Below are 72,089 nucleotides of genomic sequence, written 5' to 3' on the forward strand. Positions count from 1 at the left end.
TTGAAGTACTTATATGATCCAATGTATTTCTACCTTTTCGAAAGCCATTTTGCTCATCATGCAGGAAGTCGAGGTCATCAAGTTTGTGTGTTAAACGTACATTTAGAATACCACAATAGAGTTTATAAGAAGTTGGCGCTAAAGTCAAACCGCGATACGACAGAGGTCTCGAGGGTCTGACGTGGAACTCTTAGGAATTGGAGTAATAACACCTTTTGACCACATAAAAGGTACCTTCCCGGAGTTATAACAAACATTAAACATTCTAGTTAATGCCATTAACGTAGTCTGATTCTTATAAAGTTCAACGGGAATCTCATCATAACCAGGAGCTTTTCCGCTTTTAGAAGACAGTAGAGCGTTCAAAACTTCATCAACTGAAATTTCACAGTCAAGCATATCATCAAGTATAGATTGATTATTTAAGTCATAATCATAATTATTACAATTTCTATTGAGCATATTAGAAAACTCAGATTTCCATTTATATAATATATCATTTTTTTTACACGAAATAGACCCATCACTAAGTTTTACCTCCATAGGAATACTTTTTTGCCGCTCGTTTCCGACACCAATTCTACCAATCTTTTTCCAAAATTCCTTTGGATTTTTACAAGAGTTATCCAAATCTTCTTGAAACAAATACCAGTACTGACGTTTTGAACTTTGCACAGCTTTATCAAATACTTTCCGTTTATTTATAAAACAACTGCGAAACTCTTTCTTTTGATTTCGATTTTTACATTTTATCCATTTTTTTTTTTTTCAGAAATACACACTTCATTCCAGAGAATTGTTAAATCATCATTCCACCATGGTTTCCTTCACTTTCTCTTTTTATTACTAACTCCATCATGTATTCATGTTGTTTTAGATTGAAGTTTTGACGACATTTCGTTTTTTATAACGCTCACGAAATCTTCGTACACACGGTCAATGTTGTCTTGAGTGGCCTCAGAAGATTCCAAGTGCTGAATAAGCCCATTGATTTCAGAAATAGCAGAACTAGTTACAAGCCAATCATCGGGTAGATTGCGTGTATCATTTTTGGTTGTTTTACGTACATTTTGAGTTATATTCAGGGTGTTTGTTTTAATTCCAGAACTAAAATTCAACGTGAAGTCCCATGACAGGAAGGAGTGATCCGGAACTATTCTGGTCAGATTGTATTTACCGATGGCACAAGTTTCATTAATTATTTCGCTTGTTCTAGTTACTTTGAAATTATCGAAACAGTCAAGCATTTCGTATGGTACTACACAATAATCTACGACGCTACTACCACGTGAAGATACAAATGTAAAGTCGTTTTTAACTGTTTTGCGTCCATTTAAAATACAACAGTTTACGTCAATTAAGAAATCACAAAAAGTACTACCATAACTATTATGATGAAAGTCAATTACATGTCTTTCGGGTAAACTGTCTATTCCAGCAATCGAATCCGACAAATCGGAACATCTACTATTCCAATCGCCACACAAATAAAACGGAGACCCTTGAGGAAGGGTGTAGATTTTTGACATTAAGGTTTCAAAAAATTCGTTCACGTTTACTGCCCGTGTGGAGTTTTCAGGTGGCAAATATACAACACAAACACAGAAAGTGTTCTGTAAACAGTTTTTATCCTCCAATCTCACCCACAATATTCCATCAGTATCATTGTCAATTATTTCAACATCAAATTGACTGCAAATATCATTGCAAATTAAAAGTCCGACCCCACCAGAACCAGTTTTCGCTCGCACGTGAATGTTTTTACGATTAAAACCGAACCAGTTATAACCATCCACTTCAATGCCTTTATTACCGGTCAAATGCGTTTCCGCAATTCCAATCATATGCAGATTATAATATTTAAAACATGAATCTAAAAAGTTAAACTTGTCACTATGTACATTGGTATTCCATCCATTAACATTCCAAAATCCGCAAGATAACTAATGTCCACCTCCTCTACCGGAATGCGGTCTTCTGTCGAAATGCTGACTTCTACCACGACTGTAATTACCACGACCACGTCCGTTATAATTTCGACTTCGATCGTTATTGTTCGATTTCACATTTCTGTCTTGTTGATTTTGTTGATTTTCAAGGTGTTTTGATGATGTGTTGTATATGGACCTATCTACTTCACCTCTCTGACTGTTTTTATCAAATTTTGGTTTCACAACTGTTCCCTTGATATCTAACTTATGTTCGCCAATAGTTTTCACAATATGCTTCAGGCTAGCATTTAAAATCCGCTGCGCTTTAGGAACTGAATGTTCAATGAATACATTATTAAAATTCCGAGATTCTTTTAAGCTACTCTTTTTCTCCATCACTTTTCGCTTGTCTTCTGCAGACGCAAAGCCAACTACAACAACACCATGTTTTCCGGGGTGATTATCAAATTTACGCTCCGCCGATAAAGGTTTAACATCCTTTAGTCGCAAACCATCCTTGATCAATGCAGTTGCATTTTTCAACACATTTTCGGTTTCGGTCTGCGGTAAATTTTGCACAACAACAAGCAGCTTTTCGTCGTTTACAAAGGATTTCTGTTTCAATACATCTGCATAAGATTTTTCGAGACTAGTAACTTTATCCGAATCGGATACTACTTTAATATCCTCTTGAAATTTATGGGTTACCTTTTTTAATTCCTCAGACACTTTGATATCAATTAAGTTTGCAATTTGAATAGGAATACTTGTTTCGATACTATCCATCCTTTTGGTAATAATGTCAACAAAATTATTTAAACCACTTCTTAATCCGATCACTAGACCTTTTAATTCACTAATATCACTTTTATTAGAGTCTGAAGAGTGTTCACTTGAAATGAAATTCTTACTACACTGTGGTGAATCCGTTAGTCGAATAATATCATTCGCATTATCTACAGTTGTAGGTTTCAATTTCTTGACACTGTTTAAGAGGGAATCTGATTCCAATCGCCTTTTTGTCCTTCCATTACTATAGTTTAAGTTACTCACGATTCCTTCTGTGTTGACATCAGCCTTTGTGACGATTTCATTTACTTTGTGCGGAACCATCACCGACTGTACGTATGTGTCTGCTGCGCTCATATTCAGTGGATCAAATTCTAGCATATCGAAACTACTCATTATTGCACAGCAGCTAACTAACAATATAAAAAATAATAACAAGCTCAGTATTTCACAAGCAAATTTTAATCAGACTAGATATGGCATCTCTACCTCTACTTTCTAATCTTTAAAAACCTAAAAAAAAAACGTAAAAACAAAAGCATAATCAGTGTGGACTAACCCCTAAGAGGCTGTGCCAATTAGCATAGAGCTTCAGGTGGAAAGTGAAAAAAAAATTAAAAAACATAAAACTTCTGTTAAAATGAACATCTTAGGCTTATAAGACTATATTACAAATAATGAAGACAAATTGAAAGAAATCAAGCTTTATTAGCAGTCAAATAATGGTTATTATAGAAACTAGTCAATCTGAAACACTATTTTTGGTAAAATAAACTCGATATTTCCACATAAAATATAATATTAGAATTAAGAATATTGGTCACTGCAAGTAAGTATTTTAATTATATAACCTTAAAATGATAAGCTAAAAAAAATGTATCTGAAAAAAAGGTTTATTTATGGTTGCTATGGTAACAGGAAAATCAAATGGTTCAAGTGTATAAATTTTACACAAAAATAAGCAGTTTTGGGGTCAAAATGGAAAAAAATCCAGATGTCTGCAACATAAAATATGGTACTGAAAAAAATAAGTGACTATCATATAATTAAAAGAAAAATAAAATTGAGTAGACATTTGTATATATATTTGTGGCAGCTAACCAACATTATGCTATATCGGAATCAATTTTGTACAAAAACTAGAAATATTGTCACTTTAGGGGTCAATATTATAAAAATGGTTACACATATGATTTAATTTGTACTGCAAAACAAATGTCACACAAAAGCGTTTTCAACTGAGTAGGAAAATAAGCATAAAATCTCCAAGGCAACCATCTGTTTTGCATAGCAACCAACTGAGGCTGAAAATATACAATGCTGATTTTTAACAAAATGCACAAAAAGTAGGCACTTGAAGCCTGATGGGAAATAAAAAAAAAACCCAAAGCAGTCCAATTGTGCTTAAAGATATGCGAAAATCTCCTTCGCGACACTACATTCATGACATAAATGCCTAGTAACCAACTGATATTTGAAAATACCCAAGCTCAATTCATGGATAACAAGCACAATTTAAAAAAAAATGCCTGAATAAAATCAAAAATAACAAAAGAAGATCAATTATGCATAATGATATTTAAAAATATCTAAAGCAACACCGCTTTTTGCATAGCAACCAACATATGTGGTGTAAGTTGTATGCAAAGATTATTAGTAAAATAGTCTTTTGAGAGCCTGAATTATTCACCTGTCATTTTTTGTGTAAATCTTGCATCAATGATTATTTTTGATATTCAATGCTTATCAATTAAATGTGTATTTAAACATGCTAAATTTCGGGAGAAAAAACTTCAGTAAAATCATCTTTCAAGGGCAATAACTTGTATAGGCAGGTAGTTGAATATTACTGTAAATTTAACAATTTTGAAAATCTTACTTTGATGAACATTTTTGCTGTTTCCATTTTTTCCATTTTTTAGAGGCCATGTTATTAAATTCAGTTTTTTCTTTTGTCAATTATTTCATTAATGCAACAGGAAATTCATGAGAAATTATGGTTTCCAAATGTTATTCTCTGAACCATTTGCTTATTTGCTAATTGAAACCCTCCTGTATGGAAAATTGAACCCCCTGTTCATCCAAGACACTAATTGGAACATAACATAATGGTACACGTAGTTTTAAAATGCTGTGATTCCTAACCTACGCATTATTAAGATGGACAGCACATGATTTGTTATAAATTGAAATTCTGTATCATATGGAGGGTTCAGTTTTCCATGGTAGGGGGCTCAATTTTCCATGTCTAAGTTAATATGTTTCAAAATCATTTCTTAAAAGTTTTATTCATACCAAAAACTTATTTATGTATTATTTCTATATAACACAGCTGGAATAGATATGACAATTTGAAAATCTGAGGTCTATTTAAGGGTATCACAGGGGGTTCAATTTCCATTTGGGGGGGGGGGGGGGGATTTTGACCACGGGTTCAATTTTCCATATGGAAAATGGACCCAGTGTGCAATTTCCAGGGGGGTCAATTTTCCATATGACACCGGCTATAAATGTTCACAGGACATAAGACTATTCAACTACCAATCATCAGTATTTATTTTTTTATATTTTTTTCTTACGTAGTTACACTAGGACTTCAAACTCCTTGCATTGTTTCGTTAAACTGCAAACACTGCCTTAAAAGATTTCATCAATATTTAGACAATGGGGGACGACCATTTGATTTTCTTGGGGGAGGAGAGGTTTTGTGCATTGACTACTGATTTTCATCTGTTGCCATGAATCAACTACCAATCCTCTATTGTGTGATGCTAAATCACAATGATATCAACGTATTGTATAGGAGTAACGTGACGGTTGTCTCATGTAGAGCATGAACTGGTTTCCTTTCTGAAGCTCCTGAGATCATTTCTGGTTTTTGATGGGGTTTGTGTTGCTAAGTCTTCAGTTTTCTATGTTGTGTTTTGTATACTGTTGTGTGTCTTTTTGGTAGTTTTTTTTTGTCAAAGCATTGTCCATATCAAAAGAAGAAGGTGTGGTATGATTGCCAATGAGAAAACTCGCTACCAGGGACCAAATGACATAGAAGTTTACAACTATAGGTCACCGTACAGACTTCATCAATGAGCAAAACCAGTCAGTTCGTTTTCGACTTATGAGTTTGATTATCTCTTTTGTATCTTTCGTCTATCTTTTGCTAAGCATGCATATTTTTTCTGTGACTTTGCCACGTGATAATTTTTTCCCTTATAAACACAGCTGTTTCCTGGTTTATGCGTTGCAGAGTATTGATTTGCATTCTGACTTCTGCAAGGTTAATTATCTGCAGCTCTTACCAGGCCAGGATATTCATTCTTAAAATCCTTCTGCCCCCTCCCCTCGAAAATCAAAAGATCGCCCCATAAAAAAGCTTAACACCAAAATATACTTTGTTGCAAGATATATTTAGCATGAAAATGTAAAAGATATTTTTGGATAAAACTGTGGCTTATATCTTTTTTGACCGTAAACTGCTAGAAAAATTGCCATTTTAGGTCAAATTTGTCAATTTCAACACGTTTGTGATGTCACTTGTGACCTTTTTGCACTAAAGTGTCCTACAGCCTGTTGATTTATCAATAAAGTTATCATAATTTTGATAGGCTTGAATAATATTACTTTTTTGGGGGCAATTTCAGGGACCAAATAATGGCTCTTATCGTACCTCCCTCTTTGACGGATAAGACTGTGAGTCTGTGACCAAAAATACTCATCTGACTTTATTGTAGGGTTGTCATATCAAAAGGAAGTTTAACTATAACTATTGGTTAAAGAAGACTAACAATAATATAGATTTGCAAATTGAACCCAAAAAAAAACCACATCAAGTCAAAACTTTACAAAAACAAATAAAAGATAAAAGATCTAAGTTTCTAACTATTCTCAATGTTAACAGATCAAACTTTCTCTGATTTAAAAGCCTTGAAATACCTGTAACATTGCAATACTGGTTGTTAATTGACTTTTATTATAGTGAATATTAAAGTTTTGGTGTTTTTACCCTTTAAAATTTTTGTGGTTTAATCTTTACAGAGCCCCTTAGGTGCCAGGTAAATATAATTATTTTTGTTTGCCGGATATTTAATCTGGTGCGTACAAGTTTGAAAAATCGTGTGCACGAATTTGAAACTGGTGTTCGCGACTTTTAAACTGGTGCGCGCGACTTTTTAACTCATGCGCACGACTTCGAACCTTGTGTTCACAACTTTTAAACTCATGCGCATGACTTGCAAAAACTTGTGCGCACAACTTTCAAAAATTGTTCGCAAGACTTTCAAGCTCGTGTGCACCTTCGTATAGAATCAGTCAAACTTTGTTTGAAAGTTGTGCCCATTTGAAATGTTGTGTGCACGAGTTAAAAAGTCGTGCGCCCGATTTTTCAAACTGGTCCCCATCACATTAAATCTCCGGCATATGAAAATATATATATTTACATGGCACTTAAGGGGCTCCCTAAATGTTTGTATTTGTAATTAATTTGTTGTTCAATCTCTGCATCACCTAGTCTTGCAAAATTGATCAATGTTCTTTCATTGTGACTTTGATGAAGGGGGATACAACTGCAATGAAAAGTTTCTATTCTATGCAAATATATTTTAATCAGAGTTTTTTTTTTAGCTCATTCATCAATATAAGGGAGATAACATGTCTTCTACATGTATGATAGGGGACCAAATTGGACCTAACAATATTTGTATTTAAAACCGTCCCTGATTAAAAAAATTAAACATTGATTCTATATACTAGTACAATAGATAAAACATTGCAGTGTAAGATTTAGGAATAATCTTTCCGTGGATACATATATGTCAGTTATAAAATGAAAGTAGATTCAGTAAAATGACAGAATTTGTTTTGTGTCAGATGAACTAAAATAAGGAGTTGTGGTATAATTGCCAATAAGACAACTATACACCAAATACCAAAATATTATAGATCTAAGCTACTATTGGTCTTCATACAACCTTCACCATTGAGCAAACCCCATACTCTATAGCAAGCTATAAACAATGATAAAAGCCCACAGCATGAAAAAATGTTTAAAACAAATAAATGAGAAAACCCATGCCTGATTTAGCTTAAACAATAAACTAAAAAAAATATAGCAGACAGCAACCAACGACTACCACTAAATCACAGGCTCCCGACGTGGGACAGGCACTTAAAGAATGTGTGAGGCGAGGGGGTAAATATGTTTACAAGTGCTCAATCGGACAAGTCTTGTTTGTCGTGTATGTTTTTTTATTTTAGTTCATTTATATGTTTTGGAGTTTAGTGTGTCGTCCATTTTCATTGAACTAGTACACATTTTTGTTTAGGGCCAGCTGAAGCCCGCCTCTGGGTGCGGGATTTTCTCGCTGTGTTGAAGACCCATTGGTGGCCTTCGGCTGTATTCTGCTCTTTGTCGGGTTGTTGTCTTTTTGACACATTCCCCATTTCCATTCTCAATTTTATTGAACAATAGTGTAATTTAATTTAAATGCACAACATAAAAACACATTGTAAAATTCAGTTGAAAAAACTAACGAAAGGACAAAGTACGTACAAAAATATTCCTTTTGCATGTTTTGATAGCCAATTGTGTAACCAGGGTTTCACAAATGTGTAGAATTTTCTTAAAGTCTTTTTTCAAAAGTGTAAAAATATGATCAGTCACTTGAAATTGCAGGCCAAAATGCATCTTCCCCTGTATTGTTCCACATATGTATATAGCTTTGACTTGAAAGACTTCAAAATAAATTTGCAATATTATTGATGCCTCAGTAATTTTGAATGTTTTGACTTAAATTAAAATCTGCAAAGGTGAAAATATCCTTTTCTTTTAAATTTTCGCAACAAAACTTGTTCAGCAACTTCCAGCAAATACCATGTAAATTTGACTAATTGAGTCATCAGATTTTGAATTAAAGATGCTTGACCATAGTTGAAAAAGGGCAAATAATTTACGTTTAGGTCATTTTAAATAGTATGTTGTGGGTGCTTTGCTTAGAAGAGGGAGTTAAATCAATTATTAGAGTGAATTCGAATAAAATCAACTCTGTAAAGTTATCATCTGTTAAACATATAAAAAATCTCATTTGTTTATGTGAAAGGTTGGAATGAATGAATTGAATATTTCTAAAAAAAGTTCAAAATCATTTATACAATTTAGGACTTACTATCACATTTAAGGGGGGCATTACTAGGGTTGGCAGAATAAAAGAGCCTGAGAGTTCAAAATAGTGAATTGTTAATGCCCACAATGGTCAAAATTTAAGACATTTTTAACGAGTTTTTAAAAAAAAAAAAAAAATTTAAATTGTAAGCCCTCTGTGCTTCCCCCCAACCCTGAATCCGCCTTTCATTTGTCCCAAATACTTAATAATTGGCATAATCCATCTATAAACAATTTTATCCTGCAATCAGCCAACTATTGTACAAATAACAGGTACACAAATAAATTTTTGCTTTATTTGTACTTGTACAAATAAAGTCTCCTGTTATCCCTCTTCCATGTTGAGCAAGCGGTAATGTGGATATTTCTTTTTGCGTACCAGTTATGTGGGGTCCTCTTCGCGGTCCGCGTTTAAACTATGTCGATTTCTTTGAAAAGTTAGAGACAATGATTAAGATTTTAACAACTAAAGTTTCAAGTGTTGGGTGTAAATTTCAGGATAAAAACAATATATGTACATTGTCGGAAATGTAAAATTTATTTGTACTCGCTGCGAAACAGGAGATAAACTCGGCGAGCCTCGCTTTTCGTCCTGTTTTTAAAGCTCATACAAATAAATTTTATATTTTCCGACAATGTTGCATATATATTATGAAACAAAACAGTATAATAATGTTAGCAGATAAGCAGTAGGATGACATCAGGTCATCTCAGTACAGACTATTTCCGGCAGCCGTCGAGAAACTTACAAAAAGGAAAAAATGGACATTTTTGAAACCATTAGCAAAACTATTCTCTTAAAAGTCTACTCAATTTTATTTTTTTTATTAACACTATATATAGAGACTTAATATTAGGAATACAATATACATTAAACCACTGTTAGTCCGGATTTCGGTATACATATGATACAAATTAGGTCTTATTCTTTAATGTTTCCAATTCTAATTCCTTTACATTTTCCCGTTGCCATAGCAACGTATTAAAAAAACATCATCACTGATAAAAATGCTTTATATGATTGGCAATGGTTACCTTACTCTGTATTTGTAGCAAAAAAAAATCCTAGGTGGCCTGCAAATGTGTTGACTTTTGTCTATTTTTGGTACGCTCTTTGGACTCGTAACTAAGGAAACATTTTCCTTAGATACAAGATGTAAGGACATGATTTAAAAGTTTTTTTTTCCTTATATATATTCTTTATGATATAGCAAATCAATTCAGAGCATTTTAAACTGAATCTAGATTTTTGCTCATTCAAGGTTTGTACAGTACGAAGCTTGATGCTTATTGACATGGCCTCTTAATTGTTTTGAACTTTTCTTTTCAAACAGAAAAGGAGGTTCTTGAACAAGGGAGTCTTTATGAAAAAGTAAAATTGAGCAATAGTTGTATTGTTGTTATCATGATTTAGTTGATCGTGCAGTGATATCTGTGTAATAAGAGACTACAAATATGCGCATGCGTTGTTAGTCAAATCCCGTCACATTCTACCTTATTTGTTTTCGGAACTGAATACGATTTATTTTTTAGAATCTTATTGTCATGAGAAACGCCATAAGTGTTATCAGCAGAAGAATAATTGATCGCCATTCCAGAGCAGATGTGTCCCCTTTCCATCAGGTTTTCATTAAGATGGATTTGTTGTACCTTAGTCTTTAGTTTTCTATAGTGTTTTTAACCTTGAATGCCTTAACGTGTATTTTCTCTTGATTATTTCACTATTTGTGTTCAAAATATGTTTTATATATCTTTTGGATTTTCTATTTTTAAAATAATTTCTCTCTATATAAAACGTGTAGTGATGCAGTATGTTTACTTACAAAAGTTACGTTCGCAGATGTAATAATACTCATTCGAGCAAGTCCAATCAAACCAACGTCTAAAACTACTTCCAGTACTGTAAGCAACGCAATTGTATGAAGTTCCCTGTGCACCATAGCCACTTTTCCATGACTTGTACGTGGCCTGTGACTGATCAAAAGTCCAATGCCAATCTCCTTCCTTCAGGTCTGTCAATCCTTTCCAATAATAATAATTTACTACGAAATAAACATGGACAGTGCCTATTGGTGTTTTATTGATATGAGCGGCGTCGGATAGAAATCGGCCTTATACAAGGGGACGTCAACATGTAAATGTATAAGACTGATTTATTTTGGAACATTTAAATACGAAATAAAAGAGGACTTTTAATCTGTTTTGCAGGGTTCTTATTAAAACTCAATTTTCAAACAGTTACAGACTTTCCTTAAAGATTTTTTTCAACCCAAAATAGGTTAAAAGAATTATTGATATTCTATTGCATAAGGTCGATTTCTATCCGACGCAGCTCATATTATATAAATTAAATGGAAGAGTTACGCTTCAATATACTTTAATGGAGAATTTCATTCACTTTGACTACGTTTATTATTGCTTTAAGCATATTTTAGTAAAATATAAATTTTAAAGTTTAACATTAGCTACAACAATACAACTGCTTAGGAAAATTAAAGTCATGCATGTACTTTTTGGTCTGTTATCAGAAATCCATCTGTTCAGACGAATCGTCAGCTTTGACAATGTATCCACCAATTTCCGTACATCGATGCTACAAAGAAAAAGAAAAGGTATTATTAGATAAACTATGATAATCTTTTTTTTTCCAGAACTACAGTTTTTTTATGGTGTAAAGAGAATTTTTTTATCAGGTTTATTCGTTCATCTAATTATATGTGTTTCTCCTTTTTTTCCACTCCAACTACATATACCAAAACGGCAATAAACTAAAAGAGGTCGACATACAATAATTATCGATAGAATGGTAAATTATTTGTGGTTTCGTCATTGTTCTGGGAAAATATTGAAATGGCTGATAAGCACAAGTTGAAGTTTTTGCAAAATTGTGTGTTGACTCCAGTAAAATTGTCTGTTTGTACTATGCTCTGAATGATGTGAATTAATTAATTTAGGTCCTTCTGATTTTTTTAAGCATCTTTTTCTCTCTCTCTCTCTTTTTAAGCCTTGTTTCTTTTTTATTCTATATTTGAAACTGTGTTTTTATCGATTTTAGAAAATGATAATGTAACAATCTCTTTTCATATTGAATTATGTATAAAACCCTTTTTGCTATGAAACTTCAGTTTGCGAGTAGCTTGATAGTATTACTACCATTACGACTGTTGCATATGGAATTACCATAAATAATAGTCACTTTTAAGTGGTATTTTTTTTGTCCTTATACCTCTCGCCTAGATGAACAATTCTTATTCAAATCACCCTGTTGTTTTAACAGGATGTATAGAAATGCAATATTTGCTAATATAAAACCATTCAAAATTTTTAAAAGATGAAAAACATAAATATGTTATATTTGTCGTAGGACGTAACGAACCTACAGTCTTTCATCTGATTTGCTTTGTGTGTCTAAGGAATCTAGACGTTTAATGACTATACCAATTAATTCCCAATTACAAAATACATAAACAAATACATATACATACATAAATTGCATATTTTGGCGTTAATATTGATTCACTTATAGGGTCTTTGCATCGGCACTAAACACATTTATTTTAAAACCAGTTGTTGGCATGACACGGGTTATGTTCTTCTCATATATGTTATGATGGTATGATACTAAACCCCTAACGGGAAGGATTGTGCCTGATATTCATATGATGAAGACATAATCTTTCAATCAGTTTAATTGAAGTCTTGAGCTGACATGTCAGTTAACTGCTAGTAGTCTGTTGTTATTTATGTATTATTGTCATTTTGTTTATTTTCTTTGGTTACATCTTCTGACATCAGACTCGGACTTCTCTTGACCTGAATTTTAATGTGCGTATTGTTATGCGTTTACTTTTCTACATTGGCTAGAGGTATAGGGGGAGGGTTGAGATCTCATAAACATGTTTAACCCCGCCGCATTTTTGCGCCTGTCCCAAGTCAGGAGCCTCTAGCCTTTGTTAGTCTTGTATTATTTTTAATTTTAGTTTCTTGTGTACAATTTGGAGTTTAGTATGGCGTTCATTATCACTGAACTAGTATATATATTTGTTAAGGGGCCAGCTGAAGGACGCCTCCGGGTGCGGGAATTTCTCGCTGCATTGAAGACCTGTTGGTGACCTTCTGCTGTTGTCTGTTCTATGGTCGGGTTGTTGTCTCTTTGACACATTCCCCATTTCCATTCTCAATTTTATAAACAGATACCAAAAAAAGAGGAAAAAAAGAATACAACATTTTAGCATAAAAGAGAAAGTAAATGAACAGTAATAAAACACTTTACTTAACTCATTACCAGGAGAAGCCTTCAAAAACAAAACAATATAGCATTTGGTATTACAACGAACATACGTATAAGTGATTAATGAGAACTGGTAACCTACCTCAGCTGTAAACCAACCACATTGTTCGTTAGCATAATAATAACAATGTCCATTATATTTCAACCACTGCTGTTCTGAAATACAAATACTTGTAATTAAATTTGTTAGGGACATTCACGCTTCCCTTATTCAAATTGAATAACAACAAAATATAAGATATCAGGTGTTTGCATTTAGCTATCGTGCACTATCATCTGCCTTTATGTGACTGATATTGGTAGAAAATATTGTGCTTCATCTTAATTTCAATCGTGTTTTGTTTCTAGATCTTGTAGCGTGTCGTAGTACGACAAACCAGAGGCAAAAGATAGCAAGAAGACATTCAGCGAGAAGATACTGACGATGGAAATGCAAAATACGAAAGATGACAAAAAGACAAGCAAGTGAAAAAAGACGTTACGTTATAAACAAAAGACTGAGCTACACGAACCCCATCAATAATTTGGTTGTTCTCAGGTGCTCCGGAAGGGTCCCATCATTAAGGCAAAGTGTAAAATCTTGACTGGACAAGAATGACTCTTGGGATTGACTTATTGACTGAACTGGACTGTTGGACATGACTGGAATCGCATTAATATTTTTGTTTACTTTAAATGTAAAACATTCATTTAAATGGTAAAGTACAGCGTTATTTTTGTTTTCGAATGATGTTTTAGCGACATACAAGATTTCTCTTACAGGTGGTTTATTTTAAAGTTGAATGTGTAAACATTGATCAGGTTACAATTGCGATCACCTCGGGTTTTTCAGTGGGGTTCGTGTTGCTCAGTATTTAGTTTTCTATGTGGTATTTTGTGTACTGTTGTTTGTCCTTTCGTAGTTTTTTTTTTTTTTTTTTTTTTTTTTTTTGCTATGGCATTGCCAGTTTGCTTTCGACCTATTAGTTTGAATATTCCTTTGGAATAGTTCACCTCTGTTGAATGATGTGATGTTAGTTATTGATCATTCATCAAAGACAAATACAGTAAATAATTGCTAATAACTTTAACATGCCTATGGCGTTATTATATATATAGTTAAAAGAAAAAGGAAAGTTGAAAAGCTAATTATACGATTTTAGTGTATGCAATAACAAATATTGTCACATATTATATGCGTAAAATGTATAATGTCTTGTTTTGAACGGACATGTACATTTGTCACAGGTATAGCCTGCTGCCTTATGTAAATTATTTTCATAATTGTGCAAGGTTAAATATATAATTTTGATAACAAATACCAATCAGAAATTGATGATATTCTGCAGTTCTCTTTCACAACGGAGTTCTGTCTCTTCTCCGACGTTATGTTGGGGGCAAAAATCTAGTCAAGGAAGTTCATTACATGTGCTTTTATATTGTTTTTGAAGAGTTCTTAAAATTTCAATTTTATCTTCTTCTTCGAAGACTTAAAATTTAATTTCATCTTCTACTTCAGAAGTCCTTAAAAAATTTATAATTGTCTAAGGAAGTGTTTAAGTGTAATTTTAATTTCCACTTTGAAAGACGCAATTGAAAGCTTTTACTGAAGATATCATATTTAAATTTCATATTATGAAATATTTCATTTTTAGATGATACAGCAAAGGGCCCGTGGTGTTTCCTTTTGTCACCTTCAATTTGTATAGAGTATTGTTCTTTAGTAAACATCACACAACTCGTGTTTATGTAACAGTCGATTATTGATGTTCCTATCTAATTATTCGATAGAGAAGAAACAAATCAAGGAAACAAACAAAACATGAGAGAATCTCAAGAGACCGGGGGCGATCACCAGGTCAGCATCTCCTGCTATATATAAAAAAGAAGATGTATGTATGTATGCATCATTTCATTTTTTGTTTAGTTTTATTCGTTTTTATATTTGTTTCGTTCGTTTACGTAATCCACCATTTTTTACATAAGAAAATGCCTGTAACAAGTCAAGAATATGACAGTTGTTATCCATTCGTTTGATGTGCTTGAGCTATTGATTTTGCCATTTCATTAGGGACTTTCCGTTTTGAATTATCCTCGGAGTTCGGTATTTTTGTTATTTCACTTTTTACGTTGATTGTGATATATCATTTTATGACGCATGCTTCATTTTATTATGCATGCTAGTATGTTTCATCATCCATGTGAATCCACACTCAGTTAGAACGTCACAGTCAGGAATAGAAAACAATCGGTGAAATTACAAATCAGACAACTAACTGGTATATAAAGATCTCAGAGCGGGTCAATCAATTAGAGATGATGACCATTAAACTTACGTAGTGACGATTTCATTTGTGTTCCTCATAACTCTGTTAAAGTAGGTTTTGTGCAAGGAGCATTTCAAAAGAATCATCGACTTTAACAATGTATCCACCAATTTCCAGGCATCGACGCTACAAAAAAAAAATACAACTAATTAAATTATGATAATCTTTCTTTTTCAAGAACTGCAGCTTTATGATGGAGCACAGAAAATTTGTTTTATCGGGTCAATTAGTTCACAAAACTGGTTTATTTTTTTGTCTGTTTTTTCGACTCCAACTAAATGTACCCCTCCCAAAACAGCAACAAAAATACGGAGAACAACACAGAGGTCAACTAACGATTATCAATTAAAAAAGGTACATGATTTGTGGCTTAACCATTGTTTTTCTGTGAAAAAATGAAAATAACTGATCTGAGCGCATAAGTTTTTAACATTGACCCAAAAGGATTTACACATTTCAATTCATATTTAAAACAAATTTAAAATTACTTGACTAGAAATTTGAAATTTTTTAATGTTATATACAATTTCTTTTTTCGGTTGCACTTGGGACTTTAAGTTTGTGGTTGTAATAATATAATCATACACACAAATTGCGGCATTGTTTGTGTACGTAGTGTGCTGACTCCAGGTTATACTATGTTATAAATGGTGTGAATAAATTTCTTATACGTTAAAACAATGTTTGCAATATCGTTTTCTATTTCTCTTTTATTAGGTATATCTTAGTCGTTTATAATTTAAAAGATTAAAAGCAATCACGTTTTCCTCATATATATATAAGTATGTTGTAGTTGTCGATAAACGTACGCGTAAAGAACTAATCGGTATGTCATATAATTTTACTTATGTATCTAAGGAATTCTGACATTTATTGTAAACAGAATTGTAATTGCGAAATCAAACAAAAACAGCAAAAAGCAGGATGTTGACATAAAAGAGGTAGGTCCAAATTTCTGTTGACTATGTTTAACTTACAGGGACATAATCAGGAAGTTGTAAACCTGATCTGGAATTTGTTTATTAAAAACTGCACATAAATATACTTTCGACATTTTTTAATACTTCAACTGCTATAAAATATCTTGTGTTGCTTAATATTGTACTATTAAGAATATAGTATGGTAAATTAAATACTAAAACTAACATAGGAATGCTTAGAGTTTCTACTCAATGTTTAAACAGTCGATGGCCTCACTGTGTGATTGAGCCAACGAACAGCAAAAGAAACACCTTACTTAACTCATCACCCGGAGAAACCTTAAAAAACAATAATATTGCATATTGTATATACAGTGAACATATTGTATATACAGTGAACATACCGTATAAAAAAGAGAACTTGTAACCTACCTCTGCTGTAAACCAATCACATATTTCGTTAGCATAGTAATAACAATGTCCATTATATTTCAGCAACTGCTGCTCTGAAATACAAATACTTGTAATTACATTTGTGAAGGGCATTATCGTTTCCCCTATTCAAATTGGATATTAACTAATTATTAGATATCAAGTCTCTGAATTTCGTTATCATAAAATATCATCTGCTTTCATGCGGCTGAGAGTTTACGGTAGAAAATATGATAATCTTATTTGTGCTTTATCCCAATCATAGTTTTGTCTATTTCTTGTTACGACAAACAAGAGAAGAAAGGTACCAAGATGACATTAAGTACTTATTAGACGATTGGACACTGAAAATGGTACGGCAAAATACGAAAAGCAAGTCAAAAACAAGACTCTGTATGAAAAACAAAAGACTGATTTATACAAATCCCGTCGTCGTTTATTATTTGCCATGATTTTGCCACGTTGTTTTCAACCTATTTGGTTCACACTTTAGAATAACATGAATAAAGACGCTACATGGGTTATGCAGTGTGCACCAAATATTTTATGTTATTTCGTCATAGTCAGAAAAAAAAATACAGTCATTCCTTAGAAAAATATTACCACAAATTCTATGTGTAAAACGTTTACTGAATTGCTTTTACAAAACGTATATTGTTCACTGTTTAGGTTTATGAAGCCAGAGTGACAGAACAACTGACATATTTGTACTGACGTTTCAAGATTATAGCCTATTCCCTAATGTATAACATTTTAATCAATTTTGCAATATTACATAACAAACGAAGGCTCCTTATATGTATTACTGAAAAATTATTACACCAGGGTTTTCGATATCACAAACTAGTCAAAACATTTTCTAAATTTTATCATCGGTACAAGGACATCATTCGTAAGTATAAATCAACATGCAGACATCTTATATGTTCAGGTATTTCACATCCAGTCTTCTATGGTAATATTCTTTACTAAGCACAAAAATGTCGGCATTCACCTCAAAAGCTAACCAAACCTTCACACAGACTTATTATGAAGGGATATAGTTACGATACTGTTGTCATGTCATTAAAGAAGGCATATTTTGGCTTTAATATCGATTTACTTATAGGGTCTTTGCGTCTGGCCTTTGTCAATCTTGTATGTTTTTAAACTTTGGTTCATTTATATATTTCGGAGTTTAGAATGACATCCATAACCACTGAACTAGTGCACATTTTCGTTTAGGGGCCAGCTGAAGGACGCCTCCGGCTGCGGAATTTCTCGCTGTGTTGAAGACCCATTGGTGGCCTTCGGCTGTTTTCTGCTCTTTGGTCGGGTTGTTGTCTCTTTGACACATTCCCCATTTCCATTCTCAATTTTATCCTATAATAACTCCTCTTTATTTGGGCGCTAATAAGTGTAGTAAGATTTCTTGATAGTTTACCTGCTACTATAGTATAAGATCCATATTCAGTCAGTTTGTATCAGAATATGATATACTGAAGGGGGTTGCTCTCAACCAATGAAATAACGAGATTTTCGTGAGAAACGAGATATTAAGATGCACTTTTTTTCTTGACAGGGTCATCTGAACAATATGTCTGCTGAAAGTGTTTTTAAATAATGTTTATATAAATGTTTTCAAACTGAGACTTACTGCTGAAATCATCTTCCAAAACATTAATTTTACCATTAAGATTCTTAATTTTGCTCCCAACATCACTTTTCAACTTTCCCAAATTACTCTCTAAGGTACTGATAGTCTCTCCAATGTATGTTTCCAGTGCAGTCAGAGCTTTTCTGGTGTCATTGAAGCTTTTCTTTGATTCCTCAGTCAAACACGGTAAGCACATTGCAGATTTGCATATGCAAACAAGAAGAACTAGTGTTACTGCGAACATTACTCGTCTATGCTCTATATAAACAGAAACAAACAGATTGACTATTTCACGATGAACAACACATACTACGTAGTAAATTAACTGCAGAAACATAGCCAGGTTGCAGTTTCACAGAGACTCATTGATAAACTATTCTATAAACATGAATTTGTCATTACGAATTGAATTTGTTAGACCAAATTCAATTTTAATAAGTTGTTATGAATTTCTTCAATTCTTAATTACGTTTTTTTTTTTTAATTCACTTTAAAAAATTTTACAAATTGGTTTTTCTAATTAAATTTGAAATAATGTATTATAAAACATACGGAAGCCAATTAAGTACCTTCCAAAAATGTATTTTGAATTCGAAATCACGTATTAGAAAATCGTGATCAGGGTTTAAAATCGTTATAATGATAATTATTAATCACATTCTTTTGCAATTCATTATTACAAATTAAATTTTCTTTATAATAGATTTCTACGATTCGTGATAACGGATAGATTCGTTATAATTACTATAACAAATTTTTAAAAATCTATGTATATGTAAGAGAATGATAATCCCTTTCTTCATGATTCAGTACGAGCGTTAGCGAGTACTTATCATGAAGTAAGGGATTATCATTCTCTTACAAACTTAGAATATTGTAAAGTGCTCAAGGCTCAAATAATCTATTAGTGTCAATTAGTGTCATTGTCAGTGCAATGTTTATAATTGATGCATGACTTCCTTTTTCGGCATTTCATTTATGGATTAGTTTTAGTGATGTTAGGACATTCTTATAATTTGGGAAATATTAAAAAAAAAATGCGTTATAGACATTAGGTGATAACAGTCCAAAGAAAAGGTAGGAATTGTATATGTTTCCTGATTGTGAGTATGAATGTATATCATGCAATATTTTAGTGAGGAATTATCCTTTTCTTATTTACAGTTTAAATAATTAACAATATTTGAGTTACAACTATATTTATTTTCACAGCCAATATTTTGGTCCGGCTTCTTAAATCAAATACTATTTCATTATGACAGGGGAATGTTCAAATAAAATGCCTTTAAAAGTTTTAAATATATTCAAAACTAAAATTAAATTCCTTTTTTTTTTTAATTTTAACGGAATATTGGAAATAACTTTTCTTCCCAACCGCTAGTCCAGTTATCAGAGTTTTGGAAAGCTAAAGATTTAGGTTGTTTGTGATTTTAAAACTTTTTTTTTCTTTTTTTGCATTGCTTTGATATTGTTTAATTTTTTAGTAATTTAAAGTTATTAATATATTCATAATAACATTAAAGGTACCAGTTTTACTGCACCAGTAGACTTCAATTTATTTTGATTTTTTTGTTTCACAATTCAACTTTTAGTCATTTTCAATCACTGTGTGATAAATCCTTTCAATCTGATAAATGTGCTTCGGGGCAGTTGTAACTCATTTATAGAAACTCTTTGTTTTGAACTGTAAATACCCAAATAATAGGATAATCCCTTACTAAGAACATGATTTACATTCATTGTTCACAATTCAGAGACATCAAATTCTACAATTTCATTGGTCGAGAGCACTTTGCTATATTCTAATATAATTGAATTTATTCATGATCACGAATTACAAAACTAATTTAATCCGTATTGAATGTAACGAATTTATTATAATGAACAACAAATTGAACTAGTTTTCGTTTAATGATTATCTTGAAACCGCCTCGGTTGAATTTTAGCCATGCCAGTATGCTCGAATCGTGTTTGTGGTCCTGGGTGGAAACATTCCTGCATAGTCAAACTTATGTCATGAATTCAAAGAAATTTGTCATTCACATTTCTTTGTTAACCATATAGACTAAAACATTCTATATTATATCATAGCTTGATATTTCCAAAAGTGTCTGTGAGGCTTGGAGATTCTGAACAGTTTTGAATTAGATTTCCTCTATGTCTATACCAATATACAACAAATGTACATATATATAAGAAGATGTGGTATGAGTGCCAATGAGACAACTCTCCATCCAAGTCACAATTTGTAAAAGAAAAACAATTATAGGTCAAAGTACAGTCTTCAACACAGTGCCTTGGCTCACACCGAACAGCAAGATATAAAAGGCCCCAAAAATGAAAGACTCGTATAGAAACGCAATCGTTAGTCTTAACTGAAGAGGTTATATTTTAATTTCATATCATGAAAGGGGGCATCAATGGCCGATATTTAGTCGAACTACTGTACCTTTATATATGAACAAATAATGGGACACTGTAAATTATTCCGTTTTGTACGACTTTGCCCCCAGCAGAGCTATAGAAAAATAGTACATCAACTTGTGTTACACGGACACTTTTTAGATGATACACGGACAATTTTTACTTGTTACACGGACTCGTTTTATGAATAGAATCTCTCGTGCATGATCAGTGAGTTCATGGGCACACTAAATTTCAATTAGATTTTAACTTTTTGTCTCACCGACATATTTTCTGTCTTTTTTATTAAAATATTTACGTTGGCATCAATAATTATATTTTTTTTCAAACAATTCCAGTTTATTACTATTCATATCAGTACACTAAGGGATTGACCATTTCACTTCAAAAGGGGGGCTATGGTTTTTGTTTAATCCTAAAAAAAACTGATCCCCAATTTTATTAGAAAAAATATATTGTGGTCAAGCAGAAGACAAAATAATGTTCTGATTCCTGATTTTCCGAACATCGTATATAAAAGTGCTAATTTCGAAAAATAAAGCGTTGAAAAACTAAATAATTTTCTTACTCAGAAAAAAAACATATCCCCCTTTTGAAGCTAAATGGTCGGTCCGTAAATGTTTTTTTCTCAATATATGGACATGAATAGTATTCTTGACAATGCTGAAAGTAATGAAATGCTGGTACCAACGTTTATATTTCAACAAAAAAGACAGAAAATATATATATATAAAAATCAAATCTTATCAAAAGATAAAATCCCTATCAACTCACCAATGCACGATTGATCCTAAAAATAAAACGTGTCCTTGTATTACATGTTCAAATAGGCAGCAATTTGTGAAGAAAATCATTCAACTTATGTCACCAATTTTGGACGGTAAGCCGCAATTGGATCATATTGTGACGCGTGTTTAATCCTGATCAACCCTATTAGAGACATACAAACCTATAAGCATGATTTTTTTTAAATCCAAAATATATGCCTATATATATATACATGTATATATATATATCTAATAACAAGACAAAAACCATTTTTTCATAACATTTCATTCACTAATTCATTCTTTTTATACATTTATATATATATATTGAATTCATATACATTTGTGAGCAAACGTATGATTTTTATTATTTTTAAGGGGAATGGCTCATCCTGCATTTTTCAACAAATAAAGGATCAAGCCTGTTTATTTTAAATTTATTTTAACCATCCTCCTTTTTTCCATTTTTTCCCAAATAAAAATCAAATGTTAGCTTGCTTACCTCTGAAATCTTTGTCATACATAACTTACTTGCGAAGTTGCATTTTAAAAAGTCTCAAAAGTGTACGACATTCATCTTTTACTTGACATGGTTTTTTATAGAATAATTAGATTCTTGAATTTTTCGAGAAAAAAAACTATCGGCTGAAGGGAAGTGAAAAAAAGATTGTTTAAACTGTAACTTACATAATTTGGTATATGGCCATTTATGTTTCTAATCTGTTTAATTTTGCTACTTCTTCTTAATGTAAAATGTACTACTTCTTTCTTGAAACGCCGGATAGTTCTTCTGCACTTGTAGTCAGGTGAAAGTCTCGGCTATCGCCTTGGACCTTCACCTGACTACTCGTGCAGAAAAACTATCCGGCAATGGTTGTTACCGGCCTGTTTCTTTGTTACCTTTGTATTGTATCTAATACTTCTTTTACATAAAAGAATGATTTATCCATATATTAAACGAGTACTCACCTAATGCCAATTAAAATGGTTGATTTTCTCCAGTTCTTTTACACAAGGTATTCCTGTCTCTTCTCTGACGTTATGTTGCACAATTCTATTCAAGGAAGTTCATAACATGTGCCTTAAATTGTACTTGAAGATCTAGAGTTCTTCAAATCTAAAATTATCTGATTCTATGAAGACTTAAAATTTGATGTTATCTTCAACTACAGAGGTACTTATATTTACTTAAACTTATAAAAATAGATTTTTGATTTAGGAAGTGCTTTAAATGTAAATGTAATTTCTACTTAGAAAGACTAGTATAGAAACGCAATCGTTAGTATTAACTTAAGAGGTGATATTTTAGTTTCATTTCATGAAAGGGGCATCGATGGCCGAAATGTAGTCGAACTACTGTATTATTAGCCTGTCATTACTGAGGTTGTGCTTTCGAATTCCGCACGTGTCAGGTACGCTCAACTCCAATCTTTATTGACTGAAGGTAGGTGGTTCGCTCCGTGCACTCCGGTTTCCGCCACCAATAAAACTGACCGCCACGAAATAGCACAAAAGTGCTGAAAGTTAAACCTCTATCAATCAATCAATCATATCATGAAATATTTCATACTTTCGTTTCGTTTTGTTTTAGCATGTTTTTTTTCGTTTTATTTGTTTGTGAAATATCTTTTTTAAAATGCATGCTTTTTTTCTGTTATATTGATTTTTAAATGATAGAAAAAAAAGAACCGTGGTGTTTACCTTTCAAGTTGTGTATGATTTCGATCTTTAGTAAAAAGCACATAACTCGTTTTAAGAAACAGCAGATTATCTCAGTAATCGATTGAGAAGAAACAAATCAAAGTAACAAACAAAAAACTAAGGGAATCTCAATTGACTAGTTGCGTCCACAGGGTAAGTGTCTCCTACTATGTATCATCCTCCATGCGAATACACAATCAGTTAAGATGTCAGTCAGGAATTTAACACGGTCGGTAAAAATTCTGGTATATAAAGATCTTAGACCGTGCAAACATGTCGCTATTGAGTTGACACACAAACACATCGTATTGGTCAATCAATTCGAGATGGTGACCATTAAACTTAAGTAGTGACGATTTCAGTCGTTCTTATTCAATACCCTATTTGAATAAGTTTTGTGCAAGGAGCATATCATGTTCTAAAATCAATATAAAGTGAACGTACATGAGCGAAACGGATTAATATAGATATGTCAACGTCATACGATGTGACTGAGGGTATGTTACTGCTGAAAAATTGGAACAGCTGGAAGGTTTACATCACTGTGTAAGTAAAAGATTATAGATTGGTGGAACTGCTCGTATCTAATACAAATTTTTTGTCTGTCTCGGTTACAGATCCTATCTATCATTTCTAAAAAAGATTTGCATGAGACACTTCAACATTCATTGTTTTGTTATACTATTTGTTTTACCTTATTTCTATGGTTTGACACAAGTTATTCAGAAAGTATTGAAATAAAAACAAACTGTCCTTTCCAAACGTGTTGCTATTTCAATGTCGTATTAAAGGAGTTTAACTTTATGGATGTTCATCCGTACCATTGTTATCAGAAGTTTATATTTGTTCACATTTGGATCACCCTGTTGAGGACAACCCGTTTTTTTTTAATTTTGTCACAGTACTATGATTTTTAGATATATCTTACTTCTGTGATTACATTCACTCAATGATTGATCAAATTGTTGCCAAAAGTATTGAATTATTCCTATTTGAAAATATATTATTTTCGCATCATATAAGCATTGCCATTGTGAAGTCTGTTCAGATATTTATCAGTGACACTCATCGTATTGTTTAAAAAATGTATTTTTACATTTTCAATTTGCACTTTTTTCCTTTTAATTCCAACATTATGTCATTTATTCTACTAAATTTTCTTATTGCCTCTTCTTCAAAACCTTATTGTTTATGTATGACTTATGAATAGTGTTGATATTTACATGTCCAAAGGCACTTGAGTAACTGATGATAAATTACTTAAGTACAACATAAATATTTATCGTGATCTGAACACGTGCTTGTTTGTGTGTGCTCATTAGTAGCATTCATTTATACACTGTAGTTCTACTATTTAGATATACCGTAAATTATTATTATATAGACCTTGAACATGTAATATTGGGAGAGCTATTAATAGGATGTGTCTGGTTCTCAATCCTTTCCATATCCTTAGATCTAACGAATGACATATGGTGTACAATATGTTTTTGCTGTCAATTTGAGGTAAAATCTGAGGAAACACATTTAGAACCGCCAACCAGGAAGGCTCGGACTATAGTACTTGAACCTAGTTTATTTCAACTGAGAGGAAGGACTATTTTGTACGATAATTGTCTGCATGTATCACATAGGCAACAGTTTTTTTTCCAACCACGAAAGAAACTCCTTTCAAGCTGAATGTTACATGACTATCTTCAGGAAGAAAGTTGATACAGAATATTACTAACCACTAAACTCTCCATATATTTCCCGTGGTAGTCAAATTGCCTTCTCGTTTGGTCATTATTTTTTCTCTACCTTGTGTCATCTTTTTTTTTTTATTTATAACATCCATTCGATAATCATCATATAGAGCAACCGCAAGAGTTGATGAAGGAAAAAGGCATATGGTTAGTTAGAATTTAACCGTCGGCAAATAAAAATGGCTAAAAATGCGTCCTTTCTGTCGAGTTGTATATAAAAATAAACAGTCACATCCCTTTTAAAGGCAACTTTAAGGATGTTTGTTTCCCATGTTTACAACTTTTCATTTTTATGTTTTAACCCATGGCATAAAACATTTGTATCCTGCGGCCATGAATTTCTCAATATATTAAAAAAAGCAAATCATCGGTAAGTGTCTGGACCAAGTCATATCAGGAAAATAGGCAGTTGTTTTTCACATCTTCCGTTGATTGATAGCATTTGATTTAATCGGTTTGTATGGACTTTACCTTTTTTGAATTTGTCGTGGAGTTCGTCATTTTTGTTATTCATTTACACGTATAGTAAAATGTCTTGAAAGTGTATTTCAGATACATTTTAGCTTTTTATGTCATATGAAAAATGCAAAGCAATCTTTGTACTTTAAAGAAATATTTCTGATTGGCAAGCACATCCATCTGTTTTAATTGTTTGCACAGTTTTGACGTATCATAAAAACGTTGCTATTTTGAAATCCGGTGTCAAGTTCTGGGTATGTTTTATATTCCTTATAGAAAATTTTAAGGGGTCCGATGGCGGTTTTTCTCAATGTATAGGTAGAACGGCGACCAATATTTACATTTATCTTAGGTCAATTTTGAACTCTTGTGTTTAAAAAAAAAAAGTAAAATCACAAAAATACTGAACTCCGAGGAAAATTCAATCGGAAAGTTCCTAATCACATGGCAAAATCAAATGACAAAACACATCAAACGAATGGACAACAACTGTCATATTCCTGACTTGGTACAGGCATTTTCAAATGTAGAAAATGGTGGATTGAACCTGGTTTTATAGCGGTTAATTGACTCATTTGCAAATATACCACATATCCTTATTTTTATATAGTACTCATAATAAGTAATGTTCAAAGAATAAGAAATACAAAATACAAAATATAGTAAAGAAATAAATGTCCATATATTCTGACAGCATTAGGGTAAAATTATGATGTTCACCAAACAGGAAAATAAGTTCAACAAATTGACCAAACTCAGAAACGTTCTATATCACGTAGGAACGTCACTGCCATTATTCGGTTTATTGAAGTTAACGTCCGGAGCTCGAAATTACCACGAATTCTTCAAATTGTTTTATGAACAGCATAAACATCTACAAACTGAATGTTTAACAGTCGATTAGCAACCAACTGCAAATGTGAGATAAATGATTGTGGCGTCTGGTAAGATTTGCAGGAATCATAGATAATATTTCACAACCATGTTCCATGCAACAGAGACATTAGTTCATGCGACTGCCATACACGTGAGAGGTTTAGCTATCTATAAAACCAGGTTTAATTCACTATTTTCTGCATAAACAAAATGCCTTTACCAAGTAAGGAATATGACAGTTGTTTTCCATTTCGTTTGATGTGTTTGAGATTTTGATTTTGTATTTTGATAAGGAACTTTCCGTTTTGATTTTTCGATGGAGTTTGGTATTTTTGGTATTTTACTTTTTTCAAGATACATAATGAAGAGAAACTGAAGTTTCTGGCATATAAGTAGCTGCCCATTTTTTTCATAAAAGCTTGTCAAAATGGCGAGCAAGTATTTCCAAATCCTACTCTATTGTTCCTTCCATCCCATTTGACACATTGCACAATAATTCAACTGATACAAGCATGTGCATTACATGTTTAACATAAAGAACTTAACAGTGAGAATCAATTGAAAACTATCACTTTATTAACGAAAAAGAGATTATACCACCGTGAATTTTTCAATTGTAAATAACAACACAGGAGCAGAACCTGTATACGGAGAACATATCTCTCATGTAAAATAGTATTCCAGGTTTGTATGATGACGGGGTTGCTGCTCACAAGGAATCCATTAATCCCTGTGTTCTTAATGGTAAAATTCGAGTCACTTGATTGAAAATATTACATATACCATCATGTTTTGTTTGAACATTATAGAATCAAATATGATGAGGGATATATACCGTTTGTTGTTGCCACAAACAAGTCTAATGCTAGTAATGTAGCTATAATTGAAAAATTTTGAGCCCTCGAGTTCACTGTAGTTTTAGGCGAGGTTCTTGTTGCTCAATTTTTAGTTTTCTGTGGGGAGATTTAAGATCTGCTGTGGTATTTTTTTTTTTCATTTATAAGATTTATGATTTCCAATGGTGAATCCCCTCCAATGAATGTATTAAACAAAAGCAATGGCTAACTAACATTTTGACTTCAACAAAAATAACAAGTTCATATTTCACAAGCAAATTTTAATCAGACTGGATATGTCATCTTTATCACTGCTTTCTAATCTTTAAAAACCTAGAGAACGTAAAAATAAAGCGTGATCTTGTTATTTTATACGAATACATCTTCATAACAACATGGCTTTGCAGAATAAATATGACTTAAGTGTACAAAAATGCATCATAATATGAATATAGAAATCATTAATTTCAAAACTATATCCAATATTCCTGAATCGTTAAGACCTGCTGTATGTCCTTTTTCTTTTGTTAAATTTATTATTTCCTATTGCGAGTCCCCTCCAAGGAATGTATTAAACAAAGGCAATAGCTAACTTACAATATGACTAGGAAAAAAATAACAAGCTAATTATTTCACAAATTAAAATCTACAGTAGAAAATGCCTGTACCAAGTCAGGAATATGACAGTTGTTTTCCATTCGTTTGATGTGTTTGAGTTTTGATTTTGCCATTTGAATATTCCTCGGTGTTCGGTATTTTTGCTATGTTACATTTTTCTTAGTCACTTGGCATAACGACAGTATCGTAAAAATACACAAAGTAAGATTATATTTTATAATAAAAAGCGTTTTAAATGTGTGGTGAACGAAAACATATATTACAATCTATTTACACTATTGATGAATTATGTACATTATTAACATTATCGAAGAATACATTTATTATAATTTGTTGCATAATTCTAAAAAAAAATAGGAACTTAATTATCCCGTATGATCTTTCCATTTTCATGCAGCGATATCACTGCAACACCTGTGTATGGAATACGCATAGATATCTTTTAACTTTCCTTTTTAAACATAATAAGAAGGTTTTGAACAAGGGACTCTATATGAAAAAGTTGAATACCAATAGTTTTATTGACGCCTTCATGATTTGGTTGATCGTGTAGTAATATCTGTGTTATAATTTCCCACAAATATATTAATGTGTTGTTAGTGCAATCCCGTCCCATTCTCTCTTATCTTGTTTCGGAACTAAATACGACTTATTTTGGAATGAGCAACGCCATAAGTGTCATCTCCAGAACGATAATTGATCGCCCTTCCGGAACACGTATGTCCACCTTCCATCAGGTTTTCATTTTGGTGGAATTTTTGCACCTCAGTCTTTAGATTTCTGTTGTGTTTGTAAACTTATCTGTTTTCTCGTCTTTTTTCTCTTGTTTATATCATTATATGTATTCAACAGATGTTTTGTGTATCTTTTGGGTTACTATTTTTAAAGATAGTTCTCAATATATAAAAAGTATCTCTGTTATATGCACTTACAAAAGTTACTTTCGCAGATATAGTGATATTTCGTCCAACAATAGTAATCAAACCAAAGTCTGAAACTACTAGATCCATAATTGTAAACACCGCAATTCAATGAAGTTCCTCTTGCACCATAGCCACTTCCCCATGGCTTGTACGTGGCACGTGACTGATCGAAAGTCCAACGCCAATCTCCTTCCTTCAGGTCTGTCAATCCGATCCAGTAATGAACATTTTCTACGAAATAAACATGGACAATGTATATTATTGTTGTAATAATATCATGTAATTCAAATGGAAGATCTACGCTTAAATGATGGAAAATTACATATATTTAAACTACGTTTATCACGATCGTTATTGCTTTTATTATATCTTAGTTAGATATAAATTTCAAGATAGATTTTCAAGTTAATCATAACCTACAACAATACAACTGTTAAGGAAAATTAAAGTCATGCATGTACTTTTTGGTTTGTTATCAGAAATCCATGTGTTTTCGGAAGAATTATCTACTTTTACGATGTATCCACCAATTTCTCTGCATCGACGCTACAACGAAAAACAAGAGGTATGAGTAGATACAATAATATTTCCGAAAGCTTAAGTTTCACTATGGTGCTAGTCAAATATGGGTCACATCAATTTGTTACTTTTATGAATAAAAGGAGTGTACGTATATGTCCCTGAAGAAATGATAACAGAAAAGTCATTAAATTTACCCATTTAGTGAAATATGTTTTGAAATTTGTTTAGAATGGCCCCGTTGTGCATTTTGAATATCAGAGTGCAATGATGCTAATCATAGAGGCAGTTTGAATTGATCGTGGGCGCCAGATGCTATCTATACTGAACACGGTCGGATGTACTATGTTCTAAAAAGCCTGCAAATTTCTTCATTTTAAAATCTTCGCAATTATGGATATTTCTTTTGTTTTGCTCTATCTGTGTGTGTTATTTTGTCTTTACTGTTTTCAAACGTTTTATAAGGATACATGTTGAATACACCAATATATTGATGCATGTTTAAGAACCTGTCATGCTTTCGTTTGCGAGGAAATCTTAGTTTACAAGTTACAGCTAAGACGTTGTTCTATGATGACACTTCTTTGCCTGTAATGTTGCATATGACTTATATATATACTCTGCCACTTTACATTAGTTGATGTTTTCGAGTCTCTCGCTTTAAGTGAGATTTTTATTCTATTTGATGGTTAGTTTCTTTTAACAGGATGTATTACGATGTAATATTTTCCGGAGCACTTTTGTCCAACAGTAATTAATGAGTTTAGTTTATTGATTGTTAATTTTCCCCCGAACAGTTTAAAAATAATGAATAAGGTTCTTCGTATATGTAAGAGAATGATAATACCTTTCTTCATGAATAAGTACGAGCGTTAGCGAGTACTTATCATGAAGTAAGGGATTATCATTCTCTTACAAACTTTATTGTAAAGTGCTCAAGGCTCAAATGATATATTCAAGAATTAGTTTCATTGTCAGTGCAATGTTTATAATTGATGCATGACTTCCTTTTTCGGCATGTCATTTATGGATAAGTTTTAGTGATGTGAGGACTTTCTTATCATTTGGGAAATATTTTTTAAAAAATGCGTTATAGATATTAGGTGACATAACAGTAGAAAAAAAAGGTAGGAATTGTATGTTTCCTGATTGTGAGTATGAATGTAAATCATGTAATATTTTAGTGAGGAATTATCCTGTTTTATTTACAGTTTAAATCAATTAATACATCAGAGTTACAACTAAATTTTATTTCACAGCCAATAATTTGGTCCGGCTTTTTACATCAAATACTGTTTCATTATGTCAGGGAAATGCTCAAAAATAATGCCCTTAAAAGTTTTTAATATGTTTAAAATTTAATTCCTGTTTTTTTATCGGAATAATTGTATTGGAAATAACTATTCTCCCCAACCGCTGATCAAGTAATCAAAGTTTTGGAAAGCTAAAGATTTAGGTTATTTTTTATCTGAAAGATTTTTTTCTTTTTTTTTTTTGCATTGCTTTGGTATTGTTTAATTTTATAGTAATTTGAAGTTATTAATATTTTCATAATAAAATTCACGGTACCAATTTTACTGCACCAGTACACTTCAACTTATTTTGAGATTTTTGTTTGTTTCACAATTCACTTTTTAGTCAGTTTCAATCACTGTGTGATAAATCCTTTCAATCTGATAAATGTGCTTCGGGGCAGTTGCAACTCATTTATAGAAACTCTTTGTTTTGAACTGTGAATAGACCCAAATAATAGGATAATCCCTTACTAAGAACATGATTTACATTCATTCTTCACAATTAAGAGGCATCCAATTCTACAATTACATTAGTCGACAGTACTTTGCTATATTCTAATCGGTATATGTATATATATGTATTGTTATTTAAACAAAGTAATATATTATCGGATTTGCCTTGTGCATTCAGGGAACCCGGACATTTATTGACCAAGTGATTGTTAAAGGTAATGAAGTGAATAAATTCTGTTCAAATACACTACATGTATTCATTAAGACTAGTTACAGTCAACGAACGTTCAGTTAGCGTGAAAAGGAATATCAAAAACAGAATGCGTTCCTCTGCAAAAAGTTACACTTGATTAGACTCTAAAGTTTTTTTTTTATAAATCAATGTCAGCTATAAATGATGACCTACCTCTGCTGAAAACCAATCACTATTTTCGTTAGAATAGTAATAACAGTGTCCGTTATGTTTCAACCACTTCTTTTCTAAAATAAAAAAAAGATATTTTTAAACGAATGATAGGAGATATACGTAATGAGGCAGCAACGAAACGACACAATGACATCAAAAAGTCAACACATGATATTCAACAACAAAAAAGGTTTATATGCAATATGTTAACCTACAAATAACCTTACACGAAACCATTGAATCAGCGATTTTTATTTTGGTCACGAATCAGTAGTCGGTACTTCTGTGTTAGCACGAATTATCATTGATATGGTCAGAACTATAAATTAACTGGTTATAAAACTTCGAATTTTTCGAAATACTAAGGATTTTCTCTAATTTTCATGCTTTTTCACATTTCTCGATCGGTGTGAGAAAAATATTTCTCATCTCTGGAGAAAACTTTGTTCTCGGCAAATAATTGGTCAAAATTTAAATATGACGTCAAATTTTCTTGGTTTCTTCTGAATTTCCTATTGTGACGTCATGAAAAAAGGCGATCATTCCTGATGACGTCACATATAAAAAACACAACTTTCTGCAAATCTTTGAAATAGAAGGATAAACGTTGTTTAGATATCGTCTGAAAATCATTAAAGAAACAAATTCCACTACTATAACTCGTACGATATTTCTCCACTCTCAACAGTTAAATTTTAATTATTCAAAAAGCTCGACAAGCCTCGCGCTTTAATTATTAATATGTAACTGTCACGAGTGGAGAAATATCATAACACACTTGATGCAGTGGTGGAACCTATATGTCTATACTAGGAACATATTACCGTAGCTATAATTGGCAAAACCTTTCGGAATTTTGGGTGCTCAAGGCTCTCCAACTTCAAACTTTATTTCACCTTTTAAACTTGTTTTATTCGAGTGATACTGAGAGTCTTTTGTAGACGAACCGCGCGTCTTGCTTTAAAAATTTAAATCCGGGTATTTATGATGAGTTTGTTCAGGAAAGTCGTTAATTATTTTGATACACCTCTCTGTACCTTTAATGTTTGATAATTTTTCACCAAATGTACCAAGCTAAAACTTACTTTTGAAATCTCCCATCAAAACCTTAAGGTCACCATCAAGATTCTTTACTTTGCTCCCAACATTACTTTTTAACGTTCCTAAATGACTCTTTAAGGTATTGAGAGTTTTCTGGATGTCGCTCTCAATTGTATTTACTGTACTTCCAAGATATGTTTCCAGAGCGGTCAGAGCTGTTCTTGAGTCGTCCAATTCTTTCTTTGACTCATTAGTCAAACAAGGTAAATATAAACCAATTACATATGCACATAAACAAACGAGGATAACAGGTGTAAGTGTGTGCATAACTGGTTCTTTACTCTATACAAAGAGAAACAAAATATATATACGATGAACAAAATAAACTCCGTTGTGCATTGTTAAAATTATTGAATTGAAATTTAGGAAACTCAGTTAGGACACTTTTTACGGATCCCCTATAAAATATATCAATTTTTTTTTATTATTCATTTAAATTCTTAATTTATAACCTTAAACTTGTTACAGCATGTTAATGTAATGGGCCAAGGGAACATTTTACAAAAAAAAACATGTTAAATTCTGACTGTTCGTTAAAAAGTATTGCTTCTTTCCTTAAAAGTCCTTAATTTTGACATTTCAGTGTTTTTACTTCAAATATTCACATATTTCTCTTTGCATATTTCAAAAGAACACATAGAAATTGACCTTCTATCAAAACTTCAAGAAAAATTCAACGAGATACCTCTACTGTATCGTATGCCCTTAATATATCCCGGTTTCTTTTTTACGTGTTTGGATGTGTTGTTTTGCAATTTTATATTCAGACATTAAATAAGAAGAGATTTGAAGACAAACATTAAAACTGCGAGTATGGGTTTTCTGACGAGAACCTTCCGAAGGACCGATAGAGGGCGCCTAAATATTGGAAAAAGACCAGATTAAAAAGAGGTCCCTCTTTCGACTCTCATACCTATCAGTTCAGAAATCCTAAGGATAACTCCGAAGTATAATAGGAACGAGGTGGGTTATACATGTACGTGAGATGGTACCAAATTTCTATATCCCAAAACTAAAATTCAAATTGTGTAAACAAAACAAAGAAAGATTTGCCATTAATTCAGAATTGACACTATTTGCAACTGTAGGTATAATTTTGATCTTATATCTAAATTTCATTTTACTTGTACACTGATTGGAAAAGCTGGTTTCCACTGGGCAGGTATCACCTTTTCAAATAATTTCTATTTTCAAATCTTTTAGGGGTGGGGTGGGGTGGAATTCTTTCAAATTACAGGACATTGATTTCTATCTCAAAATTCTGTCCTTTCCCAAAAATAGATTTAATTTCGTTCAAAGGTAGCATGGTTCGAATGAATACCAACTAGTTTAATCCGGCAGTATGTTTATGTATCTGTTCCATACTAGATACGTTGTCAGTGGTTATCTTTAGTTATGAATAAAAGGAGATGTAGGATCTAATATTGATACTATACGGTTCAAAAGTTGATTACAGATTTCTGGTATGTACAAATAACTCACTATTTCTTACATGTGAGGGTCTGTGTTCTTTTCATTTTTAAAACCATTCACTAGTAAACTTTATTTTCTTATTTTATTTTTTGCCAGTTATTCTCCATTCTTTATATTTTAGCACAACAGTATTCTCAATTCTTTAATTTGTTGGCCTATTTTTTCTCTACTCTTTATTTTTTGGTTCAATATTCTCTATAAAATGTAAACCCCACCCAAACCTTCCTATATGTCTTTTGTATGTTTTTGAGTTACTGTTCATTGGACGTTTCCCACACATATCCATTTATTCCTTTTTACCATTTTTCACAAAAGAATTAGTAAATCTGTATAATTAATACTCACCAAAGTCAGCTAGTTATTTATTAGAAATAATTGAAGATTCTGTGCAATCCTACTTCACAATGGTTTGAATTTCTGTTTTACCTGGCGAAATGTTGGGCAAAAATCCATTCACGGAAGCTCATTAAAATGTTATTCTATCTTCTACTTTGGATGTTTCGTGTAGCATGCAAGCGGAAAACTTTTCTGAAGATATTACATTTCATTGTTATACATGTGTTATACAATGAAATGTTATATTTTCTATTTTGTTATGTTTTTAATTCTGCTTGTTGTTTTTGTTTGTTTGGTGTTTTTTTCTACACAGAATATGCTTTTTCTATTTATATTTTTTACGGGGATAATGTAACGATATTTCCCCCTGTATGTATTTATTACTTAATTTACTTTTTTCTAATTCCTTTCTCAAAAGAGTCTTACTTATACGTCATTTTGGTCTCTGTAGGAGAGATCCGAATCCCGAGGAGCAATTAATGAAAAGTTTGTAACGGTTGGAAGGTAAAATCTGGATCCGATTCCAACGGAGGAATAATGCTCCGTGGGAATCGGATCCAAATTTTACCTTTGAACCGTTACAAACTTTTCATTAAGTGCTCCACGGGATTCGGATCCCTACACGGATTTCGGATCGGTATACCATCCCACATCTTCTTATTTTTATCACGTTCAAAGGTAGATAACTCCGAAGTATAATATGAACGAGGTGGGTTATACATGTACGTGAGATGGTACCAAATTTCTCTATCCCAAAACTAAAATTCAAATTGTGTAAACAAAACAAAGAAAGATTTGCCATTAATTCAGAATTGACACTATTTGCAACTGTAGGTATCTTATAACCGGTTATTGCTTATATCGTCACAGTTTCTATTTATATATAAATGATAAAGGCTGAGTATCTTACAGTTTTCAGTAATAAACAGACATCTATCTATACGATTTGTTCTAAATCGTCCAAAGTTTATGAAATTTGTGAATACATATAACAGAAAAAAAACCAATCAATAGGTTTTTTTTTAATTATTGCATTAAGATAATTCAATATAAATTGTTCATCTCCTTGGTATACAGACACGATTAGGGTATGGATGGAGTTTACAGAACAGAAAATAATGGCCCAAAATAATGAATAGGGAAAATTGAGCAAAAAATATAAAAAATAGAGAATAATTGGGTACAAAAGTATAAAGAATAATGGTGAACCATTAAAAATTAGGTAATATAATACTGATTACAGAAATCAACGATGTACAGAATAAAGAATACATCTTATTACATGAAAATGTAAATGTAAATTCATTTCCACGAGAATTTTAACGAATAAACTTTATTTATAAAGATAAAGAAAAAATGCCCTTAAAATTCAGAAAATAAAAACCCCCAAACCATACCCTCCACTATGGTTTGTTATCAATAAAATAGTCTCGAAACACGCTTTTATTATCTATAATATATAATATCTACAATGCAAATCCATATATTAATATATTTTATTTCACAATCATCACGTTTAGAATGAAGACTATATTGGGAAATGTTCAGGGTGTTAACGGTGCTTAAAAGAAAGGACTTTAATCAAAGAGGTCCATAAATTGTGTAAGGGTATGCATGCTAATTTATGATAGGTAGGGAAGCAGTAAGTTACAACTATATATATGTCTTGGTCTAACGAGAGATATCAACTTTATATGTGTCTTGGTCTAACGAGAGATATATCTTCAGCACCGCATACGGTAATCAGAATTAGTTTCTTGTACAAAAAATCATCACTCCATCTGTAACGTTAAAGTACTAGTCCCTAGGAGCATTTGCATGCAAACCAGGATATTATGTAATGGCAATATATTACTTTGATATAGCTGTTGGGCCGTAGCTTTAATGGTCCTTGTGACATGTGTTTGATAATGTGAGGACTCTTTAATATGGCCCTTATAATATTATTTGATCTGCACAAATCAGAAGATATCTTAAGGACCATTAGAGTTACGGTTCCGTAGCTTACATTGATACCGATACTCGAGTAGTTTTTATTTGACAAAATATGTATGTAAGGATAATTATAAGTAATCGGCATCCTTTTTGTCGTTTTGTTCTGCATTGAATGTTCTTATTTTTATATTATCCAAATTATCTCGATCTTTGAATTATTCTAATATTCTGTTTTCAATTAAACAAGGTTTAGAATTTTAAAATCTATTTGTACACAAAAAGGTGTGTCTGTTTAAGAATAAACGGTGTATAATTCAACAACAATTAATATCAGATACAATTATTGCCTTCATAATTGAAAATGACAGATTTAAGATGTAAAAAAAAATTTACGACTGTATTTGATTGCGATTTCATTTCGGAAGTAATAAATTCCAATTAAAATTCAATTACATAATCGCTTTGAAACTAACAACCAAAATCTTATTGAGCCCTTTGAAATGAAAGCAAAACCAGATAACATTTATGTGTTCCTATTTGTGAAACTTATCAGTTTGAGTAGTTTTCTTACAACCAAATAATGAAATTTACATCAATCGTCAGTTTTTATGGTATTAACATTGAATTTTATAATATCTATTTACTTTCAATAGGTTTTTTTTTCTCTACTTGTAACAGGTGTATATTACACGTCACTATAAGATAGTTTCTTTGATATATTAGACAAAACAAATCTAACGATTACGTTGCATTTTTCTTCCAGACAATATTTTTAAAATTTTAATTTCTAAACATTTATCATACGTTTCATTGAGATCATTATATGTCCGTACATATAACACAGCGTTTCCATATGTCCGCCTACACTTAAGAATTAAGAGTACGATATCTTTTTGGAGGCCATTTTTGGACAATTTATAAAACTACAGCATGTGAATCGTTCGATAGTAAGATAATTCTCAATCCATCATTGAGGGGATGTTCCAAAATAATCTATCAAGTTGATTTAAACAAATGAGAACATATCAGCACTAAATGTATTAAATAAAAACGAAAGAACGAAGAAATATTGATTGATTGAATGGTTGGTGTTTAACGCCAATTTCAGCACTATTGACCATTTCGTGGCGGTCAGTTTTTGTTAATGGAGGAAGCCGGAGAGAACCACCGACCTTCGGCAGGAAAACTGACAGACCTAATCAAATAAGATTGGAGTCGAATGCACCTGCCACGTGTGGAGTTCGAAGTTGACAGACTAGTGATACATTAGTTGGACTACAACAAAGACCACTCGGTAACCGAGCCCCCCTCCAAAAGAAGAGAAAAGATATACTAGTAATTCAAAAGAACAAACAGGATCTGTCCGGATCTAATTTCAAGCGAACAACATTTAGATCTGATGCTAAGATAGCAAATAGACCATTCCATATCTTTTAACGCGAGAATTGAACTAGTCACCTCTGTCACCAAAACAGATCCCTCCGACTAACATATGCTGTAATTCCACATAATTTAACATTTGAATAGTGAATGTGATTTTTCACCTTCACTTTTCTTTTTGAACTAAGTAATTTTTATGAGGATTCCTTTAACAAAACATAGCTTCTATATTTAACTTTATATATAGAAAGAGACCAAAGGCTTTGTAAGAAATGTACTCTAAATCTGGTTGAAGATGAACAACATTTTATTACTAGTTGTCCAGCATACAATAATGATAGGGAGATATTTTTCAAGGAGATAAACTGTATCTGTCCCAATTTTATATATCTTTCAAATGAGGCAAAATTTGTTTGGTTATTTACTAATCAAAATTTGTCTATACTTAAATATTTAGGGAGCTATATTATTAAATGTCTAGATGTTAGACGAAATGTTAATTAATGTATGTAATAACAATGATAACTGTAATGATTTTATAGTTCTGATCCTGCCTGGAATTAAATGTATGTGATTTTTATAGAATGAAGATAATAACATCTGTCTGAACTTTTTAATGTTTCATTTTAATATAAAAAAATTGTTTTTCTGTTACAAATCATGATGTATTGTTTTATGTGTACATGTTATGCTGCCCATCAAGGGCCCTTGATTGGAATAATAAATATTCTTCTTCTTCTTCTTCTATACAAATTGGGGTAGACATCGTGTATCCATGACTCTGTCTATATATATTTAATGTTGTGCGATGGGTGTCTGGTCCCATTTCTCCACTCGTCTAAACTCGAACAATTCCGTTCTTCGGAGAGTAGCGGATTCATCCGATAATTGTCGATTGCAATTTCTTTTGTCGGTCATAGAATTTGAAACTACAAAGCGACACGAGACAGCAACATAACTATACAACAAAACAAAAAAGCACCTGTCCATATCAGGATTGTTAAATCTCCCCAAATTTAGTTATAATTTTTTAACGGCGATAATCAGAGATCAGGAATTTCTTTTCCCAAACAATCTTACTTTTAAAATTGATCACAATCGCAAGTTATACTGAAATGTTATGACTTGCCATATTTCTTAACTAGAGCTGCCAAAATATCATGCCCGGTATGTGCATGTATAAAAGGCTCCTAACGATTCTATTCGGCAATACGCTTACTCATTCTTGAAGGCCTTACGGTGACCTATAGTTGCTTACATCCAAGCCATGTTATCACTGGTGTGGATAGTTGTCTCACTAGCAATCACGAACTTTTCCAAAATTTTTTTATACAATTTAATCTGATTCGATTTCATGAGCACCATCATTTCATTATATAAATGTGGCATTATGAGAGATGCAACCATCGTAAACCTTTTATTAAATTTGTTTATCAAAAGTAATAATGTTCTTATGAAAAACATAATATATAAACTTATTGTAAGAAATTTATCCGTAAAATTACATGTAGGTACATGTATAGGTGTACACGGGAAAAGACACCTTTAAATCAGTCTGCTAATGATCAAATTACACCGCCTCGGGCCTTTTCAAACCGACTTTTAAAAATAATACCATTATGATTTCATACATCTATCACATTGCATTTGAATATATTCTATACTAATGTATAACCACTAGGTTGTATTTCCAGTTAGTCGTAAGAAGGACGGATCCACTGATTAGGATTAAAAGGGGAGGTTGAGATCTAAACAAAAAATTAGAATAATCGCGCCATATATCCATGTGGACAGTCAAGAACTTTTTAAGTGATTATCTTTTGCTATATTTTATTTTCTGATTTTACTTATAAAAATATCTAGGAGAGTTCACACAGTAGGTGAGTAGCCGATCGACAAATATGCAGGCGTTAAAATTTTGTCTATTGGTTAAAACTGTTGACCTCTAGATGTCTTTTGGTTTTTATGTCGCTGGTTTGCTGTCTCATTGACGTATGCGCATCATCTCCCTTTAGACATGCCATTTGACAACGGAATCTATATGTAGATGAAAACATTTGGAATTTCTTTAAATTTCTGAGATGCACTTGGAGAACGTAACTTGTACTTTTCTAAAGGTTACAAAAAGTTTAATTTGAATAACAGTAAACAGAACTCTTCAAAGATCCTAAAAATTTCATCATTATTGTTTTAAAGACTAAATAAATCTTATTTTGACGTTACTGAAAGATTAAATTCTTCGCCATTATAATTTGTGCAGGATTGATGAATGTGTTGGTGTACCTTACCTCTTACAAATTAAAATTAGCCTTGTTACACATCATGAAATATTTCGTTTAAAATCTTGACTATTTTTAATCTGACCAATGATATTGTTCACATTGAGTCCTATCTAATATCATTAATGGTATATATATATATATATATATTATTGCTTTACTGCACCAGATGACCATTTCGACAATTAATGTCGTCAGTGGTGCTTGAGGTTGAAATGTTTGAAAATCCAAAACCTATACAAACGTGGAAGAGCTGATAAAACGGAAAGGACCTAAGGTAAAGACTATATCAACTGTCAAGATGAAGAACAGGAATAAAAGCCCTCTTCATTGATAATTTTCTATGTTTTTTATGTATTGTGTGCGATTTTGTCCCATGTACATTTACTCCATATCCTTTCATTTTCTATCGAAAGTGTATAACGCATACATGTAATTAACCCGGGCGTCACTAAAGTAACATATTTCACCGCCTGGTTTCCGTTTAGAATCTTGTCCACATATATTGGTAAGGATTTGTTTTTTACACCTGGAAAAAGTTTCACCACTCATTTAGTCCAGGGTTACGAATAAAACATTCTGAAACAAAACCATCAAACGAAAGCTACAAATGCAGCATTTCAATTTGGAGAGTCACGCATACTCCTGGAGGGTTTTACTTAACTGTAACACACTTAGGTAGTAATACACAACTAGGGGTTTGGTTTCACATTTTGGGTAGTTATTGTGCAATAGTATTCATTTTTAGATAACCGGAGTTTAATATAGCCTTGAAAGTGGCTTTATGGGAACATCAAGATTATTTTTTGTATGTTTCATGAGCTATTTTCTGTTTAACAGTTCGTATTTACATATCAATACTGGCCATAGGTCTACAAATTATTGTAATGTTGGCAAACATTTTTTCACACAAACTTTTGGACGCAATTTTACAAAACAAAATTAGACGAAAGACACTGCTTTCAGAAAAGGAATTTTTGGGAAAATATGTGACGTCTTCGAACCCCTTTTTGCAATTTGTGTGGCAAATAAATGTTGATGGTTGCCATGGATACATAAAAAAGAAATTATATATTTCATGCACCATTTTAACTTCTGGAAATCAAACCCATGGATGATACTGATAACATACATATGCATATATAAAAATTATGTAAGAAAGCAAGGAAAAGAGGAGGGCAAATTTTCCAAGGGTCAATTTTGATTTTTTTTCCTAACTGTATATTGCTACTTGAAATACAACCTTTAACATAACATATGGTTAGAAGATAGACAAACAATCTCCAATGACGTTAGAAAGCACATATGAACTTTCAAAATAACGTCATGTTTTCGAAATACAAACGTGGATTAGAACATTCTTATTGCAAACAACCAAAGTTCAAACAGAAAATATGATGCGTTTCAGGGCTGATATGCATAAAACCACTTAAGTTAAGATATCCAATCGTAGTACTAATTTATCGTAGGACATGTAGAAAAATCCGTCCGTTCGGAACAAATCTTTACTTAAGTAGTTTTATGCATATCAGCCCTGAAGTACAATAAACCTTGAATCAAAACAGCTGCACATTGACATATATATCTTTATTAATATTCTAGTTTTAGAGTAGGTCAATGCAAAAGAGCTTGTATGCTAAATCTTAGTTAATAGAGATGAAAGTAAAAATGTAAATTATTACATATGACATACGTATTATTTAAATGTTATGTTACAGGATAGCGCATGGCAAACCTGAATATATCATTACGTTTTAATGCACTTTGCGTATACAAACATAAAATATTTATGTGCTAACATGCTCTAGTTTTCTTGAAAACATGTGTACATAATTGAGTACATGTAATTATATTCACTTCAATGGTAAACTATTCCTACTAAATACAGTAAAACAAAAACAACATTTGAATACTGAATGGCACAGCGAGCAACTCAAAACTTAATATGAAATAATTCGTGCAGAGCATCCAATCTGCCATCCAAGTCCATAATACTAAAATATGGTCATATCAACACAACACGAAACACTGCATTTTACCAAGTCAGGAATAAGACAGTTGTTTTCCATTCGTTTGATGTGTTTGAGCTTTCGATTTTGCCATTTGATTACGGACTTTCCGTTTTGAATTTTCCTTGGAGGTCGGTATTTTTGTTATTTTTTTTTTTTTTTAGGAACACAGGGGCGAATCCAGAAAATATTTAGAGGGTGTCACCAAATCAAGCTTTCAAATATTCCTTTTTTTTTTTAGTTGATATTAAGGTCATTATAGGTGTGCTGCTTCTTCGCTAGGTAGGCGGCATTTAGGAGTAAGGGCATAGACTGGTCGACTCGAAGTCAGAATAATGTGTCCGCGTAGGCTGACATGTCTAACTGTGGACTGTTTCCTTGTGAAAAGCATGTTAAGGATCATGTTTGGTGTGTTGATTCTCAGTCCAGAATACGTAAACATACACTGTAACAAACTGATCTACAAAATAAATACACTTTTTTTAACAGACATATCTAAAACAATTGTCGAAATCTTTTTTTTCAAATAGTGTTATCAATTGTGCATCTAAGATCTTAAAAAAATATCATTAAAGGATAAAGGTGTTGAAAAAAGGGATTTGAAAAAAAGTACCAATTATCATTGTTAAAGGAAAGAGTCATTGAGAACAATAATTGACTTGTGAATTTCGCCGTTTCAAAATCTAAAGGATTGTGGGTAATTTTTTTGCTCGTACCCCAAAATGAAAATTATGCAATGTCATTGGTTGAATTTCCATTGTTTAGGGCGTTGTAAGCCAATCAAAACATTTTGATGTACGCTTTTGAAAATATTACCCAGATTGCATTAGATTCTGAAACGGTCTATTGATCGCATAACAAATTTGCAGATTTAACTTTAAATAACGTTGGAATATACTGTGCTTATAATTACGATATCGATACAGAGATATGGAGTAAACATCAATACGACAGCAATCCAACGACACAATAAAACAGAAGGCGTCAAGTGTTCTACATATGCTCTACAACAACAGACAGATACCATATACGTCAATGTTTAAATCACCCGGGGTCTTTGAAAAAAAGTGAATTATTTTAACTGAGCCTAACAAACCTCTGCCATTTACATAAATTTCCAAAATACACATAATATGAGAGTCTGCATGGGGGTCCTTCATTTCTGTATTCTTTAATTTGTTTAGGTCATTTTTATCTATTCTTTATATTTTTTGCTCATTATTCTCTATTCTGTAAACCCCCATCCACACCCTTTAATATGTGACAAAAGACAACCACTTACAGAATTTTACAAATGGGACAGGCACATTAACATTAGGCGGGGGTTATACTAGTTTTTGTTTAGATATCAACCGTCTCCTTTATTAATCTCGATGAGTTGATTCACTAAAGGTAGTAGATAGAATAACATAATTAATGCTCACAATTACTGAAAGCAACCGAACAGTGCTTAATCTTAAAATCGTGTCGTATTACACTGTAATATTGGTTGCTGCACTTACAGATAAAATCTTGATTCCTATCCTCTATGAATACCATAGTCGATAAAATCGAACATGGAAGCTCGTAACAACGAAATACCTTAATTCGGTTGCGTTATGTCTTTTGTGGGTTTAATTTGGACTTCTTGCTATTGCTTAGACTTTGACTCTTATTTTATAATTTTATTTTTTGTATGTCTTTTGTGGGTTTAATTTCGACTTCCTGCTACTCAGACTTTAACTCTAATTTTATAATTTTATTTTTGGCATGTCTCTTGCATCACTGTGTCTCAGTCTTATGTATTTTCAATCTTTTCATTTACTCTTTGCAACATAGTCTAATCACGTGTAGTCTTAATGTAGAAAAATGATCTACATCGAACCTTAACGATCTCGTAAATAACATACAATTTGAGCAAGCCTTTATTTACATTCTTCAATTCTAAAACATAAAAGCAAAAATTTTTCTTGTCGACAGCTGACTAAAAATTTTATTTGTTGTAAATTCTGGCATATCTTCTTAATTAAAGCAAAGAATACCTATTATTGTTGTAATTTTCAAAATATTTTCATGATGTATACGAAACTAGTGCTATAAAAATGTAGACATCTTGTTTCAAAACAATCGATTTGGGATGTTTTAAAGCAAATCTCGCTCGAAACGTGAATTAATGATAGGAGGGTTGCATGTCGTTGTGCGCTAATTCATCAATTTCAGATAGTGAGATTTGTTTTGGCAAATGTGTCTAATTGTTAAAGTTTTTCTTTAAACTAAATACATAAAATAAACGATTTAGCAGCAGAAATATTTAATTTATATCTAATGTAGGAGGCTATTATGAAAGTTTTATGATATCAGTTTTTTAGGGAGGGTCTGGATGGGGTTTATAATATAGAGTATATGGACTAATACTACAGATAAATGGACCAAAACATAAAGATTGGAGAAAAATAGGTAAAAAAAAGGAATAGAGAATAATGAGTAGCTTAAATATAGAGAATAGGGAATAATGGAAAAACAATATAAAGAATAGGGAATGATGGGAAAACAATATAAAGAATAGGGAATGATGGGAAAACAGTATAAAGAATAGGGAATGCTGGGAAAACAATATAAAGAATAGGGAATGATGGGAAAACAATATAAAGAATAGGGAATGATGGGAAAACAATATAAAGCATAGGGAATGATGGGAAAACAATATAAAGAATAGGGAATGATGGGAAAACAATATGAAGAATAGGGAATAATGGAAAAACAATATAAAGAATAGGGAATGATTGGAAAACAATATGAAGAATAGGGAATGATGGGAAAACAGTATAAAGAATAGGGAATGATGGGAAAACAATATGAAGAATAGGGAATGATGGGAAAACAGTATAAAGAATAGGGAATGATGGGAAAACAATATGAAGAATAGGGAATGATGGGAAAACAGTATAAAGAATAGGGAATGATGGGAAAACAATATAAAGAATAGGGAATGATTGGAAAACAATATAAAGAATAGGGAATAATGGGAAAACAGTATAAAGAATAGGGAATGATGGGAAAACAATATAAAGAATAGGGAATGATGGGAAAACAATATAAAGAATAGGGAATGATGGGAAAACAATATAAAGCATAGGGAATGATGGGAAAACAATATAAAGAATAGGGAATAATTGGAATACAATATAAAGAATAGGGAATGATGGGAAAACAGTATAAAGAATAGGGAATGATGGGAAAACAGTATAAAGAATAGGGAATGATGGGAAAACAACATAAATAATAGGGAATGACGGGAAAACAATATAAAGAATAGGGAATGATGGGAAAACAATATAAAGAAAAGGGAATGATGGGAAAACAATATAAAGAATAGGGAATGATGGGAAAACAATATAAAGAAAATGGAATGATGGGAAAACAATATAAAGAATAGGGAATGATGGGAAAACAATATAAAGAATAGGGAATGACGGGAAAACAATATAAAGAATAGAGAATAATGGGAAAACAATATAAAGAATAGGGAATAATGGGAAAACAATATAAAGAATAGGGAATGATGGGAAAACAATATAAAGAATAGGGAATGATGGGAAAACAATATAAAGAATAGGGAATAATGGGAAAACAATATAAAGAATAGGGAATTATGGGAAAGCAATATAAAGAATAGGGAATAATGGGAAAACAATATAAAGAATAGGGAATGATGGGAAAACAACATAAATAATAGGGAATAATGGGAAAACAATATAAAGAATAGGGAATTATGGGAAAGCAATATAAAGAATAGGGAATAATGGGAAAACAATATAAAGAATAGGGAATGATGGGAAAACAATATAAAGAATAGGGAATAATGGGAAAACAATATAAAGAATACAGAAAAATGATCTTAAAAATTATAAAAATAATACTGATAAAATACAGAAATGAAGGACACCCCCCCTTTTTTATCCAGACCCTATTTAATTCTTTAAATGATATATGCACTTTTAGGTGGTATCTAGAGATGTGTAATCGCCAGAGCAAGAGCACAGACCATATTTCAAACAGTCTTACGTGAATAAATAAAAGCTTTATTTAAGTATCCCTTTTCAAACGACCCTCTTTAGGAAGATGTCACTGCGATCACTCATGCGCTGAAATAAAATATAATTGAAACGGTCATTTTTTATAAATTTACTGTTCACAAAATGTTAAAATCATTCGACAAGTCACCAATAAATGACAGAACAACACATTAATTCACAGCTCATGTCACGTTAAAAAGATCTAATTAAAGCAGAGAACTATGTTAGCTAAGACCTCTAAGCTGTATACAAGTTTCACAACTTAAAATAAAAAGAAGTAACGTTACCTTTACATATCCCATATTGATACAAATACATACACTGTCGAATAACGTCATACTGGTCAATTCAGATTTAGATTTACTGAAATCGCAATAATTAATCTCACATTTGTTGTCCATTTTTCGAAAATCGCACTAATAAATACACTAATAAATACACTAATAAATACACGTAAAATTTTCTCAATTTACAGTACCTTCTTGTGTAATTTAAGACCTTTTCCTTTCAACATTTAACAGTGTTTTCAAAGTATGTCGTTTCAGAGTCTATTGATTTCTCGGTAATATTTTCAAAAGATTATACAACACACAAGGGTTAACTTGGGAATATAAATATTGTCTTCCTTGGACTTCTCCAATTCCGGCAGTAAAACTCTTGCTAAAGTGGTGCATCCGTTTCTGGTGTGAGAAATAGTCAAAACATTTCCTTCTATGTCAATTTCATACAACGTTTTTACTTTTCAAAATAAAAAAAAATTCGATAGTGATCCGAGGTCGTTAAGCTTTCATTTCGTATCAAAATTATCCAAATATTTAACCTATTTGGAAAGCTTCAGCTATGTTTGAGATCTATTTCGTGTGAAATATGTACTACTTTCTTGTATTTTCTTCCTTACCGGGCCTTTAATGATTAGTAGTTTTATACTTTATAAATATATTGTAATGATTGATGCTGAATTGAGTTGCATTGCATTGAATTATATTGTAATAGAATTGAGAATAGAAATAGGGAATGTGTTAAAGAGACAACAACCCGACCAAGGGAGCAAAAAACAGCCCAAGGCCACCAATGGGTCTTCAACACAGCGACAAAATCACGCACCCGGAGACGGGCTTCAGTTGGCCCCTAAACAAAAATATGTACTAGTTCAGTTTTAGTTTTAAAGTTTAGTTTAAGATTGCTTTGCATTGTGACGTATTATCATATTGTATTGTTTTGTAATGTGTTGTATTTTATTTCATTTTCATTTTATTTCATTTTCATTGCAGTTATTGTTTTTCTTTGTTTTTGTGTTGTTGTTTTATTAACAGTAATATTCTGGTCCATAACTATGTGTTATTTAAAGATGTAACATAGTTGCGTTGATTGTCAAGTTGTATCATGATCGACTCGTACAGGAAGATGTAGGTTATATTATGAAATTCACAGTGGCCAAAATTCTAAACCATACGCCTATAAGTTGAAACAGTTTATTGAATACCATATTTTACTAGGTATAGCTATAAACGATTGCATGTTTTATTTCTGTTGTTCGTCATTTATCTGCAAAGTTTCTTATGAATTAATGCATTATATTTTGAATTTGAAAAAAAAACCTCACTTATTATATCAAATAACCTTTATCCATTAAATATGAATTTGTAAAAAATATCTCAAGTGGTGAAATCAGATTTCTATAAATACAAGAAAAAACATTAAAGTGCGAATTTAATTCAGTATAAATAAATAAATGAAAAAGAAAAAGATAAGTTCCACTTTCAAAACAAACGTCGATATTACGTATATTAATTTAATCAAAATCTGTAATATCAGACAGCACATTTCTGAAGCATCTGTTAAAAGTTCCTGGCTTTGAACCAAAGAAAAAGAGCGTTACGTATACATGCGGGGGTGTTTCATAAAGTCAAGATAGTCTGATAGCTCGACAGTGTTTATAAGAGATTCACAACAATCACTGAAAATTGTTTCAATATTTAGGTATAGAATTCCGAAGGGATTACACAGAATCTTGTTTGTGACGTTATTCGCAAATTTGTCGAGATTAAATTCGAAGTCGAATGTGTCTACCAGTCTATTGCACTTGACACTGCTGTGAATATGCATTATTTTTTCTAAAGTTAGAAAACGAAAAATTAATTACCGTGGCACGAGCAAGTCGGTCAAAACGAGACGACAGCCAAAATCTATGTTCCGATGAAAAAAAAATGACGATCATAACAGAGCAACCACAGCAATCCACAAGTGTAAGACAAACAAAAACTAAAGATGGAGAAATACACTGTAAAACTCAAAAATAATTACTAAGTAGTTGAGTATTAAAAATCTAGATTTTAATAGAGTTTAAGACTGGGAATTTTCAGACTCCAAATGTGCTACAATCGCCCAATATTGAGCTATTGACTGCGATGTTTTCTCCACTTGTCCATGTTCAGTTAAAAAACGCGAATGTAAAATTATGTAGTAAACGTTTTAATACTTATATAAATTTTGTACATTTTGTTAACAAATACTTGTTGTGAATACCTTTTTAATTTGAAGACTCACCCGTAAATGCTTGTTTAAAAAAATTAATTATATATATAAAAGGTTCAATATCATAATTGCAGAAATCCTTGAAACAAAGTTGAAGGCAATTCAAAGTTCAATGGAGTTTCTTCACCCGCTTCATGATTTGGTATAAGCGACTAAAGAGTGGTAAAGATATTTCTTTATGAGATATATCTGAAAGGATATCTTCGTTAAATTATTTCTCCCCAAGGTATATTCTAACATAACCTGATTACATAATTGCACTTTTCATCAAAAGTCATGCAACCTTGAAATGTAATGCAATTTGTTAGCACTTTAACATTTTCTCTTTCTGTATTATGATAATATCATAATTTATGTGGTAATTACCGAAACCGTCTTGTACTCTCTAACCCCGTGTCGGAGGCTTCCCTTAGTGTTGGAATAAATAGCGATTGCTTTTATAAAAGTATTCGATTTTTAATTTGTTTATTTTATTGGTTTGCTGTCGAAATGAAATACGACAACGAGTCAAATCTCAATGGAAAATTTAAAACGCGTAATATTATATCATTCGCTAATTAGTTATTTAAAAACGTTGTTGAACTTCTTTTAAACGGAGAAATATATTATCAAATATTTTGGTAACATAAAAACACCCAACAGTTAATTAACTATTACACAGATTCCAACTCAAGTATTATGCGTTTTACGCGTTTTCGAATCTTTCGCCTTATTAATACCACAACAACATATGTCAGAAGGAAAATTATTACAGATCCTCTTGTCCTTTACATGACTTGCTTTAGTCCACTGACCGATACTCAAAAGGGCCAAGGATAGAGAACTTAAAATACCCATGTGAATTCCTAAGTTAGTGGTTATTTTCAATCCAAATCTTTTTAAAAAAATTTGGTGTTGGTGGAATATTTTTTGTAACAGTTGATAATTATAAGTTTATTGAACTGAAGCGGTAAACAATGACCTTACTGCTACAGATTTAACGGCATGGTTGGTGGCACATCTTTGATATTTTCTGTTTGATATATTTACAACTTATTCAGACTCGCAACCAATTAATGCTTGAAATAGTGTATGTTGCCCTCTAGATGTCTTTTGGTTGTTGTTGTTGTTGTTGGCTTGTTGTCTCGTTGAAGTATACCCGCCACATCTCCTTTCATTCATATTTAGAGGTAATTAAATTACAAACTACTATGAGCTATTATATCATAGCATATGGCAAGTTGCATCCGTTAACGTTGTTGCTTAAATCGTACTTCTTTTTCAATATTTGCGGATTTACTTATAAATGATGTTTTCTGCTTCAATTCAAAATAACATTTTCATAAATAACGTTCTAAAAAAATAAGCATAAAACACATACTTTGAAATTATTAGACAAGTAATTATTTTTGAGAAACAAGTATTGTAAGCGTATTGGAGTTTGGTTTTTTTTTAAACATTTTGAACTAAAGTGGGGAAATTTTTTATTCGTAAATGAAAGCAACAGTTAGAGGGTTTACAAGTTAGTAAGAAATAACTACCATAAAAAAATTTGAAAAGTTGGACGAATTATATTTAGAGATAAAAAAGCAAGGTCAACAAAAAAACTAAGTCATATGACTGAATTGATATGAACTCAGGAGATGTGGGATACGTAAATGAATTCATCATAGATACAGCATTGAAATAGTGTACGCCAGACACGCGTTTTGTTTACAAAAGACTCATCAGTAACGCTCGAATCGAAAAACCAAATAGGCCAAATAAATGAGACACCAACTCAACGGCATATGAGGATATTCAGAGGTCAACAATAAACAAAATATACCATTAACGAGTTTCCCGACTTATTATCTTGATAGGTACACAGGTGTCGTTGACTACGTGATAATAAGCTATTTACAAGTCAAAACGCAAAAAGGGAAGATTGATTATTTGTGTTTAACGCCATTTAATCCTCGTGTCGTGGAACATTCAGTCACTCCTGTTACACATGTATATCTGCTCAATTTAACCATGTATATGGATTTTCTAATCCGGTTTATAGACCATTGAGATACATTGTACAACCAATAGATCTAGTATCCACCTGTAATTACAGCCGATTTCAATGAGTGTGTAGGCAAATGTAATATCTTTGGTTAGCTTGCTTGCTAGCTGAAGCATGAAGTCATTGTTAGGTTAGGTAAACTACCCTCCTTTAAGAGTAGACTAGTCCGACAGATAACCAATCTATCTGTCTAAGGACTAGGCTACTTCGAAAGGAGGGTAGTACATCTTACCTAACAATGACTTCACGGTTCAGCTAGCAAGCAAGCTAACCAAAGATATTACCATTAGCTACACACTCATTGAAATCGGCTGTAAACACAACACATATATCGCAAAGACTTTTGTTAAAAAAACATTGAATGTTTCTATTTATCTGAGTTATAATTAAGAACTTGCTTTTTTATTTTGTACAGATTTTACATAGAATTCAACTGAATGATATCTTCACGATATGTCTGAGCAACGAAATTCAAATGAATTATATTCGCCGCACCCTCGCGACGAATAATAATATCGTACAAAAAGTGCTCGCAATTACTCTACGCAAGCTCAAAGTGCTTCTTAACCTGCTGGTATGCAATCATACTGCCCTACATTGTAATACCGGTGACTATACTACGGAGTAAATTTTAGTTAAGTCATAAACAGTGTAGAAAAAAATCGATCTTGTGGAATGCCATAGTATTTGTACAGAATGTTTCGTTTAAAGCTTGGACATAGACGTTGACAAAGAACGCTTACTGGGAGGTCGATATTGACACAAGATCCATTAAAATCTATTTCAAGACATTTTAAACAAACTTAAAAGCGTTTTTGAGTTATCTAAAAAGCACTATATCATTTTATTTACATTTCACTGTTTTCTTGGAATACCTACAGCTAGGTCTCAAAAAATGCTATATATCACAGACGCGTATTTACTTAGAGGAAGCCTCAAAATTTATTGTAAGTTTGTATCTATAATTATTTGACCCAAAGGCTATGTTTTGTTTTGTGAATGTCTCAAATTACATAATTTCTATTTGTAAAACATGATATACAGCCTAGAACCCATGGAGCGACCTTGATTATTGTAATATATCGTCTGTAAATACACGGTATCATTGAGTGTTTTCTTGGTATTCTTAGATATATGGTATATTCAAAGTATGAAACTAGTTGCGTGTTATTTCCTTAAAAGTGCATCCCCTTTTTTCTTGTTTGAAATGGAAAAAATATAAGTAGATACGAGTATTTAAAAAAACGTCTAGAGGGATATTTGATAGGGTGTTAATTTATATATATATATATATATTTTTTTAAATTCAATTTAAAGCTTTTATTGTCATTAAACTGTAGCAGTTTGAGACATTTAAACATACAAACCCGCTGCATTTGTTTTCACCTGTCCTAAGTCAGGAATCTGATGTTCAGTAGTTTTCGTTTGTTGATGTGGTTCATAAGTGTTTCTCGTTTCTCGTTTTTTATATAGATTAGACCGTTGGTTTTCCCGTTTGAATGGTTTTACACTAGTTATTTTGGGGGCCCTTTATAGCTTGCTGTTCGTAGTGAGCCAAGGCTCCATGTTGAAGACCGTACTTTGACCTATAATGGTTTACTTTTACAAATTGTGACTTGGATGGAGAGTTGTCTCATTGGCACTCATACCACATCTTCTTATATCTATATATGACACATGACATACGAAATCAAAGCGAAATTTAAATGCATATACATTATTGAAGATCCACGTTGTACCCCTGTCCTTAGTTCTAATGCACTTGAATAAAGGAACTTGTCATTTATAAGATATATATGGTTTTTGTTGATTGATTCATAGACTGGTATTTTAATAGCATCCAGTTGCAAATATATCATGCATTTTAATTACAAGTACAAATTAACAATTAATCCAATAGATATGAAGTTCGTCTCCCGGACAGAGGGCGGGAAATCTAGTCTGCAACTTGAATACGCGTATTTTGGATACTGGTATAGACATTGTAAAGACGAAAGAGATGTGTATTTCAAAGCAATTATTTTATGAAAGAATGAAATCCCTGAACCTAAAAACGCAGAATCGCACTTGGAGTTAGCCTAATAACCATGTACTGGATTCACAGACGGACAATAATGGTGGACAAAACAGGTTATTCGGATTTTTGTCTGAAAATGTCCAGTTAGATTGAAGAAACCTTAATGTATAAGACGGAGCAAGACATTCGTTATGCGTCAACTAACCCTAACAAGACTGGTATCTTTGATTAGGTATTTTTGATAAAGTAGATGTTTCTATAGAGTCTATATAATTGGTATACCTATCTGGAATCGGTCACGATATATGGATGAGAGTAGACTAAATAAGAAAATAAACAACTGGGCAGAGCAGAATTTCAGACGTCATCGAGTGTGCAAAAACTCAAACTTTAGAATTTATAGTCAATTTGAATCATGTGGGATAGCGAGCTTGTTTAATGACACGGACATTGATAAGCAGCAAGTTAACAATGCAATACATGTAAAACTTATGTCCGACTTCAAACAGAAATGGAATGAAGATTTGCATAGTGATACTACTAGACGAAATGGACCAGGAGGTAACAAACTACGTACATATAGAACATTTAAACAGGATGTATATACAGAACTTTACCTAGATAAACTTATCATACCATCACACCGAAGAGCTTACTCTCAGTTTCGCTGCGGTGTTGCCCCAATACAGGTGGAGAAAGGACGCTACGAGAGTCTCCCTATAGATCAAAGAACTTGTTTTGTTTGTGACGATAAAATTGAAATGGAGGAGCATGTATTGACTGAATGTCCGTTGTACGGCGATCTTAGAGACGAACTGTATAAGATTTTAAATTTTGAAAACGAAAATTTCAGTCTTTGGCCGAATTCCTTTAAACTTTCATTTATTTTAGCGAATGACAATATTAATGTGATACAAAATGTGCCAAAACCTGCAAACTTATTTTAGACCGTAGAAGACGTTTTTTATACCGATAATATATGTAAATATGTTTTATGATTTAACTTTTGTTTTATAATAGCTTTTTGAGAATGTGTAAATACTAGTTCCTTTTAAATCCGTCTCTCATAATTCTTTTTAGAATGGCATTAATATTTTTTAGAAGTTTACTTTTACAATGTGAAATGTGTATACTGTATTATTGATGGTGAGACGTTGATAAATTATTATTGTATATTGTATCTATCTAACGTACTCTTAAAAGATGAAATGTTTCACCAAATTTATAAAGTGTTATTTTAATATTCCAACATTCAATCGATACTTTTACTTACCTGCGACTAATTTCACACAAAATCTTACGAGAAAAAACACTCGTAAGTCATGAACATTTCAGTATAACTTGCGATAAATTTTTGTTGTAAGATTTTTTTGTGAAAAGAGCCCCAGAATCTTGGTAGACTTGTTGTGTCTGTAAAAATGACCAGTGGAGGTTAAATTTCTAACATTTATATTTTAATTAGCAACACTTGCGTTACAGTCCCCTTTCCCCTTTCCTCTCTCAGTTTTTCATTTTTGTAGTGTTCGCGTTTGTCAATCTTTAGTTTACTGTGAAGTGTTTTGTGGGGTCGTTTTGTCTGTTCGTCTATCGTCCACGGAGTTGTCAACTTGACTTTGGCTTATGGTTTTGTTTGCTTTGGTAGACGTATTCCCTATCCTTCTTTGTTTGGCTCTGACAGATAAAACAAGGGTGACTCAGATACCCGTATTTTGTAAAGGAGAGATCCAGCCTAGCTTCTGGTATCTACTCCCTCTTTTGAAATCAAAATTATTGTTAGCAAATTGTCAAACCATGCCACAAATCTTTACTTCTGAAGCAATGCACGTAAATGTCTGTAAATATGTACTCATATCATGTCACAGATCTTAATTTTGCAGGTACATTTCACCAACGAAGGCCGTATTACTAAATTAAAATCAATTAAATTTAGTATGAAAGCAATTTTACACGTTTTTTTAATCTCAATTATACAAAATGTTTTACCTTTAATTGTTACTTTCTTTTTCAGTAAAATTCTGTAAGTTATTGTTACAATTGACACGTGTTCAAATACTGACTGAAAAGAACTTCTAACACAGACGCCAAAATTATTGATAATACTCAAGATATAGGAAAAAGTGATATATAATATTTTAAATTACAAAGGAAAATTAAAACATACTTTTGAAATTGATTCTATTTTCATTTAAACTTGCGAAATGAAACTACGTAAATTGCTACATTCTGACAGTTTTGAGTATTTAGATCTTTTTATTTAATTTTAGTAAGAGTACAATATTTTGAACTTTGTTCGATCTTTACACAAAATAGCTGGATATCAATTAGGATATGAAGGTTATAGACTAATTGAATGCATGTTATTAAAATTCTCTCACATAATTAAAACCAATCGGCAATCCTCGGGTGAATCCGCTACTCTCTTTCTATCTAGATGGCGGAACGGAATCGGCCGAGTTTAGACGAGTGCAATAAAATTTGAAAGAACCATACTAAAAGTCTCAAAATTATTTTAAAACCAGTCAGTCTATAAAAGCTTTGTTTGAACACCAGTAGCAAGAGCAAAAAAAGAGGGAAACATAATGTAGAAGCAATGACGTTAGATTATATTTGAAATAACCTCATTGTCATTGATGCAAAGAACAAATGCTTGTTGAAAAGAACGCGGTAATGTTTTCTAACAGTCTGACGTCGACCTTCGAAAATTAATGCAGTTTTTAAAGGACTTTTTTTAATTATGAAGTAAAATCGGAATGTTCATGTAGAGAGGTGCGAGACGGTCTTTTTGAACGGTTTTATAGCTGAAATATGCAACAGAAATGTTTTATACAATTTCAATGAGTAAAGCTGATCAAATTGATAGTTACAAAGGTTCTATGGGAGTCCGTGATGGGGTATACATAAAAGGGAATAATTGGCAAAAAGGGCAGAATAAAGGGCAAAAATATAAGGAATTGAGAAAATAGGCAAAAAAAGAAAAGAATAGAGAATAATGAGCAACATAGATAAAGGATAGAACAAATAGTCTAAAAAAATTCAAGAAAAAAGAATCAATGACCCTTATCCAGACCATCTTATACGTTGGTTGTAGATCTAATACAAATTTCTGGTGACAGAATACTGAAATAGAGTAACCTCCCTTTTGTCGCTAAAAATCCAAGCCTATTTCATGCGTACTTTGACCCTGATGATTGTCTGACATTATTATATATATGCGAAATTTGTTAGACACAACAATTACTTCTTTAATTATAATTTCTAACCTTGAAACTAAAAATCACAAATCAGCATTTTGAAGAGGTTAAAGTTATGTTTTACGATTCAAACAGCAACAATGAATGGCAATAAAATTAGTTTCAGGAAAATTAAAGAATTCCCAAACAGACATGTTCCTGTCGTTGAACTAATTGATTTATTGTTATATTTTATTTTTTTCTATCATTTAGATTTCATCAGTAATTATATTTATTGGAAAAATGACATACAGCTGATAGAGGTATTGACTTTATCATGAGAAATCTGGTTAACATTGAGTTTCATTGTATAAATGTGCATTATAAGGTTGCATGGAGGTCTATGAACGCTTTAACTTATCTTAACCTTAGTTTCTCATTCAGAACGTGTTTATTAAGTAAAAGTGTTAATGCTTGTTTAAGTAATGTAATATAACAAAGAATGGCAAGAATTGAAAACACTTATTTTGTATTCGATGCGTTTTATTGGCTAAAGCAATCAATTTTTTTCTCTTCAACTAGCAGACTTGACTGAACCATATTTTTGTGAGTGTAAACCCAACGAAAGAGACCGTAGTTACATCCCTCCTTTGTCTATAAATCACAGAGGGGTCGGAGTGGTAAGAGTTGTAACGCTTTCATCTCTCTTCCTGTAATAACACAATAATCTAGTTCATCTACTGTATCACTAGCTAGTCGACACTGAGGTTTTAAGTTCGAACGAACCTGCCACGAGCGGGGTTCGAACTTAAAACCTCAGTGTCGACTAGCTAGTGATACAGTAGATGAACTACTTAAACCCCTGGGCCACCGAGACCCCTGGTGTAGTTGAAAATGAGACACTTTTTCATCCGAGTCCAAACCAGGGATTTTTTTTTGTGTGAAATAGAAAATTGAGTGAAGAAACAAGAAACAAAAAAAAGTTTGCTATGTATCACAAACATCGTCTTCAAAGTACTCAACTAAGGTGGTACATAACACTACAGGGAGATAACTCTGTAAAAATCAGCTTAACGTTTTAATCACGTTCTATTGTTAAGGAAATATTAAGCTTCTCAATGAACAAAATTAGTGTTTGTCAAACTGCTATATACCCAATGAATTTTTTCCGATAAAGTGATTGGTTCAAGTTTTTTGAAATTTTTATATTTTTGTCAAAGGGTCAAAGTTAGTATTTTGTCAAAACTTTATGAAAATTAAACGAGCCAAATTAATTTTAGTCAAGGTGTTTGGGACCACTTTAAGAATTTGAAAATGAAAAGAAAAATACTCAACTCTCTGATCAAAAGCTTTGTAACGCGACGCTTCTATCATCTACACATTAACAGTATATGCTAACACACATTGACGATAAATAGCTAAATATTTATTTTTTATGTTGATGTATGTACAGTTACTATTATACTTCACCATGATGTATGTACACGATGTACTATATTTTGTCAGCTGACATAATCGCCCCAGTAGCAGAGAATATATACAAATACGAAGATCTATCGGTTTGAATATCTTTTTGATATTTTCCACCGCTCCTTTTCAAGAAATATGAATGGTGTTGTATATACCGTAGCGCTTCCCAGAAACGCTTGTCCCGAATCATGCATTTTGCTCTAAAATTATAATAGGGAGCTGTTATTTCCCTTTTCCTGCCGAAGAACTTGGTTAGAGGCAATGAAGCTCAATGAAGAGTCAATGAACGACCAGCGGTTTTTCAACCCTGTTGATTTAAAGAAAATAAGTTTATATAAAATTTTGAAATTATTCAAGGTATGTTCCCTCCCAACATTAAAGTCTTTTCTTTTGCACTTTCCATACCTAGCCATAATTTTTAACATGCGCTAGTAAAATAGATAATTCTTGCATGGGAAGATGGCAGGCTGTTTCAATAAAAATAATAAAAATTAAAGAATAAATTAGCACAAAAGATATATGCGTTTGCCTTGAAGTAATCGTATTCTAAGACTTTTTAAGTTAAGGACTTGTTTCGGTCCCCTAAAAATCTAGAAAAGTATACATCTCTCTGAATTTTGCATTGTTTGAAAGTGACTGATGTCGATGCAATCTACTTTAACTGATTATCAGTTGATGCATATATAACATTGACACTAATTGTCTATGGTCCAACTGCGGAACGGACGCTTATATGACACGTAACGCTAGAATAATTATTTTTTAGCAATTATCTTATTCAATAAAATAGCAATTAGCCCCAAAAGACCACAATTAATTGCTTCAGTTTTATATAGACCTTAAAATCATTCTCATGCTTGCATTATTTTGAAAAGTTCAATGATAACATCTTCTCAATTTTCGCTTTTAATATATTTCTATTCTTTTTTCATTTCAGATTTTCTGTTCGTCGGGAGACATTATTATAAGTAAAGTGCTTATTTAAGAAATAGTGTTTTAACTACGCGTCATTCGATGTATTTGTATCTGATTTTTTTTATTTTTTATAACTATGATAAACGGGTCATGAAAAATTAGAAAGCTTAAAGAAAATTAAAAACTCGTAAAAAACAAAAGATAAATACTTATATATACATCCTCGTCCGTCCTAATGGTCTCTGGTCATTGGCAACCATACCATATCTCATTATCTGTATAAGAAGATATGCGTACAATCAGACTTCGAATAACACTGAAAATTTAACTGACAAATCGAATTCGTTTTAATTGATATCAGCCTAAATCAGGCCATTTGTTTTCTCTTTTGAATTGTTTCAAAACTGTTATACCCTTGCCTTTTATCTTTTGAAGTATATCTTCTTGTATCGTTAACTCTTTTTATTACTGTTTGAATAGTCCAAAATAGATTGCCGTTTGCTTTACGTCCAGTGGCATATATTTCATGCATGTTCGTAGCGAGAACAGCTTAACAATAAATACAAAAGGTAGGTCCTTTAATATGGATGGACCAGGATGAAGAGCGGAAAATGAAGATATATTGGATAGGTACAGAAATTTAGACTGGCAACAGGCTATTTACAGATCAAAGAGTTGTTGCAAGGGTTCTTAACGTGCAGCGAGTGTGGCCCTCGCTCGCTCTACCCGAGGCATGTGATTGATCGTCCCCATTCTAACCGGACGTGGCTGCGTATTTATACATCCCGCACAGTCCAAAGTAGAAGATTTTAATCAAAAGATGTTTATATGGAACATTAACCAAAAATGATGATGATTGGAGAAAACAAGGTCAACAAAGATAATTTTAATGGAATACAAAAAGAAAAATATATTTGGATTACATTCAATGTGAAGGAAAACGGACAATACTGTTACAAAAAAGTATTCCGAACTCAAAGATAAATTCAAAATAATCGAGGAAGGCCATAAAACCTGCATGACAAAACCAAACGTTTGACTATATCAGCCAACGGAACGAACGGAAACAACTACTGCTATCATATTCCTGACTCGGTACAGGCATTTCCCGAAGAAAATGATGGGTTAAACCTGGTTTTATAGTTAGCTAAACCTCCCATTGGTATGGCAGTCACATTGACAGAATTGTGTAAGCAACCCAAACAGACATAATTGGTTAACGTGACAATAATTGAGAACCAGCAGTCAAAGTTATGCAAACATTCATCACAGACATATAATACAATTGTCTTTAAAAAAAATTCAAGATGTAGTACATTTAGACGATCTACAGCAAACAGTTCAATGACATGTAGATTTTGTTGTGAATTTCTGGTATTTGTATACGGTATGGGTTTTTGGTCGTCTCGGGTGTAGAGGCCATATACACTGACCTGTAGTTTTTAGCTTATTACCCTTTGATCTTTGGTGAATATTTGTTTTGTTGGCAATTATACCAAAAGGAAAGGAATTTCATTCTTCAGGAAGCATGTTTCAATGTAAAACCCTCCCTTATAACAGTTTATTTGGTTGATGTCCAGTGAGTCTGAAAATATTAATATATCAGAGTCAACATTTATTAGTACTTGTTTTGAAATAAGAGAAAAGTTTCATTCAAGTATCTACATATACATGTAGTAGTGATGTAGTTTTTGTTCTATGTATTAAAAAGGGTTATTATTATATTTATTTATTTTTATACACCATCTTGAAACGAGGATACTGTTAGTTATTTATTCATTTATTTTCAACGTAAATATAAACGTAAATACAAACGTAATATATCTTAGATTTACTGTATAATTAGTACTATATTTGTATATATACCGGTGCTAGGGACCGTCTTAAACTTGCAGTGAGGTGAGAATTTGTTTTTTGTTGTTGTTTTTTTTTTTGCTTTGTGTTGAAGGCGTCACTGTAACTTTGAGATGAAGAGCAACAATAAAAGCGCTGTGCCTTTGCTTTTTGTGTATTTTGCTATGCATGTACTGATTTTGTTTCATGGATGGAGACCCCATATCCTTTGTTTTTCTATTATTTGCTCGGAAACGGGTCCTCTCATTGGATTTTATAAAGTATTCGTATTCGTACCACTTATTTCTTCTTTTTTATATACAATATTCTGTAACACAAAAAACTATGCCATCAACTTCACATATCTATGGAAAGTAAAAGTACATTGCGAAGGAGTAAAATATATTATCTACTGGTGTTAAATTCCAAGATAACATCGCTGCTGTACCTTTATGGAATTGTGATTGACAGAGTGTCTTGTCTACATTTACGCATGGAGAAGAATATCATATCTGTTCACCAAATTACTACGCCAACACTCAGATAAAGTACTAGGTGTTCAAGTACAACCTCGAGTCTGACGAAACGAACCTTTAAACGATTTATATTTGTAAATATAATTATTTTATTAATTGAAAGTCACTAAGCATTTAAACTTGGATGATAGCAAAACTTACTAAATAGATGAAAAATTCAGAAAATTGTTTGAAAACCTCGTTCTTGCTGATGCGATTGCACCGTAAGCTATTTGTTTTCTTTTATGCGCATCATATAATTAGTAATAAGTTTATATATAACGCGAACTATGAAGTAGCAGATTGGAAAATAGTTTCAATTAAAGCAGTCTTATACAAAATAAACAGTAAAGCATCGTAAGCCCAATTATAACCGAAAATTCAATTAAAAACGGCAAAGATTCACCGTAAACAATGTAACTAGACTGAAATTCACGAGCAATCAAAATATTATTTTTCATAATCTACAACAAAGTTGGAATTCTGTGTATTCCTCAAAGAAAATAAATTTTCTAAAGAAGAAATGAACTTTACATCCCACAATCGCGTTAAATATTACAGGTATTTAAACTAACAGAAGTCTTTAATTAAAGAAGATAATTAATATTTTTTTACATTTTACTGATGAAAGAAAATTTTTGACGAGTTTAGCTGGGGAATAATTATTTAAAATACAATAACATTAAGGTAATGCTGAACTTGAGAAGAAATATAAATTTTTGGATTTACAAATATCTAACGGTGTGAAAGATTAATCAACAAAGACCGAAAAAACAACAGTAAATGGCATTTATTATACAAAACCTTCTTAAATATCTCTACAGTTGGCCAAAATTCCTTCGTTTAAGATTTACTTCATCAAATAAATTCACAAATATAAAAACAGATTTTCGAAGCATGAATAAATAAATTAAACATTTAAAGTGCGTTCTGTTAATAGAACCTTTGCCGTAGCTTGTACATTAGATCCATACTTTTATAAAAACGAATTAATGCAAAGCTATCTTTGATTGCAACTACTGCACTTTGAGTACAATTGACTTCACTCCTAGTTTTTGAGGTGGTTCGCATTGCTTAATTTCAAGTTTTCTGTGCAGTGTTTTATGGTCAGGTGTTGGTTATTTTTTTTTATTTGAGCCATGGTGTTGTTTATATATGGTTTTTGATTGCCAAATTGTTATCTTCCCACTCTTTTGACAGTTACATGTAGAAATAAGCCAAACCCATCATAAGTTTACTATGCGGTATCAGTTTTGCTCATTATTGAAGGCCTTACGATGATCTATAGTCGTTAACTTCTATGTCATGTGGTAGAGAGTTGTCTCATTGTCAATCATACAACATCTTCTTATTGTGATATAAACAATAATCACAGTCATATTTTCGAACGTTTTACGGATGCAATCATTATATGGGTTGATGCTATGGAATATTTTCTTCTTGTTTTAGCCTCTTTTTCTAATATATGACATTACTAGTTGCGTATTATCAACGGGTTTGTACATGACATGAGCAACAAGACGGAGCAAACAAGATGGAGCAAACAAGCAAACAAGATGGAGCAAACAAGATGGAACAACAAGATGGAGCAAACAAGATGGAGCAAACAAGAACTGTTTACCCTTTCGGAGCACCTGATTTTACTCTATGTTTTGGGATTGTTCACCATATTTATACTTTTATCTGTTGTGTTTGTATGTGTTGTTTGTCTTTTCGTTCTTGTTCCTGTTTTTGGTGTTGTTCTTTTTCCTGTTTTTTGTGTTGTTCTTTATCGACTTTGTGTTTCCTTGTTTCCTATTGGCACTTTTTTTTTAGTAAAACTGACGATCGTTCAGCAGTGGCTTATCTTTGGTAGCTGTTATTCTATTTGTTCACATTTTTAGACTAGGTTCGACTGAGAGTGTAATTATGTTGTATAAACCATCGTTTGCTGCATGAAGACTTTGTGTTGCCTTTCTCGAACATATGAATATGTTGTATAAACCATTGTTTGTTGCATAAAGACTTTGTGTTGCCTTTTTCGATCATATGAATATGTTGTAAACACCATCGTTTGTTGCATGAAGACTTTGTGTTGCCTTTTTCGATCATATGAATATGTTGTAAACACCATCGTTTGTTGCATGAAGACTTTGTGTTGCCCTTCTCGATCATATGAATATGTTGTATACACCATCGTTTGTTGCATGAAGACTTTGTGTTGCCTTTCTCGATCATATGAATATGTTGTATAAACCAACGTTTGTTGCATGAAGACTTTGTGTTGCCTTTCTCGATCATATGTTTTTGGTTAATTGTGTCATTGGGTTGCTGTCTCATACACGTATACCTTATATCTCCTTGTATTCATTTTTATGTATCATAAGACTATATATGTTATGATTTTTAAATTGAAGATAGGATCACGCAGTCTGGTATTATTCTTTTTACGAAAAGAGACAATGTTGCCACGGAACCTAATGTTCAGTGGTTGTCGTTTGTTGATTTGGTTCATAAGTGTTTCTCGTTTTTCGTTTTTATAAAGATTAGACCGTTGGTTTCTTGTTTGAATGGTTTTACACTAGTCATTTTTGGGGCCCTTTATAGATTGTGACTTGGATGGAGAGTTATCTCAATGGCACTCATACCACATCTTCTTATATCTATATGATGACTCTTATATTTTTGAAAATATTTAAATTTTTGTCTGTCACTGGTTTAATTGAGTTTTTGTAATGGCTTCTTTAGTCTACGGTCGTTAGAAACTGTAAACTTTCTGTCAAGGCATATACGTTGTTTTTTAGATGTTACCTTGCATGCCAATGTATGTAGACTGCATAAAAGAAACATCTCATTTCAAGAATGACATTTAGTATAAAAATTAAAAATTAAAACCATCTTGTTATAAAATAAATAAATGATAATTCTGCCGTATTGACCCAATTTGATTTGATGATTACCATGATTAAAAAAAACTAGCTATATTTAGTTTTAAATCTCTGGAAAATTTATTCAGCAAAAGCCCAATGCACTTACATTAATTTTTATGTATCTCGTCAACCAGGTGAAAGGACAGGAAACTAATATTCTGTCCCCTTTATCTCTACTTTCAAAAGGTTTTCTAAAATTTCTAGTCCACACTTCCCTTTGACATTATCGCGCGATACTTACGCCCTTGACTCCAGTTCAGGTCACCATCAAACTCTGATCCGCTTTCCTATTACCTTTTGCTCGGGGTCCCAGCTTCATTTGTCCGTTTTGTATTACCATGACTAACAAAGTTCATTTTGTGTGTGAGGATCGTAAGAAACCTTTCAATATGTTGATAGAAAAACTATTAAGAACTTACTCTTCCGAAGCACCTAAGATCACACCCGATTTTGGAAGCGGTTTGTTATGCTCAGTCTTTTGTTTTCTTTGTTGTGTTGGTATACTGTTGTTTGTCTTTTGGTCCTTTTTTTTGCCATGGCGTTGTCAGTATATATTTCCGACTTATGAGTTTGAATGTCCCTTTGAATATTTCGCCTCTCTTTTTGAACAGAAATCTACACGGTTCCATTATTGACAACTTACCATATAAAATTTATTTTTGCAATTTTAAAATCAATAGATAAATAATCCTATTGCCAATATTATTTACATTGGGAGTTGTTTGGAGATGGTAGAGTCTGGTGTTTTAATATGGTAGAGTCTGGTGTTTGGAGATGTTAGAGTCTTGCGTTGGCAGTTGGTAGAGTCTGATGTGTGGAGATGGTAGAGTCTTGCGTTGGCAGTTAATAGAATCTGGTGTTTGGAGATGATAGAATCGATTCTGGTGTTTGGAGATGATAGAGTCTAGTGTTTGAAGATGATAGTCTGGTGTTTGGAGATGGTAGAGTTGGTGTTTGGAGATGGGAGATGGTAGAGTCTGGTGTTTGGAGATGTGAGATGGTAGAATCTGGTGTTTGGAGATGGTTGAGTCTGTTGTTTGGAGATGGGAGATGGTAGAATCTGGTGTTTGGAGATGGGAGATGGTAGAATCTGATGTTTAGAGATAAAAGAGTCTGGTGTGTGGAGATGGTAGAGTCTGGTGTTGGTTGTTGGTAGAGTTTGGTGTTTGGAGAGGGGAGAGTCTGGTGTTTGGAGATGGGAGATGGTAGAGTCTGGTGTTTGGTGAGGGGAGATGGTAGAATCTGGCGTTTAGAGATGATAGAGTCTGGTGTGTGGAGATGGTAGAGTCTGGTGTTGGTAGTTGGTAGAGTCTGGTGTGTGGAGATCATAGAGTCTGATGTGTGGAGATAGTAGAGTCTGGTGTTTGGAGATAGTAGAGTCTTGCGTTGGCAGTTGGTAGAGTCTGGTGTTTGGAGATGGCAGAATCTTGTGGTGGCAGTTGGTAGAATCTGGTGTTTGGAGATGGTAGAGTTTGGTGTTTTGAGATGGGAGATGATAGAATCTGGTGTTTAGAGATGGGAGATGGTAGAATCTGGTGTTTAAAGATGATAGAGTCTGGTGTGTGGAGTTGGTAGAGTATGGTGTTGGTAGTTGGTATGTTCTATTGTTTATAATATAACACTATCTAAAAAAAACTCTTTCATAATTGGTTAAACTAATGTTACTTGAATTCGTTGAGTAATGACCTATGTGCTGAGTAAGCGTTCGTTTATCTGTGCTCGATGTATAAATACACAGCCACGTTCGTTCGAAATCGGTCGTTTAACCCCCTCGACTCCGGTTTGAAGAACGTCGAGCTATATGCGCGCTATAAAGTTACCTTGAAACAACTTTTTTGAGGAGTCGGCGTGTAGTTTGTTGCAAGGCTCAATTTCTGTTCTTGTTAAAAATATCCTATTTTAATAGTGTACAGTCAGAGAAACGCCAAGAAAAGTATCAAACGATTGGGTTGCAAGGGAAAATGACCAAGATATGCCGAATAAGAAAAATAATACAAAAACACCTGTTTTACTAGTGTACGATGCATCGTCAAGTCTGAAATAATTGGGTCACAAGGGAAAATGACCCAGACAACCCGAAAAAGAAAAGTAATTAAACAATAATAAATATAAAGACATAAAGACAAGTGCACAAGTAAACAAATGTAAACAGAATAAGTGTAATGTGCATTGATGAAGTAAAAATCACTAATAATAATTAAAGAAAGCTTTTAATTACAAAGCATGATTAAAAATAACGCATTGGGGGATAAAATCGGTTTCAGAAATACATTATAATATCGAAAGGTTAAAGTTTACCTTTTGAAGTTAAACAAAAATTATCGTTTTCAAATAAAATCTGGGATTTTGTTATAAGTACTACTTCCAGCTTTCTGGATTTCATTATTCTTGAAAGAAAATACCTTCAGCCTTGTAAAATTAAATCTAGTTCAACTCTTTATGACGTCATAAAATAATTGAATTAAATTAAATAGAACATTATAGTTCATCGTTTTCTTTGACTAGAAAGAAGTTTATATTATGTTCAAACAGAATTATCAGTGTTAGAGTTTATAAATATAACATTTAATTTAAAAGGGGAAGTCTAATCGATGGATATTAATCAGAAAAAGGGATAATTCGGTCAGCAAAAATGTATGACAAAAAGTCCTTATTCAGAATTTCAGAACTATTTCTATGATATAGAAATCAGAAGATGCGGTATGATTGTAAATGAGACAACTATCTAGTAGAAACCCATGAGTCAAATGAGCTAAACCCATGCCGTATGATAAGATATAAAAGCCCCGACATGACAACATTTTAAACAATTAAAACAAAAACAAATTAATAAACAGACATTTCATGGACAGCAACGACCGATAACCACTGAATTACAGACTCTTGACTTGGGACAAGCGCATATATAATGTAGCGGGGTTAAAAATGTTTAAAATCTCTCTATACCCTCCTCTAACCTGGGCCTTTGGTGTAACAACATAAGAACTATAAAATCAGTTGAAAAGAGCTTTACTCATTATGTCGATACAAAACAAAAAACAAAAAAACTGAACAAATATAATACAATGAAAAGCACAAACAAAAACCTAATAAAATGATTAAAGACACAAATAGCGATCTAAGAGTACTACATAAAATGTAATACATACGCCTTTTAAAAAATAAATTTTGAAAAAAACATGCATTTCCTGAAAACATCATTAATATCCTAATCTGATGCAAGTGTGTATAAGTCCGGTCCGTATTTAGGTAAAGGTAGACCGCATGTAAGAGGGTCTTGATAGGGACCTTCATTTCTCTATTCTTTAATTTTTTTTGCCATTTTTCTCTATTCTTTAATTTTTTGCCCATTATTCTAGATTCTTCATATTTCAGTATCCAATTATTCTCTAATGTTTATTTTTTTTTTGGCCTATTTTTCTCTATTCTTTATATTTTTTGGCCTTTATTCTGCACTTGGTGCCCATTATTCTCTTTTCTGTAAATCCCTTCCAGAACCTCTTATTTATATATATATATATATATATATATATAAAAGTCTAAATTGAAAACAACGTTCAAACCTATGATTGCGTTGGATAAAAACCGCAATTTTTATACGTGTGCTTGTAAAACAAATTTCTTGGTAGAGGGGTCTAAATACAGCACAAACAACAATTTCCAAAAGACCAAAAAAAGTGAAAAAGTCTATTTTAACAAAACGCATTTGACTAACAGGTCGAACAACTGATGTTCTTAAACCCTGCTGACTGTCATTGGCGATTGCCAAAAAAATTGATCACCAGATCTAACAAAATGGATCTTAATATTAATTTAATACCAAACAGAAAACAATAAACTTGTGGAAAAGATGGTATACCACAAACAAATATATATATATATTCATAATTACTCTAAATATCAACACAATGTTAAATCTGTAAATTTGCGGAAGCAAATTTTTGTTCTTCCCTCGCCGGGATTCGATGCTATTGAGATATCGTAACAACACCGCCTGCACTGTGTCCAGCGCTCTAGACCACTCGATCACCTAGACTGGATTAAAATTCAGCTTTTGGTGGCCTAGTGTTACCTTTCCTCGTCAGTAGAATCTAGATTTGTAACACAGTACATGATATATTAGGCATGAAGATGGAATTGATTGCAGATTAGCTAAATTATCTGTTGTAAAGGATCGTAAGATGCAGTCACAGAAATAATATTTGATAAGTACGTCTAAACAAGTGACAACTCCACGACAGATCTATCCATTGGATCAGCAGTGAAGGTGATACACGTCTGAAAACACATATTATATTCATAATTACTCTAAATATCTAAATATATATATATATGGATCATGTAGATATTATGATAGTTAATGACACATTTTTTTAAAGACAAATAAAAGTAAAAAAGTGCTTTGTTTGAGATATTTCCGATGGTTTAAACATGTCTCTTTTAAAAAGTTTTATGTAAAATACATTGTTTAAACAGGGCCCTTGTTAGCCTCTACTGGTTTGTGACGTCATGAAAAAGGTGTGCTTTTTCAGAACTTATCCGGATTAGAATAAATGTCGATAAGTATATATAAGAAGATGTGGTATGAGTGCCAATGAGACAACTCTCCATCCAAGTCACAATTTGTAAAAGTAAACCATTATAGGTCAAAGTGCGACCTTCAACACGGGGCCTTGACTCACACCGAACAGCAAGCTTTAATTGGCCCCAAAAATGACTAGTGTAAAACCATTCAAACAGGAAAACCAATTGTCTAATCTATATAAAAAACGAGAAACGAGAACCACTTATGAACCACATCAACAAACGACAACCACTTTACTAAAATTCTCAATATAACGCTTTGAAATTCTATCAACATTAGGATGTTTTTTCAGAACATACGACTAATTTTGAACTGCCTGAAGATAGCTGAAAACTGCTATTTTTGCAGATTTTTTTGAAAACTGTATGTTGCCCTCTAAGGGTCTTTTGGTTACTTTTCGTTGGGTAACTGCCTTATTGCCGTATACAACACATCATTTTTTTTTCTTTTTTATTGTAGCTTTTTTTCATTTTTAAGTAATTATCGAAAAAAAGAATAATAATGCATTTCTTAACTAAAGCTTAAATTGTATTGGAAAAGTGTAAAATAAATGTAAATATCCAATGTATATCATTTAGTCTCTTTACTTTCCACATTCGAGAAGTCCTCGGGAAATATAGGGCTTTGATTAAGTTAATACAAAACGTCTTTATCATTCTAAACATTCTTGTTATATTCTATCATATTTAATTCTCAAGTTTGCTTTACATAAATTCTTGACTTAAACGGTACTATATCATATTCCCAAAGTCAATAAAAAAGTCGAAAGCAAATTGTAAATAACGAACTCGAAAAACGCTTAATTGAAAAATTATACGTCTCTTTTCATTGAATTAATTTGTACACTTCAATCATGTGACAAATAGTTTATTATTTACAACCAAATATATAATTTGTTTACTTTAATATCGCTTTTATAAAAATGAACTCATTATAAATGCACCAATTTAAAGGCAATATATTCAATTCTGATTGTGAAAATAAATTTGCCTAAAAATTACATCAGTAAAAGCTGCATTCATTTTTACTAATAACTAGAACACACCGCTACATCACGGGTCCGTGGCTTAATTAAAGTACCTATGCTAATTTTTAGCCTGGATTTTAAGTATTCGTATTGTCATCTGATAAAGTCATGCTGATTATAAGGTACACAGTTTACTCTGCTTTTCAAAATCTTTTGGTTTGAACCCGTCCTGGTACTACAACCGGAAACTAAACGTGACATATACTATTGGTATTGGTATCGGATTCGACCTGGAACTTGTTAATTATTGGCAATATTGAGTATGTGGAAAACAAAAGCGCCTGGAATGGTGTAATTTTTAATCAATTGTCCTATATTAGATATATATAAAGTAGAATTCTTTGATCCGTCGTTTTTACGTCATGCAGAGTAACAAATTGGACCTCATTATCTTAGTAGTATATATAAATAATTCAGCCACTGCTTAGAGGTACTTTTCGTCACGAGTTTCATAGTTCGGAAGTTTGTTCATCATGTCTTCCTGTACTGTTTATGGCACTGTTGTTTGAAAATCTTCTTTAAAAAGTAAAATAACAAAATACCGAACTCTAATAAAAATTCAAAACGGAAAGTCCTATATCAAATGGCAAAATCAAAAGCTCAAACACTTCAAACAAATGGAAAACAACTGTGATATTCCTGACTTGGAACAGGCACTTCCTAATGTAGAAAATGCTGGATTCAACCTACAGCTTCATATATTAAGTCTAGGGCGACATGATTTCTTATCATCAGGCTAAGTAATTCGAGCTTGCTTTAAGTAAATGTGAGCATCCTTTGATATGGTTTGATTTGTGTATTTGTCATCTCTTTTACCGTTATTTTAGGGTTATTAAATGCTTTTCTGTACTGTTGTTTGTAGTTGATACTTTTGTGTATATATTTTGTTAATCTACTTATTGAGATTGGGGGAAGAGGGTTTGAGAGTATCGTATAAACGTAAATCCAGAAACGCACATGGCACGCACGAAATTTATAAAGCGTTGTTTATTTCCTGAGGCAAACATTGTGTTATTTTCTTAAGCATATATTTTCCAAAGGTACTGAGCACAATTATCTTTAAATTGACTTACAAATAAGAAGGACGAAAACATATTTTTTCAATGTTAGATACGGAATTAGTTATCCGAGTCCGTCTTGTATCCCTATTCTTTTTTTAATATTTATATAACTATTTAAAAGATTTAAATGATGAAAGGATAGTATTTTAACATGTGTGCAAACTTGTGTAATTTATCAATTAAGATGTTGGTATATTTTATGGAAATTACACATAATTAATGATGTATGCGACATAAACAACACATAATTAATGATGTATGCGACATAAATTATGTATTAATGGTGTTATGGTAATATTTTCCTATTATATAAAACGCTTAATATATAATTATATTTCAAAATTAATGTTTTTAATTCTTCAAGGTTGAAAATTATAATATATTTTGATAGCTAAAAAAAACATGGATCCCCATAATATGCAGAAATAGCGTAATCATTTAATAAATAAATTTAGTAAAATCCTGGTAAAGACAGTTTTTAGCACATTCCCTCCTCGTTGACGTGTATTTTTGAACGCACAGCGAGATTGTTATTCTCACATAGAAAAAACGTTTGAAATGAAAACTGACATTTAGAAAAAGCAAAAACATAGAATAATATAAAAATGTACAAATGATTGTTAGTAAATTAATTCGATGAAGGTTAAACTGACATTTCAAAGGAGAATGGAGTATTGGAAGTCTTAATAAAAATTGTACAAACCTTTATCACACCACCTTCCTACTATAGTTGAGAATCTATGACCTCAGAATTCCACAGATCTCATCATCGAATATTGACAAACATAACAGCGGGTTTAAGTATCAGCTTAAACAATTAAAGAAAAATTGATAAATTAGTTTGTCGAAAGATAAATGCGCCTAAAATGATTACTGAAGTTTCGAAAATGATCAGACTTGTAAGTTTTTTTAATAAGTTGCTTAAAATGATTCTACACAACCAGACTTCATTCTAATGTATTAAATAAAAAAACATTTGTATTAAATTAGAATAAATTAGAATACGATTTGTAATAGAAAAATAGACATAACGGTGGTCACTGGTATGTAATAGAGAGAAGAAGAAAAAACTAGGATAAGGAGTATCTCATTACATGTGAAGCAAATTTTTCAATAAAGAAAAGAAAATAGACAAAACAGTCATTATTTCGCCATTTCAAAATCTGAAGGACTATTATCCCAATCACGTCATTGGTTGAATTTACATGGTTTAGGACGTTGTTAACCAATCATAATGTTTTGGTGTACGCTTTTGAAAATGTTACCCATAATGCATTTGATTCTGAAACGGTGAATAAAATACGAAATTTCATTATGTCTGCTTTTATATTGTGATGGTTTCTCAATAGTTATTGGCGTTAACTCATACATAATTTTAGTCATAGGAATTACATATTTCTCACTATTCAGGAAAACAATCAATAAAAATAAAGATGATGACATAAACAATTATACACAATAGAAAAAAAAACATAAAATAAACAAACGAAAGGAAACGAAAAGATAATGATGAACATGAAACATGATTTCGAAAGATCTTTATCAGGTATTAATAGATAAGTTTCAATATAATAATCTGGAAAGAAATATAATGGTTTCGCGGTGACGCGTTAAACTTAAATCAACCTATATCATAGAGAACGACGGGTTAAAAAAGATAGTAACGAAATTAGGTTGTTGACCAGTATGATAAATATCTTTGTTGTAGAGTCTTGTTTGTTTGCTGTATCACAAAAAGTTTATCGGCGAAAGTCTGTAACAGAAACACATCATGTCGGTCAATAAGTGTACAAGTTTTTAAAATCGAATCGTACTCTATATTTTAAGTTTTGGACTGGTTTACAGCATGACAATACTTTCCAAGGGTATAAGCTGACTATTCAAGATAACATTGTTGTGTGTTATGTAGACAAAACATTTATTAGTAATAAAAAAAAATCATATTATGTGTAATTTAATAAAGTGTTGGGTAAT

The 72,089-nt window shown here is 32.1% G+C and overlaps 2 long non-coding RNA genes across 3 annotated transcripts; both read right to left on the reverse strand.

Annotated features, from left to right (window-relative positions):
* Nucleotides 1-3,166: 3,166 nt before the first annotated feature.
* LOC127732137 (uncharacterized) lies at nt 3,167-34,501 on the reverse strand. 2 transcript variants are annotated; one of them, XR_007996074.1, is made up of 6 exons: nt 34,401-34,501; nt 32,567-32,864; nt 31,482-31,555; nt 29,270-29,354; nt 28,818-29,039; nt 3,167-3,233 (listed from the first exon to the last, which is right to left on the reverse strand). It is a non-coding gene; the product is annotated as an uncharacterized LOC127732137 (long non-coding RNA). The 2 variants fall into 2 exon arrangements; XR_007996073.1 differs by lacking the exon at nt 3,167-3,233 and adding an exon at nt 27,534-27,600.
* On the reverse strand, nt 13,254-22,744 carry LOC127732140 (uncharacterized). The gene is made up of 3 exons (XR_007996078.1): nt 22,620-22,744; nt 18,460-18,717; nt 13,254-13,321 (listed from the first exon to the last, which is right to left on the reverse strand). It is a non-coding gene; the product is annotated as an uncharacterized LOC127732140 (long non-coding RNA).
* Nucleotides 34,502-72,089: the final 37,588 nt, after the last annotated feature.

Source organism: Mytilus californianus, unplaced genomic scaffold (genome assembly GCF_021869535.1).
Source record: "Mytilus californianus isolate M0D057914Y unplaced genomic scaffold, xbMytCali1.0.p SCAF_22, whole genome shotgun sequence".
Classification (NCBI taxonomy): Eukaryota; Metazoa; Mollusca; class Bivalvia; order Mytilida; family Mytilidae; genus Mytilus; species Mytilus californianus.